At 34.3% G+C, this 60948-nt stretch overlaps 2 protein-coding genes across 2 annotated transcripts; one reads left to right on the top strand and one right to left on the bottom strand.

Moving 5' to 3' along the window:
• Positions 1-5455: 5455 nt before the first annotated feature.
• On the bottom strand, positions 5456-22195 carry LOC139526265 (carbonic anhydrase 1-like). The gene is made up of 8 exons (XM_071321396.1): positions 22144-22195; positions 19297-19467; positions 18723-18877; positions 17993-18085; positions 13683-13746; positions 11670-11827; positions 6977-7183; positions 5456-5809 (listed from the first exon to the last, which is right to left on the bottom strand). Exons 1-8 carry the CDS (start codon positions 22193-22195, stop codon positions 5615-5617), a joined length of 1095 nt encoding a protein of 364 aa, XP_071177497.1. The 3' UTR covers positions 5456-5614.
• A 12049-nt stretch (positions 22196-34244) lies between these two features.
• Positions 34245-50774, top strand: LOC139527321 (putative leucine-rich repeat-containing protein DDB_G0290503). Its single transcript, XM_071322686.1, has 3 exons — positions 34245-35240; positions 46053-46163; positions 49491-50774. Exons 1-3 carry the CDS (start codon positions 34427-34429, stop codon positions 50117-50119), a joined length of 1554 nt encoding a protein of 517 aa, XP_071178787.1. The 5' UTR covers positions 34245-34426; the 3' UTR covers positions 50120-50774.
• The last annotated feature ends 10174 nt before the right edge of the window (positions 50775-60948 follow it).

Here is a 60948-nt window from a genome sequence, read left to right as displayed (position 1 = left end):
ACTTATTTTAGCGATATATTGTATGCAAAAAAAAATCTTGAACTCGTAAATCTTTGATGTTTCAAGTCACGCCCACATACTCATAAAACTCCTTACACTAGTTAAAAATCTTAAAGATTTTTTTTGCATACAACTTTGAAAATAAGGGCGTAGTTTCCTTAACTTAAATGTTTACTACGAAATCTGTACTTAAGGATGTCTGCTGGTCATGTTTTTGAATTCTTGTCATATTTTCGATTTTCTCAGGTGTTATCCATACAAATGTATTAAAATATTTTTTACACGAGACCCCACTTTTGTCTTCATAAATCTGTTCAATAGATCATTGATGACCATTTGAATTTTTGTCATGAAATCCTTGTTATTTTTTCTTGGTTTAAAGGGTAAAAAACAATTCCAATGTTAACAAATAGTAAAGTCTGAAGAAAACCCTTTTCCCGCCATTTTCTAAATGTCTCGTATTTTGAAAACTACACACGAGACTATCGATTTTATTACTTCATTTTTTTTAAATATCAAAGTTGTTTTCATTTTAAGCAATCACACGAAATCCTTGTTATTTTAAATTAGAGCAGCAGACATCCTTAAGTAGCTTTATGAATACGGGCCCTGACATCTCGTTTTTATATAAAGAGCGATTTATAACGCTAATATAAATCGTCGCGAATATGTCAATCTTTGATCTTTTATAATAAACTTCATCAAGTAAATCAGATAATCGCGAAATTAAATAGCCGCGAAGTGGTCAAGAAAGGGTAAAACGCGAAATAAAGTATCCGCGAAAATAAGGTGGTTTACAAGTAAACAAATCCCATTTACAAACTAAAATGGAGGGAAACGTATCAACTATAAGAGAATTACGACACACCAGAGACACAACACCGAAATGTAACACACACAGAAACGAACTATAATGTAACAATGGCCATATGAACATATCAATGATACCTCAAGTCAACACAGAAGTGCTGATAGTGTGTTATTACTGATAGTTATAAATCAATTAAAGTGTAGGTATTAACAGGGGTTAAGAAATTTTTTAATAACTCACTAGCCCAGGGCTAATTGGTAGCAGGATTTTACTAGCCCTGTTGGAAGAACTACTAGCCCAACAAAACTGACATGCTATCCCAAATATGCCTTACAAATTCAGAGTTTGCTGCAATAACAATGAATTCTATAAACTTAACAATTTTTTTATCCATTGTACAGAAGATTTTTGCAAATTGGATACCCAAAACTTATTAGCAGATATATTCAATTAATTGATAATTGAATATTCACTGAATATTCTGATATAAGAGTTGACCAAATCCGGAGATGATACAAGTCTTGACCACTGCTATACATGGGTATATAAAAGGTACATCATCACGTTTGTGTAAAAGAATTATCAGCTGGTTAATTATGTAATGCTCATATTTGTTTCCAGATTTAAAATTATATTTATCAAAATAAATTAAAAATGTTAAATGACCTCAAATATTTATGTGAATAAAAAAAAATCACCTTCCATAGTTTGTCTTTTATTATCAAGATTATAATTGTATTATAAACGAAGTACAGTAATGTCCATATTTACATTTATCACAGGTTTTTAAATTGTGGGCTATAAATAGATTACAACCTGGGCACAGTCTCTAAACTGAAACTGTATTTGTTATTAATTTTATTTCTTTAAAAATCGAATTCATTTGATTATCAATGAAGATAATCACGATTGTTGAACTATTATTGCATCAAGTTTAAGTTTTCTGAAGACTGTTAATGTTTAGGTCATGGTTCTGGAGGCTTGTTCACAGTATGTAAACAAAAACAAAATGGCGTCCATAACATGTGCACACGTTTCAAATTTATATCTGACAAAAGTCGGGTTTCTGCTGTCAAAAGGGATTCACATTTATATTACAATAAATTAATCAGAAGAAGGTACAATCAGGTTACATAAGCAATGTATAATACCACTTCCGGTACTTACACATCGATATTGAAAGTACGGGATCCACCCAAAGTTGTTTGGTCTATTTTAAAACTTGTACAAAATCAGTTCAAATTCTAGGAATCCCGGATGACGTAGTCGAATCTGATTGGCTAAGATAGAAAAGTGATGAGGGGATTTTCCACTTTCTATTTTGGAAACGCCAAGAATTTTTTGTTACTAGTCCGTCGGGTCGGGCATATTGGATTACAATTTTTGGTTGCCCGATGTCTAAATGTTGTAGCCCCGGGCGTCAGGCTAGTGGATTTCTTAATCCCTGCGCCAGGTAATGTGTTAATTGCTTTATTATTATGAGGCTGATTTCATGCAGGAACTTCTTAGGAAGAAAGATAAGAAGTTAGCAATATCCTTTAACTCTACTTTCCGCTATATAGATGACGTTCCTTCACTAAACAATTCAAAATTTGGTGACTATGTGGAACGCATCTATCCCATCGAATTGGAGGATACTACAGATACAGTTAAGTCGGCTTCATATCTTGCCTTTCATCTAGAAATTGACAATGAGTGTCGGTTGAAAACAAAACTTTACGACAAAAGAGATGATTTCAGCTTTCCAATTGTGAACTTTCCATTTCTAAGTAGCAACATTCCAGCAGCACCTGCATACGGGGGCCGGGGTATATATCTCCCTATTGATACGATATTCCCGTGCTTGCATTTCCTATCATGATTTTCTTGATAGAGGGTTACTGATCACAAGGAAGCTATTAAACCAAGAGTTCCAAATGGTGAAGTTGAAATCATCCCTTCGTAAATTTTACGGACGCCATTAAGAGTTGGTTGACCGTTATGGAATAACCGTTTCACAAATGATATCGGATATGTTCCTTACGTCGTAACTACAACCCCCTTCCCTTTCATGAATGTGACCTACCGAATTAGACTATTTACCGGATTTGTAATCACATAAGCAACACGACGGTTGCCACATGTGGAACAGGATCTGCGCACCCTTCCGGAGCACCTGAGATCACCCCTAGTTTTTGGTGGGGTTCGTGTTGCTTATTCTTTAGTTTTCTATGTTGTGTCATGTGTACTATTGTTTTTCTGTTTGTCTTTTTCATTTTTAGCCATGGCGTTGTCAGTTTGTTTTAGATTTATGAGTTTGACTGTCCCTTTGGTATCTTTCGTCCCTCTTTTAATGTTCTGCAAAAAAAACGCAAACTTTCGACTGATTTTTAACTAGTGTCAGGAGTTTTTTGAGTATTTTGGCGTGACTTAAAACAACGAGATTTACGAGTTGAAGATTTTTTTTGCATACAACTTCGAAAATAAGGGCGTAGTTTCCTTAACTTAAATGTTTACTACGAAATCTGTACTTAAGTAACTTTATGAATACGGGCCCTGACATCTCGTTTTTATATAAAGATTAGACGTTTGTTTTCCTGTTTAAAGGGTTTTACACTAATCATTTTGGGACTCTTTATAGCTTGCTGTTAGGTGTGAGTCAAGGGTAAGATCGTACTATGACCGAAAATGGTTTCTCATAAAAGTGAGGGGTTAAGCAATATAAAACCAGGTTCAATCCACCATTTTCTACATTTGAAAATGTCTGTACCAAGTCAGGAATATGAAAGTTGTTTTCCATTCGTTTGATGTGTTTTATCCTTTGATTTTGCGATTTGATTGGGGACTTTACGTTTTGAATTTTCCTCGGAGTTCAGTATTTTTGTGATTTTACTTTTTACTTTTACACATTGTTATTTGGATGTACATGTAGAGCTGTCTCACACCACTTATTCTTAAATTTATTGTTTTTAAGAAAGAGTTGTTTAATGTTTATTTACTTGACTGTAACTAGGACTTTTAAATTACTAAGAATCTAGCAAGCTTAAATTTTCTAAATTTGATTTTTTTATCAGCGTTGATTGTTGATTTTAATGAAATAGCTTAGTGCTAATGCCTGAATCCGACTAGCTTCAACGTTTAACCCCGCAACTTTCTGTATGTATGTGCCTGTCCTAAGTCAGGAGCCTGTAATTCGGTGCACGTGGTTGTCGTTTGTTTTTCGTTTTTTTAAATTGATTAGGCTGTTTATTTCTTATTTGAATTACATTTTTGATTTCGGGTCCTGTTATAGCTGACTATGCGGTCTGGGCTTTGCTCATTTTCGAAGGCCGTACGGTGATCTTTTGGTGTTAGTTTCTTTGTCATTTTGGTCTTCTCATTTTTATTTATTAATTTCTCTTAGATTTTGGTATTTCGAATGTAAAAATACATTATACAGTATCACGGTAATTGTGATCGGGACATGTAATATTCACTGGTATGCCTCAACATATTTACACCCGAAAGACCTGGCCCAACATCTTGAACAAAAAGATACAATAGTATTTTATGCTCAAACTGATGTATCATTTCGAATTCACAATAACTCTGACGTGAGACTTTAAATTAAAACAAATATATATATATAGATGGTTCTTCATAGAACGCCTTATTAGAGCTGTCCATCAGTCTGACGAAAGGTACTTACACTTAACAAATCATACCTAAGACTCGTTTTAGGGATCCTCTGTTTTAATATAATTAAATAATCGTCATGGAGCTTCGTTATTTAAGAATTGCAACGCCAAAATAATAAAATGAGGAAAAAAGATGACCTCCAAACTAATCCATATGCTGGTGCTTGTTTAATAACTTTTGAATCACCGCCTCTCTCTGTGTATTTATCATTGTCACCTTGTGATGTGTCCATACATCAGAGTTAGGCTCTCCTATGGAACCATTATTTTAGCGTATAATTGCGTTTTGGTCCTGAACTGTTATGACATATTATCCACTAGAGGTTGGGTGACTACTGCATGTGTGTCTATCCTAGATTTAGGAGTAAGGCACACTGGAGTACCTCTACTCAAAAGAAACATTCCTAACCTACAATTCTAAATCTACATTTTCCAAAACACCGTAGCGTTTCTTTGTTGCTATTAGTGTAAGGGAACGAGCATTTTTTCCCTAAAAAATGCTGATTCCCAATTTGACGAGAGAAAAACGTATTGTGGTCAAGGAGATTACAAACAAAAAATTCTGAATCCAGATTTTCCCTTTACCTTATAGTGTTAAAATTTAGAAAAGAAAGATTTATAGCGTCGAAAAACTAAGAAAAACATTCTGACTCAGACTTAAAAACCCTAACATAATCCCTCCCCCTTTTAAGGTAAATAGTTGCTCCCATAACTTGTTTTTTTTTCTCCTTTTTTAAAGCTATTAAATGCCTGTTTAATAATGTGAACAGTTGTTAATGTCTGTGTCATTTGGTCTCCTGTGGAGAGTTGTCTCATTGGCAATCACACCACATCTTCTTTTTATATTTGTTACTGTTATATTTAACTGGATTTGCAATTAAAGTTATAGTTTCACAGTTGTTGCCTGCGATCACAAGAGTCACATTAAATTTTCCATATTTAACCATGATAACATTAATAGAAGAAAAAAAATTAATCACAAAATCTATTTTTCCTAGATTTATTTCATATTACTTTTTCAAAACATTGTAGCATCCTTTATGTCTCCCTTATATAATTTACACATCATGCAATAATAATAATTATAATATGAATGCGTGGTATATTCATGCAAGAACCTAGAACCCTAAAAACACAACTGTTGCAGTTAATATCCATAAAAGCGGCCTTTCAGGCTATGACGGCGTCTTTGTGAAGTCCTCCTCCTATTTTGTCGTCTGCCATTGGTCCTGGTTTTAGATACAGGAAAACCAATGGATCTGGTTTTTATAGAGACAGGAAACCCAATAAATCTGGTTTTAGAAACAGGAAACCTATTCGATCTGGCTTTAGATACAGGAAACTGAAAAAAGTCAAATTATATTTTTATATAAAATAATCATGCTGCAATAATTACTTTGCTCTGTTCATTGTTTTAATTGTGTCAACCGAGCTCTAGATATTTGTTTCCTCTGTTTAAATCGTGTCAACCGAGATCTAGATATTTGTCTCCTCTGTTTAAATTGTGCCAACCGAGATCTAGATATTTGTTTCCTCTGTTTAAATTGTGTCAACCGAGATTTAGATATTTGTTTCCTCTGTTTAAATTGTGTCAACCGAGATCTAGATATCTGTTTCCTCTGTTTAAATTGTGTCAACCGAGATCTAGATATTTGTTTCCTCTGTTTAAATTGTGTCAACCGAGATCGACTAGATATTTGTTTCCTGCTGATAATTGTTTTTTCATTGTGTTTCATTGACACTTTCTTTACATTTTGATATTCCATGTATTCATACCTCTTTTTTTTTTAATCGTACGGTTTGTTTTCCCCTCTTTTCACCTATGCACTGTTGGGCAAGTACTACCGACTATTATTTGTGAGATAGTAGCCCCATTGAAATAAGACGTGTGTTTGCCTTACAAGGTGAAAAATATCTTCCAATTGTGAGAAAGTAGCCCTATTGAAATCAGACTCGTGACTGCCGTACAGAGAGAATGATATCTACTAATTAATAGATAGTAGCCCCATTGAAATCGGTCATTTGTCAGCATCACAAAGCGAAGGATATCTAATAATTATAACATAGTAGCCCCATTGAAAGCAGACAAACATCTGTCTCACAAAGAGAAGGAAATTAGACGTGTCTGCCTCAGAAAGAGTATTTAATAATCGTTAGACAGTAGCCCCAATAAAATCTACGCTTATGTTCAAACTTTGTTTATACAATTAAATAATTTAAATTTGGATGTAACGTGTCTTCTGATTGGCTGACGTTATTTTGTTATTAGCCCATAGACATAATTTAGTCAGGTGACCGTGACGTCATCAACGTTTTTTCATGGTTTTTCTACGGTTTAAAATGGAATTTAGAATCAAATTATAAGAAATGTCTGTAATATTTTTTCTGTCTCGTCGAAATAACATAAAAAATGTGGTGTGCACACTGTAAATAACCCGCTACTAGCGTTATTCAGTGTGCACCGCATTTTTTATGTTTAACTTATTTCTTCATTCCTTAAATGCATTACCTGTGGCCTGTTAACAAACGGTCTGTTTGGAGCAGTTACTAGTTGCTGAGATTGTCTTCCGAATGTACCTTGTCTTTGGTATTGATAACCTCTTCGGTCATTGGTATACACATATCTTCCATTTAAAGGCTGGGTTGGTCGAAAGTTATCTGACAGAGGTCGGAACCGACGGAAATGACGATCGCTCAGAAGTCTGAATTGGTTTATCTGTAAAACAATGTGTAATATAATAGTCATAGACGCCTAGAAGTCTGAATTGGTTTGTGTACAATAGTCATGGACGCCTAGAAGTCTGAATTGGTTTATCTGTCAGATAATATGTACAATAGTCATAGACGCCTAGAAGTCTGAATTGGTTTATCTGTAAGATAAAATGTACAATAGTCATAGACGCCTAGAATTCTGAAGTGGTTTATCTGTAAGATAATATGTACAATAGTCATAGAAGCCTAGAGTTCTGAAGTGGTTTATCTGTAAGATAATATGTACAATAGTCATGGACGCTTAGAAGTCTGAATTGGTTTATCTGTAAGATAATATGTACAATAGTCATAGACGCCAGAATTCTGAAGTGGTTTATCTGTAAGATAATATGTAATATAGTCATGGACGCCTAGAAGCCTGAATTGGTTTATCTGTAAGATAATGTGTACAATAGTCATGGACGCCTAGAAGTCTGAATTGGTTTATCTGTAAGATATTATGTACAATAGTCATAGACGCCTAGAATTCTGAAGTGGTTTATCTGTAAGATAATATGTACAATAGTCATAGACGCCTAGAATTCTGAAGTAGTTTATCTGTAAGATAATATGTAATATAGTCATGGACGCCTAGAAGCCTGAATTGGTTTATCTGTAAGATAATGTGTACAATAGTCATAGAGAAGTCTGAATTGGTTTATCTGTAAGATAATATGTACAATAGTCATGGACGCCTAGAAGTCTGAATTGGTTTATCTGTAAGATAATATGTACAATAGTCATGGACGCCTAGAAGTCTGAATTGGGTTATCTGTAAGATAATATGTACAATAGTCATAGACGCCTAGAAGTCTGAATTGGTTTATCTGTAAGATTATGTGTACAATAGTCATAGACGCCTAGAAGCCTGAATTGGTTTATCTGTAAGATAATGTGTACAATAGTCATAGACGCCTAGAAGTCTGAATTGGTTTATCTGTAAGATTATGTGTACAATAGTCATAGACGCCTAGAAGTCTGAATTGGTTTATCTGTAAGATAATGTGTACAATAGTCATGGACGCCTAGAAGTCTGAATTAGTTTATCTGTAAGATAATGTGTACAATAGTCATGGACCCTAGAAGTCTGAATTGGTTTATCTGTAAGATAATATGTACAATAGTCATGGACGCCTAGAAGCCTGAATTGGTTTATCTGTAAGATAATGTGTACAATAGTCATAGACGCCTAGAAGTCTGAATTGGTTTATCTGTAAGAAAATGTGTACAATAGTCTTAGACGCCTAGAAGTCTGAATTTGTTTATCTGTAAGATAATATGTACAATAGTCATGGACGCCTAGAAGCCTGAATTGGTTTATCTGTAAGATAATATGTACAATAGTCATGGACGCCTAGAAGTCTGAATTGGTTTATCTGTAAGATAATATGTACAATAGTCATGGACGCCTAGAAGTCTGAATTGGTTTATCTGTAAGATAATATGTACAACAGTCATGGACGCCTAGAAGCCTGAATTGGTTTATCTGTAAGATAATATGTACAATAGTCATGGACGCCTAGAAGCCTGAATTGGTTTATCTGTAAGATAATATGTACAACTTGATAGTCATGGACGCCTAGAAGTCTGAATTGGTTTATCTGTAAGATAATATGTACAATAGTCATAGACGCCTAGAAGTCTGAATTGGTTTATCTGTAAGATAATATGTACAATAGTCATGGACGCCTAGAAGTCTGAATTGGTTTATATATAATACAATTGGTCATTCAATAGTAATAGACATGTTTGAATCAGTTTTTTACGTAGATTTTTGAATATGTTTATCTATAAACTGCCCAGAAACGACGAAAATGGCGACCCTATATGTCTGAATTGGGTTATCTACAAAATTCTCAGAAACGACAAAATAGACTTCCAGTAACCAGAAAGGACGGAAAAGAAAATCGGAAAGATGTCTGCATTGGGTTATCTAACATGAAAAAAAAAACAATAATCATAACAATCGCATAGATGTATTAATTGGTCTATCAATAAAAAAAAAAAAAACTAGATATCATTGAGATGGAAGCCATCTCTGTGGGCCCCGCTGTGAATAATGTGCATTAAAAAATTATATCTTTACCATAGGACATGGGTTTGAAAACTGAAATCAAAGTTTTTGACCTTGACCTTTGACCTAGGAAGTTGTAAATAAATTATGACACACCCTTTGGTGTTGGTTTATAAACATGTCAAGTATAAACTTTGAAATGATAACGGTTCTCAAGATATAGAGCGGACACGATCTTTACCATAGGACATGGGAGTGTCAACTGAAACCAAAGTTTTTGACCTTGACCTTTGACCTAGGAAGTTGCACATAAATTATGACACACCCTTTGGTGTTGGTTTATATACATGTCAAGTATAAACTTTGAAATGATAACGGTTCTCAAGATATAGAGCGGACACGATCTTAACCATAGGACATGGGGTTGTCAACTGAAACCAAAGTTTTTGACCTTGACCTTTGACCTAGGAAGTTGTACATAAATTATGACATACCCTCTGATATTGTTTTATATACATTTCAGGTATAAACTTTAAAATGATAACAGTTCTCAAGATATACAGCGGACACAATCTTTACCATAGGACATGGGGTTGTCAACTGAAACCAGTTTTTTACCTTGAACTTTGCCCTAGGCAGTCGTTCATAAATTATGACACACCCTCTGGTGTTGGTTCATATACATGTCAAGTATAAACTTTGAAATCATAACGGTTCTCAAGATATAGAGCGGACACGATCTTCACCACAGGACACAGGGTTGTCAACTGAAACCAAAGTTTTTTTATCTTGACCTTTAACCTAGGAAGTTGTACATACATCATGACACGCCCTCTGGTTGTGGTTAATAAACATGTAAAATATAAAGTATGAAATCATAATGGTTCTCTAGATATGGAGCGGACACAAATTTAAAGTGTTACGGACGGACGGACGGACGGACAGACTGGTCACTATGGATGGACGGACAGACGGACGGACGGACAGATTGATCACTATAGGGCGACCCGCCTAAAGGCGGGGCCCTAATAAGTCACACAAAAGTCATACAGATCTTAGGTGTCTTTTGATTTTTGTCGAGCCTTCGACTTCTGTCGAAAAAGTGAGATATAGCGATCCTATATTTCGTCGTCGGCGGCGGTGTCCACATATATAATAATTCTTTGGTTAAAGTTTTTGAAATTTTAATAATTTTCTTAAACTCCTGGATTTATTAAACCTGGAAAGATGCTTGTTTGTGATCATTAGATAGTATCAAGAAGTATATTTTGTAAAAAAGAATCAATTTTCGAGGTATTTTACTTATAAATGGATTAAGTTTTTTTTCTGCCAGGTAACATTACTTCCACTCTGTGATTAAAGTTTTATGAATTTTAAAAACTTTCTTTAACAGTCCTGGATGTGTACCAAACTTTGGCAGAACCTTGTTTATTATCAAAAGCTAGTTTGTAGAAAGAAATTTTGTAATAAAATCCTAGTTATTTTTTTATCGGTTTTGAAAGAAAAAAAGTGCCTATGTTTAGCGTATACAAAATCTAGAGAGATTCATTTCCAGCCAAATTTCCAATGGCTTAATTTATGACGACACACTTGACATCGGATGAGTCGAAGTCGAAGAACCAGACCAAAATATTCAACTTCTCCGAGTTTTGACTCATCTGCGGTCGAGTGTGTCGTCATAAAATACGTTCTGAAGGTCTCTGGTGGGGTCGTCTGCTTTACATTACTAATGATGAATTCATTATAATTGTCACAATCCTTTTATTTGCTGTAGTTATTAAGTTTTAAATCTAACGATTCATTTAATCTCGGCTTTGGTCATTTAAATTCGTGAAAAACAAAATCGGCGCAAATGAAATGCAGATCGGCGCAAATGCAAAACGCCGGTTTTTATCTCCGGTGAAAAATGTTCAACTCACTAACATTCCGCTTGAACGATCAACAAATGTGTTAATAAGTGGTAATCATTAACATGTCATTTCAACTGTTTTAGGTGACGTAAAAAGTACATCTGATTTAATTATTTATCATTAGATATTCATCTTTCGATAATTTTTACTTTCGAACTTCGAGACATCAGGGTCAATTAACATTAATTTTACTTCGACGGGACTATAAAGTTTACTCGACTTAACCGAGTATTCGAATCAACCAAGTTCGACTTATCAGAGATAACTTAACATTGATCAAACGGGAATTTTTCCGGGACCGAGGAATTACTTCGACTCATCCGAGTTTTCGACATAACCGAGTTCGACACAACGAGTTTCGACTGTCTCGAAAACAAGTACACAGACCCTTCATCTAGTTCTGCTTTTTTAGTTTCTTTATTTATAATACTATCAATATATAACGATCTTATAAAAAGCTTGTTATTTTGAAACCGAGTATCGAACATCCTTAACCAGGATAGTAAGTATATTATTTCTTAAATCACCTGTCTTTCAGAAATTCGTATGTGTTCTTGAAATATTGTCCAGATTACACTCTCATAACATGGAGGTGTTGTCAATCCACCGTAATATCTATAAAATACATCAGTTGAACGTGGAAATAAGGATCCTAAAGCAAATGCTTGAATATTGACATGGTCGTCTGAAAAAAAGATTAAGTGTTGTTTGCTAAAGTTCAGTAGCAAATAGTGAATTAGAACCAATCATAAAATACAACAGATAAGTAGGTACTGCAGTGAGCATGCGAACCAATAAAAGGATATAATAGATAACTATGTACTGAAAGACAATGAGAACCAATCATACAATACAAAAGATAAGTAGGCACTACAGTTGATAAAGAAGATGACAGAGAAATTTTAAAACTGAGATGATGGATATGGGTAGATATATGTATATGTTTTGTATCATGAAGCGTCTTCTGATTGGCTGACAGATTTTGTTTATCAGCTTATAGACATAATTTAGTCATGTGACCGTGACGTCATCAATGTTTTTTTCATGATTTGCTCGGCTTGAAATGGAATTCGAACTTCTTAACGGGCGTCCCCTAATAAATCAAGGCACATAATTTATTCTATCACCCTTAGTATTAAAATAACTACCCTCAAATGAAGGGGTTACTCTAAAAACTAGAAGCTCTAAAGAGCCTGTGTCGCTCACCTTGGTCTATGTGAATATTAAAGGAAGCAGATGGATTCATGACAAAACTGTGTTTTGGTGATGGTGATGTGTTTGTACATCTTACTTTACTGAACATTCTTGCTGCTTAAAATTATCTCTATCTATAATGAACTTGGCCCATTGGTTTCAGTGGAAAATGTTAGTAAAAATTTACAAATTTTATTAAAATTGTTAAAAATTGACTATAAAGAACAATAACTCCTAAGGGGGTCAATTGACCATTTCGGTCATGTTGACTTATTTGTAAATCTTACTTTGCTGAACATTATTGTTGTTTACAGTTTATCTCTATCAATAATAATATTCAAGATAATGACCAAAAACAGCAAAATTTCCTTAAAACTAACAATTCAGGGTCAGCAACCCAACAACGGGTTGTCCGATTCATCTAAAAATTTCAGAGCAGATAAATGTTGACCTGATAAACAATTTTACCCCATGTCAGATTTGCTCTAAATGCTTTTGGTTTTGATTTATAAAGACAAAAACTGCATTTTACCCCATGTTCTATTTTTAGCCATGGCGGCCATCTTGGTTGGATGCCTGGGTCACCGGACACATTTTTCAAACTACTAACCCAAAAGATGATTGTGGCCATGTTTGGATTAATTTGGCCAAGTAGTTTCAGAGGAGAAGATTTTTGTAAAAGATTACTAAGATTTACGAAAAATGGTTTAAAAATTGACTATAAAGGGCAATAACTCCTAAAGGGGTCAAATGACCATTTCAGTCATGTTGACTTATTTGTAAATCTTACTTTGCTGAACATTATTGCTGTTTATAGTTTATCTCTATCTATAATAATATTCAAGATAATACTAGAAACCAAAAACAGCAAAATTTCCTTAAAATTCAGGGGCAGCAACCCAACAACGGGTTATCCGATTCATCTGAAAATTTCAGGGCAGATAGATCTTCACCTGTTTAACAATTCTACCCCTGTCAGATTTGCTCTAAATGCTTTGGTTTTTGAGTTATAAGCCAAAAACTGCATTTTACCCCTATGTTCTATTTTTAGTCATGGCGGCCATCTTGGATGGTTGGCCGGGTCACCGGACACATTTTTAATACTAGATGCCCCAATGATGATTGTGGCCAAGTTTGGTTTAATTTGGCCCAGTAGTTTCAGAGGAGAAGATTTTTGTAAAAGTTAACGACGACGACGGACGACGTACGACGGACGACGGACGACGACGGACGCTGGACGCCAAGTGATGAGAAAAGCTCACTTGGCCTTTTAGGCCAGGTGAGCTAAAAAAAAGTGGGAATAATGATATTCACATCTACAGGCATATCTCAGTAATCAATGTTACCTTTGTGTCTAACATCGTTTAAATGACCTATTATTTCGTCAAATGCCGGATTATGAGCACCAACCTGAAATAAAGTGTTGCACGGTGTAAGATTAATAGTTTCATGCAATATTCACGCACTTTAATAAACTTTGTAACAACTGAGGGTTCCGTAGATGACCCGGGGCCGTATGCATAAAACATCTTAATTTTTTAAATGTTAAGTCTTCACTTAACTAAGGAATACTTAAATCGGAACCTTTCTCTAATTACCGTTAATATGTTATATTTCTTATTTTGCAAATGTAAAAGTTTGCTGTAATTATTCAAATTTATTCATCAATGCATGCTTTTATTTTAAAGAGCTGGGGTTAAATTGATAAAGGTATATGTAAATAGAAAACGTAACATACTAGTAGTATAATGATGAACAGTTGGCGCATATAAGACAACGCTTTTTATGGTTGATGTTTTGACGGATATGCATTGGAAGAAAAATATTTTGGTAATCCAAAACTTTCCTCTACTTAATCTTTAATTATCTTTCATGGGTGTAATATTTTCTGGAGACAACAAAATGTTTTAAACTCTAACAAAACATGATCAAGGTTTCAGTGGCGTACCACAAGACTGAGTGTAGCATTGTAAGCATGAGATAACAAATAATTTTACAAAACACTTTTTTTCAATAAAATGTTCACTTATTGTTCAGCTTATTATGCGCTACTTTCTCCCTTTCCATCTTCCTTGCTTACATTTGCTTATGATTTAAAAAAAAAATCTTTTTTTTATGTGAAATTAACAGTTTTATCGCTTCCCTTTCACAACAAAAAAAAGAAGGGGGAGGGTAGATTTCCCCCCAGAAATCCATATACAAACTAGGATATTTTTCAAAAGTCCTACAATCTTTACTATATATAAAACAAATTATTACAGCCACAATATTTTCGAAATCGCAATATATCTCACTGAATATATAAGGTAATATGAAAAAATAATTTAATACGAGTAAGGTATCATAAATACCTTATATAACCGACGTATTCCATGGGGGTGTAGCAGTAGGGACTTCTGACTGCCGTAACAGTGATTCTATATAATCAACCTAATTGTTTCAACAAAATGGAGGTCCATGTCCACCCCCCCCCCCCCCTTTATGAAAGAAATCCACCTCTGGGTAAGTCTTAAAACTTTTCGATTTTGTCCCGATAAGTGATTTTTTTTAGGGTATGCCGTACATCTTTAGAATAAAACTGAATTGAAAATTCAAATTACGCCCCCCCCCCCAAAAAAAAAAAAGAACCCCAACACATATATAAAATGTGGTTTTGCATGCTCTTTGTTCAATCCTTAATTCTGTTTTAACTTACGGTTACAATTGATACCACGAGGTGTATTTTAACAATTTAAATAATTATTCACGTACAGAGTAAACAAAAGAAAAATAGTATCATGAGTTACATGTGTGTAAAAACTGAGTACTTTTCGGTATGCATAATGACGAGATTGGGCAATAGTATATATAACTACCCACTGTTATCTCTTGATTTGTTGATTATACGTGATTTGAAGAAAATAACGATGATATTTATTATTCCATATTGCTAAAACTTTAGTAGGTTTTTTCTATATGAATTGGATTTTGAATAAATAAGCATATTCACCTGCGAAAAAGAATATTCACCGCGCAAAACGTCGCGTGATTTTACATGTGTAATTTTGGTAAAAAACGTTTGATGTACAATTGATTTTGGTAAATATTTTCCTTTACATACATTTCTACCGGAATATGGAATAAAACAATTACTGTCTTTTGTTTCGGTAAATATGTGGTTTTATTAACCGTTGGCCTCAGTGAATATCAGTTTTTCAAAAGTCAATAAAACCACACATTTACCTCATCAAAAGACAGTAATTGTATAATATTTACTTATTATTTAGCAAAAAAATAAACGAATAATTAGTATTTTATTACTGATATATATATCAAATTGTAGGTAGCATATTCATGTTCTCCTAAAAACGCAAACTTTCGACTGATTTTTAACTATTTTTGAAAATTTAAGGTAGCTCTATATATATCTATTAGTACCTTAGACTTAAAAGTGTTATCCTAGGCGTTTCCTTAGTATAAGGAGTTTTATGCATACCACTTAAGTTTTGTTGGCGTGACTTAAAACAATTATGATTTTACTTAGGAAATACTTAGTTTAAGATTTTTAATGCATACCATCAGATAAAAAGGTCGGAGTTTCCTTAACTTAAGTGTTTACTAAGGAAAATCTTAACTTAAGTAGCTTTATGCATACGGGTCCTGTTCTAGAGTAACTCATTTTCCAGTGCAGTCCAAATTTCTTCGACCGTCGTCATCCCGGACGGCCTTTCTTACAGGTTCTGCCTCATGTACTTAATGTGTATTTTTTCTAGTCCTAAACATGCATGAAAAATATTTGCATATATACATGACGCAACATATCTAGACAATCAATCAACATATACATGTATAGTGTGCATATCTTTAATATTTCCCTGGTTCGGATTAAGGAATGAATTTAGTTCACCAAATTTTTTAAATTTTTATGCCCCACTTACGATAGCAGAGGGGCATTAGGTTTTCTGGTCTGTGCGTCCGTCCGTTCTTTGGTCCGTCCGTCTTTCTCGTTTCAGGTTTAAGTTCTTGGTCAAGGTAGTTCTTTAGGAAGTTGAAGTCCAATCTTATTACTCATCTTAATGCTAAATTAGATTTTTTTCCTCTTTCACGGTCCACTGAACATAGAAAATGACAGTGCGAGTTGGGCATTCGTGTACTGTGGACACATTCTCGTTTTTCATTTAAGAGAACCATTACTAGATGAATGTCGCGATAATGTAGTCATAACTATAAATGTATTTCATGAGCTATTGTTTGAAATTTAAGAAAAAGTGCGCATAATACCGTATTTTTACATTTTCCAATATTCCAATAGTCTTCAACCACTAAAAAAAATCTAGTCTGCCCTTCCACGAAATATTTAATTAGAATTTTTTTTAAATGTTTATGATTTTTCGAAAATTCCACCTGACAACCGATCAGAAAATAGTTTTAAGTTGAATCAATGCAGACAATATCATTAACTAATGCTCATTAGCTAGTTGATACATTTGTCTTTTAAAATATAACTGACATATAAGGATCGTATGGTATTGGTGCAATGTGGATAAACTTATCGGTTTCCAAGAGCAAAATTGGTAGCGCGTCATCCCCAGTGGCGGATCCAGGGGGGGGGGGGGTCCGGGGGTGCGCACCCCCCTTTATTTTTGCCGATCAAGGCATTTGTTTTGCACCCCCCTTTGCCCTGGGTGCCCTGGGTTAGCACCCCCCCCTTTCGAAAATTCCTGCATCCGCCCCTGATCCCTACAATGGCTTCCATTTCTACGATTGTGAAAATGAACTGGCGTAATGGGGAGATAATTTTGACGAAGTAGGATCCTGACTGGGAGGCCCGAGGGTGATTTAACACTGACACACCAAGTTCGAATGGGATAACTATTTTACATCCTAGCTGATCTAGAAAGTTAAAAATTAATCAAAACTTCATAAAATCTAGTTTAGAACGCCACACAATCCTTAATATTATATACTTTATACATGTATCTCATATTATATAGTACGTATATACCTTTCATGAGCTTCGGACACAATGTTTAAGTATGTTAAATTAAAACAGTGAGTTTGTATCCAGTCGTCTTGGTGAAGGGGTTTGAGTCGTGGTTGATATGCTTAACGTCTTTGAGTTCGAGACTCAGCATAGGAACTAGTTTTTTTTACATAAAATTTGATAGTGAATCTTTCTAGAAGAAATGATACTATGATTAATTGTTGATTATGCATCTTGCCAAAATGTTACAAAACAAAGGAAAGCACACAAAACAAAGAAAGCTGTGATGATCTGGTAAAGGTGATCACTCCTGGTAGAACAAAGGAACTGGAATGTAATGTCAATCAAAGTTATTATGTAGAAATCACTTTAAAACTTAAAGATATATTTGTACGAAATTTTAGATAAATAAACCATATGGTTTGCCTGTAATAGATATAGGAAGATGTGGTATGAGTAAATTTTATAAAAGTAAACAATTTTAGGTCAAGGTACGGTCGTCAACAGGGAGCCTTGGCTCACACCGGACAGCAAATTATAAAGGGCCCCCAAAAAATAATAGTGTGAAAACATTCAAACGGGAAAACCAACGGTCTAATATATGCATAAAAAAAAACGAAAACTACTGAACATCAGATACCTGACTTAGTACAGGTGTTAATATCTAGTATATAATGCCTACAATATACGTACATCAAATAGAAACGAAAGCACAGCAAGTCCTCCAGTTGCATTTTTAGCTTCTTCAAACATTCTGTATCTCTGCGAGTAGGTTACAACATGCATCTGGATTTGAAAAAAAAACGACCAATAGAATTAGACAGCATACTACACATGCATCTAGATAAAAACAACAAATCGGATTAGACAACGTACTACATACATGTGGTGAACGTGGTTGAGTGTGTATAATTCTTAATACATGTAGTTTCTTGAACATTCTTACATATGTTGTAAACTATAAAGAGATTTCCATGATATGAATTATTCATAGAAAAAAGTAAAATCAATAAAATACTGAACTCTGATGAAAATTCAAGAAGGAAAGTTCATAATTAAATGGCAAACCCGAAAGCTAAAACACAACAAACGAATGAACAACAACCGTCATATTCCTGACTTGGTGCAAGTAGAATTTATCGACGAATAAAGACTATAAAATGCCTATAAAATTCGCTGTCTTCCTGGTTTTATTTGCCATCCTTTTTTAAAAACAGTTTAAACGAAAAATCTCATAAGAACTCATCTACATGTATATAAAAACTAGTTTACTCTAATTTCTGGAATTATCTTATCTGCATTTACTTCAATTATTGTTTAAAAGAAATGTGAAGATAATTTTATACACGATTCATACTATTTTGTCTATTGTTCATATTATTGTTGTTTTTTTGTGGGAGATGTTTCTTTTCTGTTGTTTTACCTCCATAGGGAAGAATCGTTCATTTATGTCGTGTTCTGATCCGCGGCTGTCCTGTGATCCCCAATGGAAGTGAAACTGTTTAACAGTATAAGGCCCAGGAAGTCCGCCTCTTCGTACTACCAGCCGGTTGTTTAGTCCTTCAACATCAACTTCAGCTAAAAAAAGAAATGTTATATTCGGAAGATGGTACATGAGGGAAAACATGGATTTATGATCTAATTTTTCTTTCCTTTGGCCAGTTCTATGATGATTGGCCACAATTGCAGTAATGTGCATCAATTATCAATTATGGCCTTTTAACTAGATCCAATAGTTATAAACCGACCGACCTGTTCATATCATATTGACCCGAGTTCGAGATCAATACCATTTAACAGATTGCCGGATAATTGTAAAGATTTTGTTCTTTCACTTGTATATGCTGTTGAATCGAGCTGATAACTATAAAGTAAAAAGATTGATCCGTTTTCATTCTAAATTATTCCCATTCGTTGGAAGTCTTAGTGAATAAGTTCAATAATAAGATATTTCCTCAATCCATTATTCATTTTGAATTTGCTGATTTATAAATTACCTGTGTGTCCATTGTTTTCAAGGGTCAGTCGAATATTGTTGACATTATTCAGATCACTCAGGTCAAATCTGCCCAATCGTTGATTCAGACGTATTTGTTTGGTTTGTATGTCGATCGGGGATTGATGTCGACCACCACATGTTCTATATTCTCTTGACCATAGAGCAGGAGCTACAGAAGAAAGATATAAACCGTGTTATAACCTTTATTTATGATTGGTTGTATGCGGCGATGGGTGATTGATGTCGACCACCATATGTTCTATATTCTCTTGGTAAAAGAGCCGGAGCTACAGAAGAAAGATATAAACCGTATTATGATTGGTTGTATATCAATCGGTGATTGATGCCGACCGTCACGTGTTCTATATTCTCTTGTCCATTTAGTAGGAGCTACAGAGGAAACTGAGATATAAACAGTAGTATGCTTAGTTTATATTTCGATCGGTGATTGATGTCGACCACCACATGTTCTATACTATCTCGGCCATTCAGCAGGAGCTGCAGAAGAAGATATCAATCGTGTTATGATTGGTTGTATGTCGATCGGTAATTGATGTCGACCACCACATGTTCTATACTCTCTCGGCCATTCAGTAGGAGCTGCAGAAGAAAGATATAAATCGTGTTATGATTGGTTGTATGTCGATCGGTAATTGAAGTCGACCACCACATGTTCTATACTCTCTCGGTCATTCAGCAGGAGCTACAGAAGAAAGATATAAATCGTGTTATGATTGGTTGTATGTCGATCGGTAATTGATGTCGACCACCACATGTGCTATACTCTCTCGGTCATTCAGCAGGAGCTACAGAAGAAAGATATAAACCGTGTTATGATTGGTTGTATGTCGATCGGTAATTGATGTCGACCACCACATGTTCTATACTCTCTCGGCCATTCAGCAGGAGCTGCAGATGAAAGATATAAATCGTGTTATGATTGGTTGTATATTGATCGGTGATTGATGCCGACCGTCACGTGTTCTATATTCTCTTGTCCATTTAGCAGGAGCTAAAGAGGAAACTGAGATATAAACGGTATTATGCTTAGTTTGTATTTCGATCGGTGATTGATGTCGACCACCACATGTTCTATACTCTCTCGGCCATTCAGCAGGAGCTGCAGAAGAAAGATATAAACCGTGTTATGATTGGTTGTATGTCGATCGGTAATTGATGTCGACCACCACATGTTCTATACTCTCTTGGCCATTCAGCAGGAGCTACAGAAGAAAGATATAAACCGTGTTATGATTGGTTGTATGTCGATCGGGAATTTACGCTGACTTCCACATGCGAATGTAAGAGGATATTCCCGAAAAGTACTTTTGTCTATGTGCATATTCCCGAACAGTATTTTTTTTATTTACGCGCATACACCCGAACAGTTATTGTGCCTTCACGCAATCTACCGCGGGAAAAGAGGGTTATTCCCCTTTGAGGACTACACAAACGTACGTAACATCTTTATTATAATTTTATAAGGGACTAAAAGAGTCAAGTATGATAACAAAAAATAAATGGCATATAATTTTCCATATCAACATCATCTTTCGACTAATTAATCATAGGCCCTCGACTATTGAATTCGACTTATATATATTCTCGAAATGTTATCGGTACTGACAAAGACTAAAGGCCCGGTTTTTTTCCCTGTTTTTATTTATTCTGAACAATTTACCTGTTTTTAAACAATTTGAATGGGTCGGTCTTAACCATGCAATTAAATGGTTAAAGAACATTTCAACCGGGATCAAAAGCATGTTTTAGATATTTTCAAAATTGTTTATAGCTTAAACATTCGACCGTTGCGGGGTTTTTTCTTCTCTCTTTTAACATATTTATGGATTCAGCTTAAGCATGTTTCAGTTAGTATTTAACCAGTAACTTGTTTAAGTTTAGAAAAAAACGGGCCTTATGTAAGACATGTAATAAAATTTGTCCTAACATGACAATGCACTTTACACAAACTATTTGACAGATGTAAATCTAATAATGTATTGTAATGCGCCTTGTTTTACATATGTTAAAACAATGTGTCTATTGGTTGTTTAGAGAAGAAGAAGAAGAAGAAAAAGAAGAAATTTTATTTCCAATTATGGGCCCCAAAGGACATAAATATTAAAAATCAATGATTTTCATATTACAATACAAACAATGATATAGCAAAAAGATTAATGAGAACTATTTAAGTTCTTAAAGAATACGTAGATAAAGAATCTATAATATGTTGTTGTTGTTTTTTTAAATACTAATATATTTTAATGCACGTGTGGTCAGTATAGACAACAAACAAGCAGCCCAAAAAGAAAATAGAAAAATAGATATCCATATATGTATAGTACACAATAAGTTGGATCAATTATATAACAAGCGTAATGTTCACAGTTCTTTTTTCATAGTACTATGTTTTTGGTTGTTTTGGTCTAATATTAGTATCCAAGTAGAACATGTAGAAATAATACAAATATATATGTCTAAATCATTCACTCAAGCTTTTGGTAATTACTCGTACGTGGATTCCCTGTTCAATGCAAGATTTCAAAGTATTGTTTAAAAAGAAAACTGTTTCGTCTTGCCAAACTCATAAATAAGGTCGTTAATTTTCTCTTTTGAATTGTCTTACATTGTCATTTCGGGCCTTTTATAACTGACTGTGCCGTATGAGCTTTGTTCATTGTTTAAGGCAGTACAATGACCTATAATTGTTAATTTCTATGTCATTTTAGTCTCTTGTGGAGAGTTGTCTCATTGGCAATCATACCACATCTTCTTTTTTTTTATATATCAACCACAATAGCGTACAAACAGTCGTGTGCATGTCTGAACAAACAACTTGACTTACGTATTCCATCTTGATAACCCCACGTGTTACCTGTAATATAAAAAAAACCCATGAAAATCAAAAAATTCTTTATAGACTATTTGAAATATCCTTCTCACCTTGACATTATAAATCAATAATGTCTTAAAGAACATGTAACATGGTTAATGCTATTTCACAATGTACCAAGTTATAAGAGCCTGTATTTCAATGAATATCGGTGGTTCGTGTCTTTCATATTTTTTTGATAAATTGCTTTTCAACAATTGGAGTTTTCTCAATTAAATTGTTTTATATTTCTAATACACGGGCCTTTATATATATATAGTCGACGATAAGTTATGGGTTTTTTTCATTGTCGAAGGCCGTTTGGTTTCAATTGATTTCATCCTGTTCATTCGAAAGGTGGTGAATAGTTGTCTCATTGGCAACAAACCACATCAGAGACGGATTTAGAGTTTTTTCGGGGGACCTCCCCATTTTCTAGGAAAATTGGTTGATTATATAGAGAATCACTGAAGCATGACTGCAACGGGCCCAGTGCCCACTCTTAGGCAGGCAGTCAGCCACTCATGAAAATTCTGGATCCGCAACTGAACATCTCTTTGTTTTTATAATCTTAGGAGTAAAGCATACTGGTTTCAACATTAACACGTGTCGTTATTTATAACATGATAAATTCTAAAATAAACAAAAACATTTTAAACATTAAATGATAAACTGCTAAAGTTCTGAAGTTTGTAGAACAACCCATATGTATTTGTTATGTTTTTTTTTAATAATTATTGTGACAGATATTTGACACAAATTGTACAAAGATGACGTTACAATTATTATTAAGTTTTATGTTTATGAGAAAGGTTAATAATTTTGATTATTCAATTCAATTCATTATGCGTGGGTTGCTGTAATTAGTAAACTGGGACGTGTCAAAAAGTATCCTAGAATGGGCGTATGACATTTGCGCCGATTTTGAAAATTTTCATTCTTTCATTTGCGCCGATTTTATTTTTTCATTTGCGCCGATTTTATATTTTTTCTTAATTGGATTTACAGGTAAGTTACAGGTAAATTCATACTTTTACATTGACTAATCACAGAGTATAAAGACAAATCAAGTGACATTGCAATTGGTAAATGGCTATCCCAATGTTTCGGGTTACCATTCCTTTCCCTAAATGAAATCGATAACTGCTTCACTTTTGACATTGTCTGACGCTCCTTCTGATGACAAATGTCATATATTCTTAGACAACGTTCAAGTACACATTCCATAACGGTCAACCAATTCGTGATGGCGTCCATAAAATTTACGAAGCGATGATTTCAACTTCACCATTTGGAACTCTTGGTTTAATAGCTTCCTTGCGAGAAAATGCGAACTCTAGAAATGCCCCCACCAGTACGTATGCCAGACAAAGAAAAGATGTCCTTCGTTATCATAACATATGCACAACTGGCTAACGGAAGAGTTCTTTAATGATAAATGAAAATAACATTACTTGGATGGAGAGTTGTCTCATTGGCACTCATACCACATCTTCTTATATCATTTCACCTGTAATTTACCTGTTATTTACCTGTAAAAAAAATCGGCGCAAATGAAAAAAAAAATCGGCGCAAATGAAAGAAAAAATCGGCGCAAATGAAATGCAGATCGGCGCAAATGCAAAACGCCGCCTAGAATATGTTCTAGTCTTAGAACCATGTTTATGACGGTCTTAGGACGTATCTGAGACGATATAAAACAAAGCTTACTTAGGACCGTATCCTTTGAATAAATGGCTTCATTTTCACCTTAAAGTTAACTCTGAGTAAAGACAAGCCTGTGCATCTGGAAAAGTTTTAAAGCATAGCATGCCCTAGATACACAGGTTTGTCTGTATTCACAATAAATGTTGAGGTGAAAATGCAGCCATATTAGCAAAAGGGTTCACATGAACCTTAAAGTTATAGGTAACTTTTTTTCAATATTTCTCCCTATATATGCGTTAAAACGCAAACATTTGCGAAATAAAGCAAACCTTTGCGTCATAACGCAAACCTTTGCGCGGCGTTATAACGTACACATGTATAATAAATAAATAGAATGATATGTTCATCAGACAGGTATAGCATTTAACAACAAAATAGATATAGTGTAGTATATATGGGCATATTTTAATTTAAAGATAAAATGTCATACATGTGAAACTTTCAAGTCAAATAGACAAAATGATCTTTCTGCTTTAAAATGAATTATTAATAAGGATTTTTTTTTAATTGATGCAAGAAAACTCAGAATATAATAACGATTCTTATAGAAAGTCATTGAATTTTCATATCAATATAGTGAAGTATTTTTGAGATGCTTGGTAGCAATTTGAATGGAGAGAAACTAATTTAATATTAAAACATCTGCATTCTATTTTATTTCCAAAGGGTAAGTTGTTTAAATCTAACCAACTTTACACAGTCCTCAAACGAAAGCTTACTTTCGAAGTATATTTTTATTCGCTTATAAGTTTATAAGCAGGGTTGTTTTTTTATTTTATTTTCTACGATATAACTCCAATTTACTCAATTTTCTTTGTAATATATATACTAATAGTATCATGGATATCATTTTTGGGGGCCTTTTTAGTTTGCTGTTCGTTGTGAGCCAATACTCCGTGTTATTTAGCAAATGTTTGCGTTATTTCGCAAAGGTATGCGTTACAACGCAAATGTTTACTTTATTTCGCAAAGGTTTACGTTATATCGCAAATGTTTGCGTTATTTTGCAATAATTCTTACATGATCTGCATATTAGGAAATACGTTGATATGATTATTCGAGAGGAGTTCCGGCAGTTGATATTCACGTTGGTTATTTAGGAGATAACTGTATTGTATTTTAAGCTCCGACGGCATCAATAGGGGATTTGATGGTCGCAAATTAAGTTTACTGGCGACGCGTTAGCGGAGACAGTAAACGGGTATTTGCGACCATCAAATCCCCAATTGATGCCGTCGGAGCTTAAAATACAATATTGTTATCTCCATTCTAATGAAACTGACAGAAAACAACGTTAAAACATGTATTTAAAATCTGTCATATGCCGTCTGCGCTTGCGCGTACGTCCCATAGCATCAATTGTCAATTGATGCCATGTAAGAAAGTGACGTTATCCAATCAAAATGAACGTTACAAACGTTGTTGCATTAGAATTATCGATAGACGACGTTGACCGAACTTCTTTTCGTAACCAATGTAAACAAGATGGCGGCGATATTTTTTTTTACCCCGACGTTAACAAATTCATATTCACTGTACTGTACGTTAATCGTTAAATGAAATAATAAACATAATCATTCGTTGGAATGATAATAAGAGTTTTTGCAGTTTACTTTTTATCAGATAGCAAATTTCATTGAGTACATTTTTATGCGTAAACCAACAAATATATATTCATGCGCCAGGCCTATTCAATGACATAAATGGACGTTTTTCAATAAAAAGGTACTTTCTTGTCCCAGCCACTTAAAAAAAAAATGTGTTTGATCTTTGCAAGTAATTTTTTGTGCAGTCAGTACATTGAATTAGATTTAACATTTTTAAGCAAAGAAAATGTTTATTGATAAGATATTGATTCCTGAATGGTCCAAAACAACCAAAATGGCATGTCCCTAGACCGCCTGTTCAACATTCATACTCTCAAATATCGTAAAAAAAAGAAGAAATAAATATTAATTTTACTTAATATAAGTTCTTTAATAATTCAAAAGTATGTTTAGAGCCAACATATTTTAATAAACAGCTTTTAACATAGGATTTTTTATTTTAGAAGGTGTGTCCCTAACACAATGTCCACTACGAAACGAAGTCATTAAAACTTGCTTATAAACAGTTTTATAAAATCAATGTAATTTTTTGTTTGCAAGAGATATAAACATTAGGGTCTTACAAAAGAAGTGATGCTTTTATAACGGCAATTAAACTGTTGGTAAGAAAAATTGAGCACATCAAATGGACCAGAGTGATACCGTATTTTTGTAAATGTCCACTACGAAACGGGTCAAATCTCCTTCAGTAACTGGTTTTAAAATTATGAAAAAAATATCAGTGTACAGCTTAATAACGCTTTGATGAATACAGTCAGTCGTGTTATTATTGCAATATTGGGGTTGTGAGAAAAAAATAAAACATGTGAATACGTCCCCTACGAAACGGTCCCCTACGAAACAAGTTTGGGAGAAAAACGTTTCGTAGTGGACACTACCACTACCATGCAGTCTTTTTTTACTCTTTTTTCAATTATATTCGTGCAAAGCAAATAACAAAGGTTAGTTTCATGTAATTTTTATTATGTTTTTATTAACATAGAATAGGGTTGATGTCAACTACGAAACTTTTTGTCCACTACGAAACGGTTTTGTCAACTACGAAACGCATCAAAATGTCCACTACGTAACATGAATTGTACCTTCATATGTGAAGTACTGTCTAATCTTTATCAATAAAAAATGGTTCTCCAATTCAGGAAAAAATGAGATTGTTCTAGTATATACCGTAAACAAACTGGAATGTCTATAGGAAACATTTAAAATTGCAAAAATATGTGTGTTTAGAAGCAGTTTCGTAGGGGACAAAAGTCCCCTACGAAACAGTACACAAATTATGAAAATAATATCATTTTAAAGAGTATTTAAGATTGCACTTTTTTTTTACAAACAGGTCTATAATAGAGATATTCAAAATAACTCTTGAAAATAAATTTTAGACTAGTTGATTTTCCATTTTGTTTAGGTCTGAAAGGAACGCTTTTATTGAAAAACACCCAAATATACAATTTACGTGTGATAGAGGTAAAGAGTTTGGAAAAATATATTCCCTATCTCCAATTTGAAAGTTTTCTAAGGATTAAACGCCATTTAAAAAAAATTTATTGGTGTTTAAACTGAACCAAGTCACTCACAAACATTATAAAAGTCCGAATACACCTATAAATTCCTTTAAAAAGGCGTTTAATCCTATAAAGGTTTGCGTTATAACGCAAATGTTTGCGTTGTTTCGCAACGGTTTACGTTATGCCGCAAAGGTTTGCGTTATTTCGCAAAGGTTTTCGTTATAAGAAACATTAAAAAAAAGTTGTGTGGCGCTAATACGCTTCCGTGTAATAGTTTGAAATTGTAGTAGTATTTTATTATTTACTTTATGCCATATAAGTTGATTTTATTTTGACCGTGATATATTGTGTAACTTTTAGCTCTTTCCTAAGACACCTATTTATTTTATCCTAACTTTAGGTCCAAATTTATGACATATCTTATTTTAGGAGACTTTCGTTAACCTAAAGCCCCGGTCACAACAGACCGTACGATATTTTGTCGTGGAAGATCTATAAAAAAGTTGTCGTGGCGCTGTCGTGCAAAATGTCAAAAAAAAAAATTCGACTGGTCACATCAGCTATGACATGTCCACGATGGTTCCACGATTAATACACGACAGAAAAAATTTGTAATTGTACTGTCGTGGGTTTGTCACAAGTCGGTCGTTCGACAGTCGTACGACAATCAGTTGTTTTGGGCTGTTTTTCAGCTTTTTATGTCATGGGATGCGTGTGTCACTGTCATGCCACTATCGTATGACTGTCTAGTTGTGGGTCACTCGCGCGTTTGACTCCGGGAATACTAGTATACATATATAGAAGGCCCGATTTATTGCAAATTACTTCCAATTTGCTTTCAATATAGTTAAGTGTCATTATAAGTTTGGTCCAAGTAAACGACATGTTTCGTATTAGTTTATATTATAATTGTTCAGCGAATTTAAACCAGGATTCCCCCGAAAAAAAGGGATGATATTTTGCTTTTTTGGAGTCTGGGAAGGTGCATTTTTAGAAAGGCCAAACGTAATCGTCCTGGTGGAATAGCCATCCTCATTAAACAGCGGACGGTTTTCCAAACATTCATTCCCGCCAAATTGTATTCTTTTAAATAAAACGAAAATATGTTGCACGACGAACGTACCACTGTCGTATGACAGACAAGCAATGTTGTGCGAGCATCGTATGAAATTTGTAATTCGTTAGACAATCGTGCGACTGTATCACAAATGTATTACGACAGTCGTTAAATTGTCGTACGATTGTTTTTTTCTTAAAATGGTTTATGTTGGTACCCACGACAATGTGTTTATCGCACGACAGTCACACGATTATGGTAAGACACTCTCACGATAGCCACAAGACAGTGACACGACAAAAAATCGTAGAGCAAAAAAGGTGCATGTCTAATAAAAAATTGAAATTATTCATTTAAAAAATTATCTGTAGAAATTTGGAATATCTTACCTGCGTCTCCTTTTGCAAGAGAAGAAAAATATAATGCAGATATTACGTTTAAAGCCACAAATTTTATCACCGACATTTTTTTACATGGACTTGTAAACTACTAACCTTTTCCCAGGTTAACTAATGGATATTTATGCATGATTGTATATTAAGAGAACATATATTAATCATGTATTATTATTTCTGACATTTTTTATTGAACATTATTAATCACTTGCACCTACACCTGTAAAATAATTTGTTTCTTTTGTAGACATACATGTATAGAGACATAAAATACTTAGACCAGACAGACCATTGGCGCAACAAGTGGGTTCAGGGGTTGGAACCCCCCTTATTTTGCCGATAAATGCATTTGAATGGGGACATATAGTTGGAACCCCCCCTTTTTTGTCATGGGTTGGGACCCCCCTTTTTTAAAATGGCTAGATCCGCCCCTGCAGACAGACAGACAATTACATTTAAACCACTATATATATATATTTACACACATTGTTACAAAGAATGAAATAATAATACATAGTTTACAAAATAAGTGTGCACATGGCAAGATAAGAACCCTTCAATTATTTTAAAAGATCTTTTGCTATTAATGTAGAAAACAAAGAAGACAAAGGCTAACAAGGAGGACCTGTTAGTGAATTTATGACCTATATAAATTTACACCTTATCTTAAAGGAGTAGGTCCGGTAAGGGCCTATTTTGGCCTCAAGTTTCAGGTTCATCTGACGATAGATTTTGGACACTTTTTAAACACTGAAGTGTCTATTTCAATTGATTCAATTATTTTATTTAAAAGATGTTAACTGATTTTGTCAATTAAAAACGCTCCGATTCAAGCCTAAATATGAAAAATCTATCAAATATGCCAAACAATGTCACTTACCAGATCGTTTTTGTCAAAAATGAAAGTGGCCGCATTCGTGTTCATCCTCAACCTATATATGTTATGTATTATCATCAAATACAACTTACATTTCAATTTTATGAATGAACACAAATGCGGCCACTTTCATTTAAGACGAATACCGTCCAAAATTTAACTAAAATGCTAGAATTGTGAAGATTTCAGTAATTTAGCATGACTCTATGATGCTAGTACCCGATATATGTGCATTGTATTGTCAAAAACAGCACGTAGCAGAACCATTCTTCTTTCCAATTATAGATAACTAGAAGTTTACATTTTAACAATTTTGGAAAACTGCTATATTTTGGGACCAAATAACGGTCTTACCAGACCTACTCCTTTATAGTTTGCAATAATTTACAAAATTTATTTAATTTTACTCTGTTATAATGATAATTTATTTATCCAAAAACAGTTTTTCTTGAGTCGTCATTTAGATTGGCTTTATTGTCTAAAAAAAACCAGGTGGACAAAAGTCATTGGAAGCATAACTCGATTTGTAATTGCTAGCAATAACGGATGGCACCCTTGTCCCACCATTGCCGGGATAAGGGCAACCAATTTGAATATTCCAAGGTCGAAGATTGCATCTACATATGTCAGTTACCATTATGGTAAAAAAATGTATGTTTCCATGGTAACGATGGCCTTTTCAGAAATTTCAAAAGCAGACGCCACATTGGCACATCATGCCGTGTTACTTATCCATACAGTTTTATTGATCTATGTGTTGTAGTCTTTAAATACAGCTTTAATGTATTTTCTCATATGTTTAACTTGCGCCATGTTTCCACTACAATGGCGGCCAAATAATGTCTGCACATCAAGGCTTACCAAGTTATATTTCCATAAAGTGTCATCCAGGTAGGTCTAACAATATTAGATTAACAATTTTGTTTTTTTTTCTGGTATAAATTGGCATCAAATGTCAATTTTATTCTTCGAAATTCGGGGATTATTCGAGAATTTCTGATAATCCGGTATATGACCGCCGTATATATATATATATATAAAAAAAAAAGGATTTTCGAAATAAAAAGGGTAGGCTAAGAACATTGTCCTGTCCCCAAGTACCTATTTCTTGTCACAATATAACACAATCAAATATGTTCAAAGCCTCTTATGTATACCCGATAGAACCAAATATAAATCATGTAAATAGAATAAAATTAGATATGGCAAATGTTTCTTTAAAGTTGGACTGTAAAGATAAATTGAACCACGAACTATATTTTTTTTTTTGTGTTATACATTTTTCAAGTAGTCAAAATATCAAAAGCAGGTTGTGTATGACCTGTACCACTTTTATGATTTGTATTATAAGATAGAACAAGCCTGTTCTTTAGAATTTAAATATCGCTCTCAACTATTTGAACTTGATGACATACGAATATCTCAGAACTCCTTTTACCGTCAACGTTGTATCATATATAGGCCAACAGATGAATATAAATATGCAAATAAAATTTAAAACATTTTAATGACATAATAAATATTTCAAAATTCATATTTGCAACACATCATAGAAAAATGTTGACATGTAAGGTATAATATGGCAGCAACTAATAATAAATTATGTTTCAGTACTTGTCAGGATTTATTTATTTGCATGTTTGTTGATGTGTGACTCAGTCCTAGTCGATTATTGAGGGGGAGGGGGTAGGAGGGGTCCTTATCCCGAAATCCCGGACTTAAAACACGACATCCCGAGGTTTCGAATTTAAATAAACGTAAATCCCGATATCCCGAAATTCGAAAAAAGAATTCCCAGATCCCGCTAGGGTCTATCTCGAAATCCCGAGCTTAAAAACACCCTATCCCGGTGTTCCGATAAAGGTCCTATCCCCCCTCATTATTGTCTAAGCATACGATGTGGTTCATCTAAGACCAATGATAAGACTAAACATCACAATTTAGTCTACCTAAGACCAATCATGGTAGGAAAAAAACCGCATGTATACAACAATCACTTTTCAATTGTGGCGTCAGATATTTTGTTTTTATGACGTCAAAATTTTACGGGAACCTTTGTGATATCCAGTAATGGTGGACAAATAGCGATAAGGCAGCAACCATTTGATTTTCGGGGGGGGGGGGGGGGGGGGGCTATGGTTTTTTTTTCTGTACAAACTTTTTTTTTCGCCTGCGGCTAAAAACAATCTATTTTTTTCGCGACAAGTGGAAAACAATTTTTTTCTTTCAATTTTAGCATTACATATAGTGGCAGCTGAGGGTGAAACAAACAATTTTTTTTTTCGCACAATGCATGATGTACCAAGTTAAGAATAAGGCAATTATTTTTCACTTGTTTGTTGTTTTGGCATTTGATTTTATCAGTTTTTATTCATTTGCCCTGTTTGAATTTGCCTTAGGGTTCGTTTTCCTTTTGTAAAACTTATTTATAGTAGTCAATTATAATTTGCTTCAATAGAAAACAGTACGAAAGATGTTTAACGGCTATTTTTACATCACGATCAGTGGTTGTCTAAGTCTTTTGTTGTTGTAGATCATAGGCGTTTCACGTTCTCGTTTTCTATTGTTAACTTGTTGCTTCATTCATACGAGAATTTGATGCACTCTAACACATTTTTGGAATTTTCAGTATCCTTGTCTGTTTCACGATGCTTTAGCAGAATATGTAGAGTCACCTTACCTGTGACATCCATATCACAGACATGTGACAGAGTTACCAAGCCACAACTGGAGATTTGAAAATGTTCAGCTTGTGTTTGGTTCTCATAACTGGAGATTTTTAAGAAGGTTTTGTACGAGGAATCCTTCACATGAGAACAAATGCACAGCTAGTACTTGCACATACTAAGAAAACTGTTATTAATAAATTTAACAGACAAACCTGAGTGTTAATTTCGTTGTCATTTGTTTTCATGCGGAGAGTTGTTTCATTGGCAATTCTTTTTTATTTGTCACCAAATCAGGACCCTTCACGCCACCTAGCTGCTCACAAGAAGACTTTTAAACTAAGAGTTTCAAATGGTGAAGTTGAAATCATCCCGTCGGAAATTTTAGGGACGATTTTTGGTTGACCGTTATGGAACAGTTTCAAAGATGATAACGGATATGTTCCTGATGACGTATAACTACAACCCCCTTCACCTTTCACGAAATTATGAACTACCGGATTAGACTATAGACCGAGTTTGTAATAACATGAGCAACACGACGGGTGTCATATGTAGAGCAGAATCTGCTTACCCTTCGGGAGAAATTTTGATCGCCCGTAGTTGGGGGGGGGGGGGGGGGGGGGGGGGGGGTTCGTGTTGCTTAGTCATTAGTTTTCTATGTTGTGTGTTGTGTTCTATTATTTGGTTGTTTGTCTTTTTCTTTTTTAGCCATAACGTCCGTTATTTTCGATCTATGAGTTTGACTGTCCCTCGGGTATATTTCGTCCCTCTGTAAAATAAACTTTTACATTATATTTATCCATTACTAAACATTGAATGATAAATAATGAACACTTCTTCATTATTCATAATTGAATTATTGAAAATTAATAATGGACATACTTTCAGACCAGCGGGATAAAATTTCTTAAATGTCACCCTTTGGTGCACACCAATTCAATCTCTGGCGTAGAGAACATATTCGTTTCTTATCACGTCACTTCAATTTCCGACATAGAGATCATATCCATTGATTCCTTTTTCCTATTACGTCACCTCAATCTAGGGCGTAGAGATCATATCCGTTCCTATCATGTCACTTCAATCTCTGCCTTAGAGACCATATCCATTCCTATCCCGTCACTTCAATCTCTACAAAGATTGAAGTGACGTGATTTGGAATGATATTATCTCTACGCTGGAGATTATTGTTACGTGATAGGCACGGATATGATCTCTACGGCAAAAATTGAAGGGGCATGATAGGAACGGATATGAACTCTATATGTTCTCTACGCCCGAGATTGAACTGACGTGATAGGAACGGGTATGTTCGCTACGCCGGGAATTGTAGTTACGCGATAGGAACGGATATTATCTGTACGCCGGAGATTGGAGTGACGAAGATTAAAAAAATAGTGACAGCAAAAATTGATGTACGAGCTTTGGTCCTAGGTTTGAATTTAAGCTAGCTGACCATTGCCATTTTTACACATGTCTGTGACGTCATTTTTATGAACGATATAAATTAAGAAACTGTAAAGTCTTTTCACTAATAAATAATACGTTTCTTCTCCGCTGCATGTAATTTTTTAGGGTCTTTCTCTGCATTCTAAAAAATATCATTTGAATCATACCATGTCCCGTGATAATGTGTGACATATGTGTAAATAAACTCATCATAGATACCAGGATTAAAATTTGTATGTACGCCAGACGCGCGTTTCGTCTACAAAAGACTCATCGGTGACGCCCGAATCCAAAAAAGTAATAGTAAGGTATGATGAATATGTTAAATCGATATTCTATGGTTTATTCAGTGACTTCTGAAAGATATTGTAACAAGCCAGCAATGAAAATAAATATTTAATTAATATGTTGTTGAAAAAAAAATGGTTACATCGATTTGTTTTAGTTGCGCTCCAAATTTCTGTAGAAACTGTTCATTTTTAAACATATTCAAGGAGTGCATTTCAAAACAATTTCCTTAGTGATATATAGGGCGGACATGAGATTTTAAACAGTGAAAAAGCATGAAACAAATTTATTGCTTCGACAAATCTTTATGTCTATTTGATACTATCTAAAAACAAATTGCAAAGACTCTTATCAGTATCAGCTGTGATATATATGTCAATAAATTTTTAAGTTATCTTTAGAAATATGTTTATCTTATATCTGCCATCTGCCAAAAAATAATTTTTTTTTTAAAGTTTTTTTATTTGAGGCTGATGACTGACAAAATATATAAACATGTGTACTAGTCTTGTATCCTTTATCTTGTATCTGACATTCGTAAATATTATGATTTTTGTAGTTATTTAAAATCTAAACGTTAAAGAACTAGGCATTATACAGCAAACAGTGTTATGCAACAGATAATTTTCTTTGACTTTTCAAGCTATTGGAATTAAAGTCGAATACGACATGTACTGGTAACCACTTTCACTATAATCTAAAATGTTTAGTCAGAAATATTTGTCTATTTTGTATTTCAATTGGATAATATATTCGTGCAAATGTCAGGATTTAGAGAAGTTTGTTGCCCCGATACTGGACAATCAAAACGCGCCACTTGTTGCAATAGTTGATACAAGAAACATAAGTTCGCATATTGTCCGGTCTATCGAAATCCCATTACGGGAGATTATAAACTCAACTACACAATGCAAAATAAAAGAAGAACTAGAAAAATACGCTGTTTCCAGTCAGAGGGACGTAAAAGGTCAGCTAGAAACCTTACAACACAAGATTGACAAACATATTGAAGATCTCAGGGACCAATTCACGGTAGTTAACCAGGACTTTGTGTCTTTGCGAAAGGACACGGAAGAGACCATTTTACATGAAATTCTTGAACAGAAGAAGGATTTGATCAAGCTTGTCAATACCCTAAAATCAGATCTGGATAAAAAGATGAATAATCTAAGTAGCAATGTTGTTTTCTTGCAGTCAGAAGTACAAAAGAAGATCGACAAACATATTAAAGATAACCGGGACCAATTCACTACGCTTCAACAGGACATTGCGACATTAAGGAAAGAAATGGAGGAAAAAATATCGCATGATAATCTTGAAAATATTAAGAATTGTACCGCGATTTTCAATACTGTAAACAATAATCTGGATGAAAAAGTGAAGAATTTAACCAACAATGTGGAAATCATGCAATCTGAATTAGCAGAACAACTGGAACAACATTCAAATAGATTAGGGGGACACGGCTCAAGGCTAGACGACCTAAATGCTAGTTTACATGCCAAAAATGCAAGGGGTAAGTTCACTTAGGAATTGAATGCTTCTTTTTGTAACTTCATTTGGGTCTAAAAGCGTTGACAGAAGCACATTTTGTATGAAGCGCGTCCGCGCTTCATTTTAAAAATGTGTGCACGGTCAACACTTTTACAACCCTTTGGAGTTACAAATCGAAGCATTCAATACTTATAATTATATTTTTAAGCTAGGACCATGAAAACACGATTTTTATATAATTAACCTGTGCACTTTATTGTGGGATCTAGTGTCATCATGAATAATAAAGTTTATAGTGTAATGAAGTTGATAAAGGAATAACGCGAAATTTCAGTGTAGCCAATCAGAATAACGTATTTTAATGAAACATACATCTAATGTAATTATTAGTTAATACAAAATTGAACGTTGACTATGTATTACAAGTGTGGACACAGATAAGTGTGGATAGTACTTGTTTGATAAATGTTATAGTTAGTTAGCCCTTGGAAGTACTTTATTGTAATACTAGTATATTATATTATATTTTATCGTTTTACAAACTTTTCACAGGAAATAAAAGTATGTTGGTGACTCCCCTAGATGTTTTCGAGCATTTACTAAGTCTTTCTTATAGGTTTCTATGTTAAGATTTGTCTATTAGCTATAGTGAGAGCCAATGTTGGATTTCAGCTTTGTAGCAAAAGCTCAAAATAAGCAGAGTAAACTTCATTCCATAAGTTTTCCTTATTTTCTGGACTGTTGTATCGAATTTAAACTCGATTCTATTGTAAACTGTGTAAGACAGTAGTGGTCACTTTTCATCGTTTTTAATAGAAATCCTATACATTCATATACATTTTCAAATTTTTGTAATTAGATTATCGCTGAAGCGTACATGTTACTTTTCCTTTAGGTCCAAGTCAATGAGTTATAATTGCATATATAAAATTTTCGAAAAACGCCCAATTATTTTACTTTGAATATAAGAAACTCTGTATGTCAATTTATTCTGTCGATATATGTGTTACAAAATTTGTCCATTCATTTTTGTACATAAATAAGTCCGTTAGTTTTCTTGTTTGATTTGTTTACCATTGTCATTTCGGGGCCTTTTATAGCTATGCGGTATGGGCTTTGCTCATTGTTGAAGGCCGTACGGTGACCTATAGCTGTTAATTTCTGTTTCATTTGATATCTTGTAGAGAGTTGTCTCATTGGAAATCATACCACATCTCCTTTTTTATGCCCCACCTACGATAGTAGAGGGGCATTATGTTTTCTGGTCTGTGTCTCCGTTCGTCCGTGCGTCCGTCTGTCCGTCCGTTCGCTCCAGGTTAAAGTTTTTGGTCAAGGTAGTTTTTGAAGAAGTTGAAGTCCAATCAACTTGAAACTTAGTACACATGTTCCCCATGATATGATCTTTTTAATTTTAATGCCAAATTATAGTTTTGACCCCAATTTCATGGTCCACTGAACATAAAAAATGATAGTGCGAAGTTCAGGTTAAAGTTTTTGGTCAAGGTAGTTTTTGATGAAGTTAAAGTTACATCAACTTGAAGCTTAGTACGCATGTTCCCTATGATATGATCTTTCTAATTATAATTCCAAATTATAATTTTCACCCCAATTTCACGGTCCACTGAACATAGAAAATGATAGTGCGAGTGGGGCATCCGTGTACTATGGACACATTCTTGTTTATATTTACACCAATCAATTCAGAGACTTATTCTGAAAACACATCAATCAAAAATACATCTAATTGTTTATATGGCGTAATTTTACCCATTTTTTTTAAAGATATTTTCTTAAGCTTTGTCTTCTTGTTTTATGTATAAAAAGGAAAATATCAGTCTAATTTTTTTTTATTGTTATCTAATTACGAAGTAGATTTTGTGGTTTATTACATTCATATAAAAGAGCCAACACAAATCAAAATTCTGTTAAAAAAAAAAAGATTTTTGTTTTATTAAACAGTTAAATTGAAAATTAGTATTCGATTGCGTATAGCAACTTTTAAATTGAAAGCAAAAACATGTTAATTTTTTTAATTTCATATTTGTATATTAAAATGTATGTTTCAGCAACGTCTTGCTACCTATTAAAGGCAGTTATGTTACCTTATCTTCTAACAAGAACTATCTTTAAAAAAGATATCCGACGTATTTAAATTCGAGTATATGTTTAAAACTATCATTTCGATAACCTTCAGAAGCACAAAGATACCATTTAAATAACGTTTTCTCTGTTTGTGTTCAGTATTCTCTGTCCTCGTATCTTTCTGTTTATATTCACCAAAACACCGCTGAAATCTCACATGCGTAGGTGCGTTCTAAAAGTCATGTACGTTCGTACAACAAAGTTTACATGAAAATTTATATAATTGTCCCGAAAAAACAGCTGTCACGGATACAAAGAGCTATTGGAGAAACAATCATTTTAATAAAAATATAAATCTTTGTAAGATCTAGTTCAAATATTTAGAGTTTTTCACTTGCTTTCCATCACGATATAATCAACGAGACGTGTTTTCAAACACAACCAATTTTTAAATCACCCACCATGACAGCATTTTGTCCAATCACAGAAAGGATTTTCGAGCATGCGTATTCTGTTGCCATAGTTAAGCGTCCTTAAGTTCAAAGGGCACACACCGAAACTATACCGACTACGTCGGAAAAAGAAAATATTAAGACGTACCAATAGCATAGGTGAATATGGTGAACGGCGAACCAATACTTTACAGGGAGACGGATTATTATAAGGAAAACTTTTTTTCCGAATCCCTTTGACGTCGCGTACGGTGTTATTTTGCATGCATTGTATACATAATGTTGTACACTTATATTTCATTTTGTATATAGGTACTTGGGGACAGAACAATTTTGTTTTGACCACCCTCTTCAGTTTCTGAAAATTTTCATTTTTTTGTTTAACGTTAATTTCAATTATTTTCGTGTATTACACAGTACAATATGAACATAAACAATGATAAATTTGACATATATTCTAAAGAAATGATGAAGAACGTCTTCATAGAACGAAATCTTTATCTAAACTACATGTAGGAATACAATAACGTCGCTAAGTAGCGACGTCGAATATACAGTTACGTAATTACCGCGGTAAACGACGTTAAGACGTTTACCAATTAAACGAAAATGTCTATAATAAAAGAATGTAAAAGTATTTTACAACATTCTGGGGGCCTCAAAATGAGTTTACTGTTCATATTTCAAGAGGGACTAGTTTAACTATTGGCCGTGTAGTAATCAGTCCACTTGATGTACGAATCTTTGCAGCACGAACAAGTCCATCTAGTCCTGTAATAACATCTTCTATTACACCTAATTTCCACATTGTTCTTGGTGAATTGTCCATAATCAATACAACAGAACCAATTTTCACATGTGTATGAATTTTTCCTGTCACATGGTGAAACTCTCTCAGTCCGGTGAGATATTCGGATCTCCATCGATTAGTGAAATGTTCTATTAAAGTTATTTTCCGTTGTACTAGTTTATTAGCTTCTTCGTGTGTCTTCTTATTGTCCTCTGTATGTATATAATTGTCTGTAGATAGTCTTCTCCCGTGCAATAAGTGTGACGGCGTCAACGGCTGTGGGTCTCGGATATCCTGTGAAATGTACGTTATCGGGCGATCATTCATAACACTTTCAATCTCCGTAATAACTGTTCGTAAACTATCCGCATTAACTTGGGATCTTCCCAGAACTTTTTTCAGCGTTGTCTTGGTTATTCCGATAGTCTCTCCCACCATCCACCATACCACGGTGCTGCTCTTGGGATGAACTTCCAGTTGATTTGTATGTTTAGCTCTCGAGGAATTTGGCTTGCCGCTGAAACAAAGGTTGGGGCGTTATCTGAATACACTGTACTAGGGTGTCCTTTCCTACTGACGAAGCGTCTAAATGCTAACATGAAAGCGTTAAGTGTCATATCTGGAACGAGTTCTAAATGTACAGCTCGAACACATGCACACGTAAATAAACAAATGTACATCTTTTTCAAAATTCCGGTTTCCTTAACATAAAGCGGTCCGGCAAAATCCACACCTGTTGTTGTAAACGGAATCGTATCCGTCACTCTATCTTTAGGAAGTGGGGGTGAATCTTGCTGCATAAACGATTTTCCCATGACTTTACGACATTGTATGCATTTCTGTATTATATTGTTCACGCACTGACGAATAGACGGTATCCAATACGACTGTCGGATTTGAGTAACTGTTTGTCCAGATCCTGAATGTAACATTTTCAAGTGTGCATCCAGTATAATAAGATCAGTAAACTTATGTTTCTTTGGCAAAAGTATTGGAAACTTTGTACAGCTATCCAATGAGGAATTGTGTATGCGCCCACCGCATCTTATGATACTTTCATCGTCAATGAATAGGCGTAGTTGTTTCAATAAAGGCAATTCCTTGCTTCCTAAATTATTCGAAATTTTCTCCTTTTCGTCCATGAATCGTTCGTTTTGTACGTCCTTAATCCATAGGTGTACTGCATATTGAATTTCTTCGTTAGTAATGTTTTCTTGTGTGTGTATATGTTTTCTTCTAAGCTGGTATGATTTGCTGTCTCTGCAATTTCTCACAAATTTTAAAACATAACTTGTAACTCGCAATAATTTCTTCAATGAAGAAAACCTAGATAATTTGATAATTTCTGAAATTCCGGACATTGATGTAGAACCTAATGTCTCTGTGTTATCGATGTCACATGCTGTCGTCAAAAGGGTGGTCTCCTGTTTCGGCTGTTGTGTCCATGTAGGCCAACGATTTTCATCTGAGATCCAAGGTGGACCATGCATCCATAATTTTGATTCTTTGAACTGTGTTGCTGATATACCACGAGTCTGCAGATCGGCTGGGTTCGATTCAGTTGGCACGTATTTCCATTCGCTGTTACGTGTTGATTGTTTAATCTCCTTTGTACGGTTATTTACGAATTTGCCGAATGATTTTGAAGAAGCTATCCAATGAAGAACGATTTGACTATCACTCCATAACACGGTACGCTCTATTTCTAAGTTATCTGTTAACTGCCTTGCTATACGGACTCCAATGACGGCGGCCATTAACTCTAGTTTTGGTAACGTAATTCCTTTAAGTGGCGCAATACGGTTTTTAGCAATGACTAAAGAAGACAAGTTTCCGTTACATAAATATGCGGTAGCTCCATACGCTCTCTGACTAGCATCTACAAAAATATGTAATATCACTTCTCCGTTGTCTTTTCCTGTGAAATAATGACGTGAAATCTGTGTGTTTGAAGTAACATCCTGAATGTCATCTCTGACTTCAATCCATGTTTTAATTAAGTTGCTAGGCAGCACTTCGTCCCAGTTATAATTATCTTTCCATAGATTTTGTATCAAAAGCTTTGCCCTCATAGTAACTGGTCCGAGAATTCCGAGAGGGTCATAAATTGACGAAGATTGTCGTAATATTTCTCGCTTTGTTATTTTTGAATTGTCAATCTGATTGTTCTTCTGTTGAGCAAATGTAAGGATGTCCGACTTCGAATTCCAACGCATACCTAGAATTTTAGTTTCGGTGTCCAAATCTAATATGTTTTCGTAAGCTGCCATATCGCTGAGTTTCTGACTGTTTGATTTCCATGTTCTGAGATTGAAACCGCCGCTACTTAAAAGTTGTCTCGAGTTGTTATACAATTTCAATGCAGCCTCTTCTGTACCTACACTTGTCAACACGTTGTCGACATACAAATCTCGTTCAAGTATTTTAGATGTAGTACTTGGGTGGATCGATAAATGCTTTAGTAAAGTTGCATTTAAGATAAAAGGTGAGCAAGTAGCACCGAATAAAATTACCTTAAATCTGTATGTAGTTAGTTCGCTATAAGGGTTGCTAGGATCACTCAGCCAGAAAAATCGTGTCGCATCTCGGTCCTTCTCGTCGAGTCCAATTTGCAGAAAGGCCTTTTCAATGTCAGTAGTAATGGCGTATCTTTCGAAACGGAATCTTGATAAAATATCAGTAAGTTTATTCAACTGTGGGGGCAATGAAGATAAACAGTCATTCAAGCTAGGTGAATCCGAATTTTGTCGACAACTACAGTCGTAAACTATGCGTATAGGAGTGGTTAGCGAATCTTTTTTCACTGGGTGGTGTGGTATGTAATGGATACGGCTTGTAGTATTGTTTTCCGATGTCTTAATTTTCTCAATAAATCCTCTTTCTTCTTGTTCTTTTATGATTTCTCCATACAGTTTTAACAATTCGGGTTCTTTGGCGAGACGATTTATAACACTAAAAGTTCTTTTCCGGGCTATCATTTCGTTGCTAGGCAACTCTGGGTGTTCAGGTTTCCATGGGAATTTTGCAATATACTTGTTCCCTTCGAGATAGATACTAGATTTTTGGTAACTGATCATTTCGTCTTGTGCAGATTTTTTGGTTATTTCATAGTTGTCTTCTGTTCCACTGGACTCAATTTCCCAAAACTTGTGTATTTCACATTCTTCATGCCTGTGTGGAGTTAAAATATTCAAGATGGATGAAGATGACGGAGTGTTATTTGGTGAATTCTGATATATAGGTCCAGATAAAAGGTACCCGACTTTTGATTTCACTGCGGTTGGTCCAGGTCCCCGAATGACTTTGTCCTCTACAATATCCCAAAAGTAATCAGCCCCGATTAAGATAGAAACTTCAAAGTCCTCGTCACGTGATACCGGGTGTGCTAATTTGAATCCAGTTAAGTACGGAAAATGTGACTGATTTCTTGAGTATGTTTGTATAGGGTGAGCAATCTTTGGAACGATAAGTACATTAATTGGTATTAATTCTTTAGTCTCGGCTCGTAAATAAACAGTAGCCACTTGAAGATGTCTTACCTTCGTATTTGTTTCACCGAATCCGGAAACTGTTATAACTTCATTTCTCACGGGTTTCAAGTTTAATTTATCTGCCATATCCTTGGTAATAAAACTGCGCTGTGCACCTTCGTCAAATAGGATGTTTGCTTGACTTGAATGGTTTTCGTTGGACGATACTGTAGATATGGCGGTTTTTAAAAGTACTTGAGCTCTTATGATGTCGCTAATGCTACTGTGTGATTGCTGTCTGGTTTTACTATTTTACAATTATCCATTTCTGTTTTTGCTTTGTCTTGCGTATGCTGCTCATTTAAGTTGCAAATACTCGTGTGGTGTCGTTTACTGCAATTTTTACAGGTTTTCTTGGATTTGCAGTGTGCAATTCTGTGACTTCCTAAACAATTAAAGCATAATTGTTTCTCCTTAATTGTGCGCTTTCTGTCATCAAGATTTATAACTTTCATGCATGCAGATGGAGCGTGAATGTCGTTACAATAAATACAGGGTTTGCTGGTTAAATTTCTGTTTTTTGAATCGTAATTTCGATTTGTACTCGCTATAAATGCCGACGTAGGTGTATATTCTGATTCTGATTCGTAACAATTTACTGACTGACCTGCTTCTTGGATTGTAATTTCATGCTGAATTGCGTCACGTAGCAACTGTAAATTCCATCTGTCATTTCCGTGAACGCGTACCATATTTTGTCGGATGTTTCCGGGAATTTTATTTAAGATAATTGGTACTAGAAGGCTCCCGTACGATTCATGTGTTTGTCCCATTCCCTCAAGACCTCGAATGTATTCTCCATACTGTCGTAAAAGTTCTTTAACTCTCTAATATTCGCGGATGGACTGGGTAAACTAATAAGGCTTTGCATATAGGCATTCACAATTTTGTGAGGTTGACCAAATCTCTGTTTCAATACATTTAGGGCTGGAGCGTAATTTGTGTTTGTAATTTGTAATCCTGAGATGCACTGGCTTGCTTCTCCGTACAATTGAGACCTTAAATAGTTAAACTTCTGAACGTCGTTTAAGGACAAATTTTCATGAACTGCTGCACAAAAGGAATCCCAAAATGGCTGCCATTCCAGTATATTTCCTCCGAACGTGGGTAGGGTAAGCTTTGGTAATTTATGGTACATACTGGAGTTTGAAAATGTAGAAGAAGAATTATTTGCTGGCGTGAAACTTACTGGAGTAGGGTTTATTAGGTTGTTTGAAAGTGTAAATTCTGTGGCGTGCGGGTTTAATTGTTGCTGTTTCGAAGATGTGCTATCTGCTTCCCGGATTACTTTTGCTAATTTTGTTAGAGTAATTTGAATATCAAATTCATACCTGTCGGCTTCTTCTATCTCTTCTTGAATATCCTCTTCCGAAATTTCTTCCACAATTTTATCGTTGAGCTCCGAAATAACTGTTTCCTTTTTCCGTATCATTTCCCTGATTGACATAATTTCATTGACATCGTATTCCTTTGATAACTCCTCGAAATTTCCGCTCACTCGCTTCAGTAGTTTCGTGACTGCACCACGATGTCCAGCTCGAATAGCTTTGAGTTTAGAACTCATCGTTCTTTTTGTCACGGCACCAATTTGACATATATTCTAAAGAAATGATGAAGAACGTCTTCATAGAACGAAATCTTTATCTAAACTACATGTAGGAATACAATAACGTCGCTAAGTAGCGACGTCGAATATACAGTTACGTAATTACCGCGGTAAACGACGTTAAGACGTTTACCAATTAAACGAAAATGTCTATAATAAAAGAATGTAAAAGTATTTTACAACAATAAATATACCATGTATACTAGAAATAACGCGTATTTGCTATTTACATATATACTATCAATTCCAAGTTGACCATCCACAGCGGTCATTGATATGTGATCACCAACACGGTATTCATTATTAGTATTAATGTAATACTTTTTTTATATGTAGTTATATGTTTAATTATGTAATGTACATGATTTTTTAAATGAAATGTGTTTAAAGTAAACCAAGGTTTATTTTTTACATGTGGCTCTAAAAATATAAGGTTCTTTTGCTCTCAATCTGAAAGTTCATTGGCAATCATACTACATCTCATTTATATACGCCCGTCAAAGTTTTGACGGGACGTATTATAATATACAAATGTCCGGCGTCTGTCTGTCCGTTTGTCTGTACGTCCGTTTGTCTGTATGTCTGTCTGTCTATTCGGCGTCCACATGTCGCACCGTAACTTGAGAACCGCTTATCCAAATTTCATGAAACTTAATATAGTTGTTTCTTATGGTGGTCAAACGATCTGCATACTTTTTGGTGAAAATGATTTAAACATTTTGAGTTACAGGACTTTATAGCTTCAACAGAGGTGTGTATTTTTCACATGTCGCGCTGTATCTCAAAAACGATTTCTGATTATTGCTTTAAACTTCACAAATTTCACACACTTCTTAATGATATTAATCAAAGATCTGTATACTTTTTGGTGATAATTCAAAATTTTAGTTTAGAGTTATTGAGTTTTTTTGTCAAAAAGGGGGTGGGTTTTCACATGTCGCGCCATATCTCATAAACGATTAATTATTACTTTAAACTTTACTCACTTCTTAGTTACATGTATATTAATCTAAAGATCTGTATACTTTTTGGTGATTATTAAACATTTTATTTTGGAGTCATTGAGTTTTTGTCGAGCCTGCGAGTTTTGTCACAGACAGCTCGACATAGGGATAGTGATCCGGCGGGTGCTGCAGCGGCGGCGGCGGCGTTAGCATATTCTTAAAAGCTTTATTTTTTTGAAAGTGGAAGACCTTGATGCTTCATACTTTGTATATAGATGCATCATGTTACGAAGTTTCCGTCAGAAACATGTCAAATGTCCTGGACCTCATTTTCATGGTTCAGTGACTACTTGAAAAAAAAGTTACGATTTTTTGTAATGTTAAATTCTCTCTTATTATAAGTAATAGAATAACTATATTTGGTATGTGCGTACCTTGCAAGGTCCTCATACCCATCAGACAGTTTTCACTTGACCTCGACCTCATTTCATGGATCAGTGAACAAGGTTAAGGTTTGGTGGTCAAGTCCGTATCTCAGATACCATAAGCAATAGAAGTAGTATATTCGGTGTATGGAAGGATTGTTAGGTGTACATGTCCAACTGGCAAATGTCATCTGACCTTGACCTCATTTTCATGTTTCAGTGGTAATAGTTAAGGTTTTTTGTCTGTTTTTCTAATACTGTATACTCTATTTGATGTTTTAAATGATTGTATGGTGATCATGTTTAGCTGGCAGGTGCCATCTGACCTTGACCTCATTTTTATGGTTCAGTGGTCAAAGTTAAGTTTTTTGAGTTTTTTTTTCCTTTTTTCTGATACTTTATGCTATAGATCATCTATATTTGTTATATGGAAATATTTTATGATTTATATGTCAGTTGACCTTGACCTCATTTTCATCGTTCATTGGTCAAAGTTTAGTTTTCTTGGTTCATGTTATGTTTATATGACAGTTGTAACATAGCTTTATGTTTAGGAATATCAACATACTATCAATGATAATTATAGAAGGCGAGACATTTCAGCGTGTGCACTCTTGTTTGTAAAAAAGAAAGGGGTTTTCACATGTTGCATCGTATCTTTAAAACCATTAATGACTATTGCTTAAAACTTTACACACCTCTTAGTTATATTAATCTGAAGATCTGTATATTTTTGGGTGATGGTTCAAAATTTATTTTAGAGTTATTGAGTTTTTTGTAACAAAAGGGTTTTTTTACATGTTGCGCCGTTTCTCAGAAACTATTTATGATTATGGCATAAAATCTCTCACACAAGACGAAGAGCGTATCATGCGCTCATGGTACAGCTGTATATTTATACCTCAAGATATGACTGATACTGAATTTATATTGATGAATAAATTATATGATATTTTAGTTACACATTTTCAAATATTTTAAACACATTTTTTTTTCTAATTTCAGCTCAGCAACAGCAGAAATCGGATTTACTTGAAACACAATTGGCAAATGCTGAAGAGATAAATAACACAAAACTGCAGGAAAATGTCAATCTAAAGAATTTAACAGAACTAGGTAAATATGAAGAATTATAATAAATATATAAATATATTTACAATGGCAGAATTCCTCGTTCTGTACACATTTGCTCTGTCTGGTTTTTTTCTGCACCAAGATAATTATCATAGGCGGATCCAGGGGGGGGGGGGGGGGGGGGGCTGGGGGGCCCGGCCCCCCCTTTTGTGGGAAAATTTGGTTGATTATATAGGGAATTATTGAAGCATGACTGGAGCGGCCCCCCCCTTTAGGTCAGTCAGCGCCCCCCCCCCCCCCCTTAGGAAAAGTTCTGGATCCGCCAATGATTATTTCTCACGAAGTCGATGAACGGTTAACTTCATAAAAACGAATACTTGCATTTATTAGTAACAGTCAGTAATGAAAGAGTATCCTTTTTTGAAGGAATTTTAAATTTGTCGTACAATTGAATGGATACAAAAATGTATTTGAAATAATGCTAAAAGTTTTCAAGTTAAAGTGTTAATCTGTTCAAATGAATTTTTATTTGCCATGTTCGCGTATTCAGACAAATAAATTAGTTGATTCATTCCGTAAATTGAGTGTCTTCGGTTTGTCAGTAACTAACTTAAATCGTCTGCTTTATCGGGTGTGATAATGTAGAGGAGTGACTTTAACCATTAAATAAAACTGTTAATACACGCACATAATACACGGCTTAATTATATATTATTCAAAAGATTGTCATCTGCTCTATCTGTTTTGCCCGTTCGTAAAAATGCGCACGGTGCAATTTCCGTCAACTTGAGTAAGATCAAAGATCAAGGACGAATACGTGCATAGTTTCCAACACGTCAACTGCATTGTATATTCTGACTTCCAAATAATAAGATCATGAATGCAAACAATTTGAACTTTAAGCAGAGAGTGTTACAGTCACTTATGAGTCTTTGTGTAGACGAAACGCGCGTCTGGTGCAAATACAAATTTAAATCCTGGTATTCATGATGAATTTATTCTTAAACGCATTTTTAAGTATTTAAAGCGGGGTTTTGATAGACAGCACATGTTTTCTGAAATTAGAGTAAACGTTAACAAAATGAGCAAAAGTCAAACCTTTTGTTTCTAATGCAACTGCTAATCACTTAAATTAAATAAAACTCTATAATTATGCTTAATTGTAACCTTAGAAAACAAAGAAACACAGCCTTTAAACACTTCTTCCTTTTAAAACAATGTATGTGGTCAACATGAGATTGAAGGAAGCTTAGCCCCGATTGACAATGTTTTCTCCGGATAACAATCTGTTCTATCACCCTCTCAGCTATGTGTTATTTATATATAAATCGATTGAGAAAAATAAATCCGGGTTACAAACCAAAACCGAGGGCAACATTACCTATAAGAGGAAAACAAAGAAAGAACAGGAAAACCAGAGTGCAACCAAAACAAACACCAACAAACATACAAATTAATTATTTGATAACAACTGTCATATTCGTGATTTGGGACAGGACATTTAAAGAAAAATGGTGGGTTGAACCTAGTTGAAACCTCCCGCATTTAAAGTGAAAAAATATACAATGCCTTTTTTTGGAAATTCAGTGGGATAATCTTTGACCCTACAATGTGTATTCCACACTGAAATAGCTACCAGACTGAAATAAACATCTTACAACTTTTCTTATTGTTTAATTTGTTATTTCATTATTAACATTGATGTATTGAAAAGACGTTTTACCTATATAAAGTCAGCCTTAAACAAATATAGACAGAAATAAATAAGAAGTAAGGAGCGAAAAATAAAAATTTCAAAGCATTCACTTACTATAAAAAAAAAAGAAGATGTGGTAACTGTATGATTGCCAATGAGACAACTATCCACAAGAGACGAAAATGACACAGACATTGCAAAAGTCAAATCGGTGAATATCTGTTTTGTCAACTTATACCCCTTTTGATTATTTCTTCAATAATAAAAGTAGACCACAAATTGATCCCCTAAAATGGTTTTGTTATATGATTTCATTATATGCTGAGGCTTATGACAAACAAATCTCCGAGTTCATTTCAGCTCTACACGTGCATTGCAATACTTCACTTGAAGTAAGTGGAACGAAGTATTGAATATGCTATCTGCGCTGGAGATTGATAAGACGCCTAAAAATGCCCGTTGTAAAAATTTACACCGAAAGCAGACATATGACGTCGCCTTGTTAAGTTGTCAAAGACGATAACATTATTTCGCAGATTTATTTTTATTTTTTATCATGATCGTAGTACACTCATCACGTTCTCACTACTACCGTACCATGATTTATCTGATGACAACACGATCAAACCACTCTAATACTGCGATTATAGTACGGTCTCATCACAATTATACGTCGTTCATACCACATCCATACGGCAATCTAACTACGTTCTCAGTTCTAACGTCAACATACTGTCCATTTAAAAACAAATACTGTTCAATTCCTTCTATTTTTTATAAAGATGTAGATTTCTCTGAAATAACACAGTCATGCAACCAAAATCAACCAGAACTCGTGGTTGTGGTGGCACGAGTAAAGGTATTATGAAGGTGGACTTCTGATACGAATCCTGATCCAGTATTGACGACTAAAACTCGACATGGTCGTAATATGCACGAAGTCAGTTTGAAAGAAGAGCACGATGAGGACGGCATGGGCTTGCTTCAAAGCTTACGATCGTCACATTTGATTTTTTCAGAGATCATAGTGCGATCATGGCCTAGTCTGACGGGGATGTCATATATTTTTAAATGTATACAACTCTAAATTTCATGGTTGTAATATTAAAATGATATTTTGGAATTAAATGCTTTTTAGTTGATGTAATGTTGAGCAAAGTTAAAAAGACTCATACGCATCAAACGAATGGCAAAAAATAGTATATTCATGACTTTAACATGATAACAGTTATGAACGGTAATGCCCTGTGACTATTTGCAGAATCAAGCGTTAACAGATGCAGCAAAATTAAGTTAAAAGTATATTCACATTTTGTTATTTTATTGGATGTCTAGATATAGATGTGAAATGTGTGTATACAATGATTTTCTAACTTTTGAAGAATAAAAAAACGAAATATGATGCCAAAAAATACAGAAAATGCGTAAATAAGTCTGCAATCGAAAACAAAAACGTTTGAAATGTATATGGTGCATACGAATTTTGGTTATCGAGTTGTGTTTTGCACTTCATTACTTGTTTGCTAAGTTGCAATTAGTAATTAGAAATTACTTCCGATTTATTTTACATCTTTTTTTTTTATTACAGTCCCATTTGAATAATTTGAACATCTATCTTCGTAGTTTATCTTACAAAAGAACACATTATGTTGTCCTTTTTTTTCTATTTGCAGGTTTTTATGAATATGCAGCTATATTTACTGAGCCACACAGTTACTCTGCTACAACACCAGTGTTGTATATTCATGGACACGACGATGGAAATGTAACAATCAAATATAACAGTTTCAATAGGAACATGTCAATTACTAAAGGGAAAAATGAAATGATATTAAAGAAAGAAGTTTTCCTCAAGGATGGAATAGAAAATAAAGGCATACATATAACATCAACAGTGCCTATCACTATTTATGTTTTTCAGACATACTCAGGTTCATCTGATGGATATGCAGCAATTCCAATCAAATACATGTCAGGAGAATATATAGTTTCATCTTTTACTGTGTGGCAACATAATAATCATGAATACAACAGTTTTATTGGAATTGTATCATTAAGCGAATATACAAATGTAAAAGTCAAACTAAAAATGAAGCAAGGGACAGTTAAATTTAATGGAAAAGAGTTTGGAAATGGTAAAATTATAGAAATTAATATATCTGCCTTCCAGACATTACAATTGTCGCATAATTATGATCTTTCAGGATCGATTATTTCATCATCTAAACCAGTTGGGGTTGTTGCAGGAAATATATGCAACAAAGTTAATAATAACTTTTGCAGCCATTCAACAGAGAAATGATGTTACCTACTAATCAGCTAGATAAGGAGTTTATTGTTCCTCAAATCCAAAAGCGACAAAAAAGTACCGTCAGACTTATATCGCCAGGAAAAGTTAAAATCAACGTTCAGCTCAAAAATAGACACTACGAAACACACCTCAATGAGGGGGAGTATCATGACTTTATCCACAATGACATATCAGTTGTTCAGTCAACCGGCAATCTTCTTGTGACAGTATTACCTCACGAGGCTAACAGTTATGATTCCTACATGATGACAGTATACGGCATTAATCAATACAAATCTGAGTACGAGTTTACTATTCCGAGTAAATTTTCGAGTTTTGTAAGTATTACCTTTTGTGGAGATGTCATTCGTGGATTCGAGATCGATGGTCATAGAATGACGGTTGATATTTTTTTTGAAAAGACTGTTCTTGGTAAAAAGTATATTACATTCAGTTGTAACGTAACGGAAGGAGCTCATAGGATCAATAACTCTATTGGAATAAGGTTCGGACTGTGGTTATATGGGAATCGTAATGCTGACGGATACGGTTATCCAGCTGGAATAGCCTTTCGTAGAAACGAAGGTTAAAATAATTTCATATACAGCCTATACAATGTCGATACCAATGTTATGTGTATAAGAATTAATAAATGTACTGCATTTTTCTTATAGTCATATTTATACAAAGAAAGGGACTAAATCAAAAGGACCATATAAAAAAAAATTCCCATATGATATTAATTATATCACTATGAACACGTCACACATCACCCTAAAGCCAGACTAAACCCTTCTGAAATATTTAACGATGAATTAAAAAACGAAACTCGTCAGCAACACTAGGATCAGGATTAAAAAATTATACGCAAGACGTGCGTTTAACCTATAAAAGACTTAGCAGTAACGTTGGAATCAATAAGAAATAATTCATGCGGGTTTAAATTTATACGAACTGTACCACGGGATAAACATTTAACTTCGAGCGACAGTAAGAGGTAAAATATCAGCATAAAGGGAAAACCCGTGTTAAAATTTTTGGAAACAAAAACTAAGTTTTTTAAGGATGTATTCTTCTGACTTTTCAGTCTCGTTCAGTCTCGTTGAAATTTCGTTCTTGAATTATTCCCAAAACATGTGATTCAAGTGGAAAATATCAATGAATTTTTAAAATATAATAATCAAACATAACTCTGTGAAAAAATTGTGTATTTACAATGAATGGTTTTTGAGTAATCCAGCTTTCAAATTTTACGACCAATCGAGTCAGTATTTTTAGCCAAAATTTTGAGAAAAGGGATAGGGATACAACAAATAATTTTACAAGAATCATGTACATCCCATACCATTTTGGTCTTTTCAAATTTCTTAGATATTTATTTTTTCAATCAGTTATAACAAAAAAGTTGAAATAATATGCATTTTGTTCTTAAAACTGAGAAAAATCACAAAAATACAAAATTGACAGCATGGTAAATTTTACACAAAAAAGCGTCAAAATATGTTAAAACTTTCTTATATTAACACCTACCTATAGTTTTTTTAAGTAAAATTTATTCAGATTGGTCCACTTCATCTTTATAGTAAGTATGAAAAAAAGTTTAATTGAGGAACTGTGATTTTTTTCACGATAATAGCCCAAAAATAGGTAAAAATCGATGAAAAATGGGAAAATCATCAAAATTGAGCATTTTCAAAGGGCCGTAGCAAAAAAAGAAGTGCACCACCATATGATTTTTTCTTCACCAATTATTTTGTTACAGTCTTATAAACCCAAAAATCAGGTTAGGAAAAAAAGTTTAATTCTAGACATTTTGGGCTCCTCAGAGGTGTACATCCTTAACAGTAGATTTATAATTATGACAATACTATTTCATAGCCATTATTGTGATTATGAATGAGTAAAAAAATGAGATTGTTGTTAATGTAAGATTTTTGTACACACGCTAGACTTTATAAGTATCAACAACTGACATGGAACAAAATTGCATGAGTTCTGAACAAAACTTGAACTCATCATAAATTAATAGATTTCTCTACTATTTCACATAAAAAAGATAACTTAACATAGAAACACATTTAATTCTGTTACATATATTTGTACGTTACCAAGTTATTTTCGATCTTTTGTCGTAACGTAGAATGCAACCGTCGAGATAAGTGTGAAGAGCAAACTTTTCGGTCTATCTGGTAATTAAACAAAAACATGCAATTTTCTAGTCAGCTAAATCGCAAAAATAGCTACCCATAGATATATTAATTCATTAAGAACAATTTAAGAAGTGTCACACTGTGTTATCTTAAGGATAAACTAAAAGCTTTAAAAAATAATGTGTTTCATGCCTTGTTTCAACAGACATCATAATGGTTATAATACACTCAACTTGTTTAGGTTTTTCTTCATTCTAGATATAGCTTTTCTGTTTGATATAGCATAAGTTGATAAAAAAATACAAATCAAGCGTAAGAAACCTTATAGAACTACAAGCGAGACTGGGTGCGTCAGGAGCACACGACTGTTTTTGAAATTTAAAATTGAGAATGGAAATTGGGAATGTGTCAAAGACACAACAAGCCGACCAAAGAGCAGATAACAGCTATTAAAAGTATTCCAATGGGTCTGAAATGCATAAAGAAACCCCCGCACCAAGTGTTCAGCTGGCCTCTCAATACAAATGTGTACTAGTTCATTTACAATTTATAATTCATATTATAAACTCCAAAACATGTAAATTAACTAACATTAAGAAACATACAAGACCAACTAAGGCCAGAGGCTCCTGACTTTCGTTGAAGATTAAACATGTTTTGTGAGATCTCAATCCTCCCCCTATACCTCTATCCAATGTAGAATAAAGAAACACTCGTTAATACACACAGTAAACAAGTTGAAAAGTCCAAGTATCCAATAAAGATACAGGAGAGTAACGTTTTTATAGTAATATGTAAATTCTATACAATGGTACAGAGGGTATGTTACTACTGCGAAATTGTCGATTCACAATTGAAAAGTTCAAATCATTACTTTTGTCATAGATTATAGTTTGAAGGCATCCATATACGTCAATATCAAAGGAAATACTTATTGTTGATTCATAATAATTAGTTAGATACCAATTTTTGTGGATTTCGTGGGGACAGGTGAACCACGTATTCAAATGCTCATGCAATAACACATTTTCAATAGGCTATGCATACAGAGATTGACAAAACCACGAAAACTGATAACCACGAAAATAAATGAATCCACAGTAGACATGATGCAGACTTTCTACTTTTTGTACATAAATTAGGCCGTTATTTTTATCGTTTGAATTGTTTTACCTTGTCTTTTCGGTGCCTTTTGTAGTTGACTATTCGGTATGGGCTTTGTTCATTGTTAAAGGCCGTACAGTGACCTATAGTTGTTAATATCACTATCATTTGGTCTCTTGTAGCGAGTTGTCTCGTTGCCAATCATACCACATCATCTTTTTCATATTTCTACTTTTGGTTATATCCTTAATCTAAATTTAATTGCAAGCACTCACTAAAATGTGGTTTATTGGTGACTGGACATCATTAATCTAAGATGAGTTAAAGAATACAATAAATCGGCCATTTTGGATCAATCAAATATTATTATTATTATTATTTACAATATTTATATAGCGCATTATCTAATTAAAAATTACTCTAAGCGCTTAACATAAAACAATCAATGCAGTTAAAAAAAGGTGTCTATCGTCAAATCGACAGATTGTTTGATTGAAATCTTTCAAACGCTATTTAGTGTGCTTGTTTTACATACTAAAGTACATCACCATAATAACTCCACATGCCATCGTTTTATTGTAGAAAGAATGTTACTTAGAATTTTAGAAAAATGTTTGTCGAACATTTTGACGAACCGGCGATATTAATAACGGAGGTGAGAAGGATATTAAAATAGTAAATTTATTACTTCTATAACACACCTGCTACAACAGCGACCGGTGATTGACTCAATGTACAATGTACGCCTTATGTTAAGCCTTGATTTTTAAAAGTAGTACTGTGATTTGATAAAATCTTTCTGCTCATAATAAGGTGACTAGATTTCAAAATCTTTCTGTTTGAACCCGTCCTTGTTTTCTCTCTACAACCTTACACTTATTGAAGATATATTTGTAAAATTGAGAAAGGAAATGGGGAATGTGTCAAAGCGACAACAACTTGACCATAAAGCAGTCAACAGCCGAAGGCCACCAATGGATTTTCAATGTAGCGAGAAACTCCCGCAACCGTAGGCGTTCTTCAACGGGACCCTTAAATTAGGTATACTAGTTCAGTGATAATGGACGTCATACTAAACTCCGAATTATACACAAGAAACTAAAATTAAAAATCATACAAGACTAACAAAGACCAGAGGCTCCTGACTTGGGACAGGTGCAAAATTGCGTCGGGGTTAAACATGTTTGTAGGATCTCCCCCCTCCCCCTATACCTCTAGCCAATGTAGAAAAGTAAACGCATAACAATACGCACATTAAAATTCAGTTCAAGAGAAGTCCTTGTCCGATGTCAGAAGATGTAACAAAAGAAAATAAACAAAATGACAATAATACATAAAAACAACAGACTACTAGCAGTTAACTGACATGCCAGCTCCAGACCTCAATTAAACTGATTGAAAGATTATGTTTTTATCATATGACTATCAGGCACAATCCCTCCCGTTAGGGGTTTAGTATCATACTATAATAAAATGTATGAGAAGAACATCAAAATCAAAATGATTACTTCATCCCATTGGTCAGCGGAGGATGAATTCCTGAACGACCTACTCTAATGCTGACAAATCAGTAACCGATAATTTAAAACGTCACGAACGGAAGTGTCAATAAATATTGTGAATACAGTGCTCAAGATCTACGTATTTCTTCAAGGTAAAAAAACTGTCAAAAAGCAGATGATATTGTAACGCCTCTGGTATAGCATTACGTCGCTCATATTTAAATGTGTGTGTGTGTTTACTTGCTTAACACTAGAACCTTGGTAGCAGGCCTTTTATAATCTTTCACTGGTAATCGTGGAACATGCAATGGTAACTTGCAAACCTTGGTAGCTGGACTGAGTAATCTAAGACACTGGTTTCTTATTCATTTCAAGACAAAATATAACAAAAACAGTTATAAGTTTATCAATGACTATTTAATCAGTCGTAAATCAATATATATATGTTATAAATAAATATCCCAAAGCAAAAGCGGTTCAGAGCCCCCCTTGGATGTTAATCGTCGTGCGTAAACATGGGAAAGTGGTTTTACTATTTATAGTATTGTAGTAAATAATATAGGTCACTTGTCAGGTCGTAAATATCATAAAAATCGGGGTTAGCATTAACCTGGTAATGGTTCACAAGTGGTATAGGCTCTGGTAATAATGGTATATCTATAAAAATGGTCAAGGTAATGTGATCTAAGCTGTCCAGAATCGTCTGCTACAACCGTTTATATAGTCCGGAAGTCTGCGGACACAGAAAGTGTGTCCGTTACTATAACGATAAGTGTGTCCGTAAAATTAACGTAGCGAATGGTTGTAATTCTAAATATACATAATACCGGGTTCTGGAAACTAGGTTATCTCTGTCCATTCCGATTGGTCCTTAAAACCGGAAGTTCCCACGGCAATAATATGGAACATGGCGCAAAAACAAATAGAAATACACAACTGTCGAGGAAAAAGGGGAGATATGGGCTTATCAAGAATAACCCTTAGTGGGAAACGTACCCTGGTTACAATATAGACCCTTAACGTGATTGAATAAAACAGGTGAGCAAAAGAGACAAGCGATATACAGGTCAAACTAAAGCTGGGATCATGTCAAAGTACCCCCCTGGTCAAATAGTGAGAACGAACCCTGTCCTATCAATATTTCCCATAAACAATAATATAATACATACAATACAATACGGCCGCGATACCTGAAATATAAAGTGTTCATAGGCATAGTCCTTCCGTTCATAATATAACAGTGCAGCTCAGAGTAACGGAACACGAAAATGAAAGTGAAAGTAGAAATGAACTCTCTGAGCAACACAAGAAAAGAATGAAACATGATACATATAAACCTATCATCCTTTACTCCTACCCTTAGGCATAACACTACCCCCCACCCAGGGTTAAAAAGGGTTCGTCCTCGAACTAAAAATAAGGACACCTACCTAATAAATACCTACTTATCAATCTACTAAAAAAAATAAAACCGGATCTTCTCTGTGTGGTTGCTGGATCTGTCGACATGGTAAATTTATCACAATAATCATCATTAGTTCTATAGTGTCGATCTCTGGTACTGAGATCAAACATTTGTACTATAATTCTGGTGTCAATAATATGGTGTTAAACATGGTATAACGTTGTATCTCTGGAATTGAGATACTCTGTATACTAGTATATATCTTGTTTCAATGTAAAGTGCTTGCTCTACTTGGTATAAACTTCCTGGTACAGTTGGTTCAAATAAATAAGTGGATAAATAAATGGTACTTTCAATTGTGCATGTCACCCGTCACAAAGACACGTCAGTGAATCACAACAATACCATATGAAAAATATTCCACAGACCTTCCATCCGTCACACAGACACGTCGATGAGTCACCGGGAACACTGGTAAACTAAAATTGGTAACACAAATACTGCATGGTATTCCACAGACATTCCACCCGTCACTTAGACACGTCGGTGAGTCACCGGGACAATACCAAATAAAAATATTCCACAGACCTTCCATCCGTCACACAGACACGTCGATGAGTCACTGGGAACACTGGTAAAACAAAATATATAACAAAAAACTGCATGGTATTCCACAGACATTCCACCCGTCACTTAGACACGTCGGTGAGTCACCGGGACAATACCAAATAAAAATATTCCATTGACATCTCATCCGTCACTCAGACACGTCGATGAGTCAATCAGAATATTTCTGTATACTAGTAAATAATACTGTAGTCAATAAAAGGTCCAACCATACAACTCTGTTTATCATACAATGGTCTATAAAAAAGGTTATTCATTGGTAACATGAATGCATACATAACACCACCTCAGCAGTTTCAACTGATAGAACAATAAATATTTAACGAGGTGCAACTCTTTATAAAAATACTGAAATATTTAACGAACTCATTTTCCGGTATCAAAAATTACTACTAGTATTACTGGTACAAAACTCACTTTCAGGTATCGAAAATGACTATTACTGGTAAAAATCTCATTTTCATAACAAATATATATATAAAAAAAAAAACATGTTCACATGCTAACATTCATGGTATCTGAATGTAACAAACATTAACCATTAAGTTCTCTTAGGACAGTCTCTAATGGTGTGTCCTTTCTCATTACAGAAATAACAGGTCTGGTTTGCCTTAGCATTTATACAAACTGCCGTTTCAAATTTTGATTGCTGTCTAAACTTTTTCTCTCTAGCCCTAAAAGTTTCACATTTCAGAGCACAGTACAACGCTCCGTCAATTGTTTCTACATTGCTTTATACAATAGCCAATTCTAAATCATGATCATTTATTGCTTTTCTAAATGCCCTATAAGTTAAATAGTCTCTGGTATGGAGACTCGCTAATGGGTAAGCCATTCTGACTAGCCTTTTTATATTATCCGCCAGTTCCTGCAATGGTTGACCTGGTTTTCTAACACAAGCATCAATTTGTGACATATATACATCTGACAGGTTTTCAGGAGCAAACCTTTTGGTTAACAGTTTAACTAAATAACAATATGTTGGGATATTATCTATCTCAATATCAGCTAAAGTTGACAAAGCAGCACCATTCATACATGTAATAAGCTTTAAAACTTTTATATCTTCAGACCAATTATTTAATTTTGCAACAGCCTCAAAATGTAACTTGTACTCAAGCCAGTTAGTGGACCCATCAAAGATGGATGGTTTGGTATACCCAATAGTCTCGATGCATACTGGTTCTCGGTTAGACAACTGGTTTGATTCACTACTCCCACATACTTTATTGGTAACATTAGAACTTGTATTCTCACATGAACAATCATTGGTAACTTTTGGTATTTTATCTAAAACACTCATACACAAATTTGCCACCTGGTCTTCTATTTTCGATATACTACTTAAAAGTGATTCAGAAAGATTTTCAAGCTTTTTTACTTTTTCATTATTTATCTTTAACTGTGTTTCAAATCTATTAAAACGGTCCCCTAGGGTATTCAAATTTCTACTGAACTGGTTCACTATATTTGTATAGACCTCAACCTTCTTATTCATGGTATTTACTACATCATCTGGCCTTGATGCACAAGATTTATCACTAACTGGGGTAGATGCACGACTGTCAGGAACAAAATTTTCTGAAGGACTAACGCAACTACTCATGTTAATTATTTAAATTAAATCTGTTGTACAAGTAAGTCAAAAAATTTCATAAAGGTGTGGTTTTATACGTATCCCACCGCTGCCACCAAATGTAACGCCTCTGGTATAGCATTACGTCGCTCATATTTAAATGTGTGTGTGTGTTTACTTGCTTAACACTAGAACCTTGGTAGCAGGCCTTTTATAACCTTTCACTGGTAATCGTGGAACATGCAATGGTAACTTGCAAACCTTGGTAGCTGGACTGAGTAATCTAAGACACTGGTTTCTTATTCATTTCAAGACAAAATATAACAAAAACAGTTATAAGTTTATCAATGACTATTTAATCAGTCGTAAATCAATATATATATGTTATAAATAAATATCCCAAAGCAAAAACGGTTCAGAGCCCCCCTTGGATGTTAATCGTCGTGCGTAAACATGGGAAAGTGGTTTTACTATTTATAGTATTGTAGTAAATAATATAGGTCACTTGTCAGGTCGTAAATATCATAAAAATCGGGGTTAGCATTAACCTGGTAATGGTTCACAAGTGGTATAGGCTCTGGTAATAATGGTATATCTATAAAAATGGTCAAGGTAATGTGATCTAAGCTGTCCAGAATCGTCTGCTACAACCGTTTATATAGTCCGGAAGTCTGCGGACACAGAAAGTGTGTCCGTTACTATAACGATAAGTGTGTCCGTAAAATTAACGTAGCGATTGGTTGTAATTCTAAATATACATAATACCGGGTTCTGGAAACTAGGTTATCTCTGTCCATTCCGATTGGTCCTTAAAACCGGAAGTTCCCACGGCAACAATATGGAACATGGCGCAAAAACAAATAGAAATACACAACTGTCGAGGAAAAAGGGGAGATATGGGCTTATCAAGAATAACCCTTAGTGGGAAACGTACCCTGGTTACAATATAGACCCTTAACGTGATTGAATAAAACAGGTGAGCAAAAGAGACAAGCGATATACAGGTCAAACTAAAGCTGGGATCATGTCAAAGTACCCCCCTGGTCAAACAGTGAGAACGAACCCTGTCCTATCAATATTTCCCATAAACAATAATATAATACATACAATACAATACGGCCGCGATACCTGAAATATAAAGTGTTCATAGGCATAGTCCTTCCGTTCATAATATAACAGTGCAGCTCAGAGTAACGGAACACGAAAATGAAAGTGAAAGTAGAAATGAACTCTCTGAGAAACACAAGAAAAGAATGAAACATGATACATATAAACCTATCATCCTTAACTCCTACCCTTAGGCATAACAATATGTTGTAGATATCATCCTAATACAGTCGTCTCGCTGTGCTTGATTTTGATTCACAACAAAACAGCTTGATTGGGTTGACCGTTGTCTCGTTGGAAATCATCCCACATCTCCTTATCTGTTATTTTAAGTAGTAAATAATAGTAGCATAGTCCATGTCAAAAATGTTTGAAGAAATGAATATTTTAGTTAGTAGTTTGTTCAACAAAAACGGATGGGACAAGCAATGAATATTATGAGTACTAGTAACTTGAACAAAAGGTAAATTTAAAGTATGTACTAGGTAAATTTACAGAGACCTAGATATGATGATGCAGACTAAAAATATTTGTTTAAATATATTTAAAAAAAAATAAACATGCACTATTTCAACTCAGAGGTTTCATTCGTCCAAGTGGGTCTTCTTTGTGATAAACAAACTTATATTATGGATTACCACTGCCTTAGTGTATGTTTTAATGTACCAGATATGTGTCGAACATCAGTCAAAGTAAAACACTATACAATGGGAAAAGACCAATTAAGAATGTATCTTTCCTAATCATCAAAAGTACATAGGAACACAGTGTTAGGTACTGTAGCATTTGATACCGGATGTCTAAGTCATTATTTATTTCTTGTTATCCCCACTTTAAAAGGAAATACCTTACACTTTATTGCTAGAATCCGTGTAAATAAACAATCATTTAAACATAAAAGCTCTATAATTTTGAAGTAATAATTTCCAGTTTCAAAAATGGGTTCGTCATTTCAAATATTGATATTTCAAAGTTATGACGAGGAGTCGTTTATAAAATTTTGACAAACAAATAGAATCTTGCCGCTAGAATACTACACGATAGTGTATTGATGATTTTTGTTTTAAGAATGTACGTAGGTGAGGTTTAGGAAATTTTGTCAAATGTTCGGACTTCTTTGGTTTTTTCCATAGGATACAGGGTAAACTATTGTGCTCTAAAACACCATGTTTTCTTTTCAAATAAGAACTCAATAGCCCAGAAATGTCATTTATCAAAATTTAAGCAGATTCTAGATTTCTTCTCGTTCAAATATAAGGTAAAAGGCCAAAACTGCATTTCCCGCAATTATTTAAACTTTAAGTTAAATTCCTCGAAAAGAAGCTCCTTTACCTATCAATATTTGAAACTTATTTTGTTTTTAACAACTG

The sequence above is a fragment of the Mytilus edulis genome, chromosome 6 (genome assembly GCF_963676685.1).
Source record: "Mytilus edulis chromosome 6, xbMytEdul2.2, whole genome shotgun sequence".
Taxonomy (NCBI): Eukaryota; Metazoa; Mollusca; class Bivalvia; order Mytilida; family Mytilidae; genus Mytilus; species Mytilus edulis.
This window is presented reverse-complemented; position numbering and strand designations above follow the sequence as displayed.

Excerpts from the sequence above, each read along its gene's own strand:
- LOC139527321 (XM_071322686.1), top strand. The coding sequence starts at position 34,427 with ATGTTTAGTCAGAAATATTTGTCTATTTTGTATTTCAATTGGATAATA. Across the intron at positions 35,241-46,052 it reads ACATGCCAAAAATGCAAGGG|CTCAGCAACAGCAGAAATCG; the intron begins GTAAGTTCACTT and ends TTCTAATTTCAG. Across the intron at positions 46,164-49,490 it reads AAAGAATTTAACAGAACTAG|GTTTTTATGAATATGCAGCT; the intron begins GTAAATATGAAG and ends TTCTATTTGCAG.
- LOC139526265 (XM_071321396.1), bottom strand. The coding sequence starts at position 22,195 with ATGGGTTTTTTTTATATTACAGGTAACACGTGGGGTTATCAAGATGGA. Across the intron at positions 19,468-22,143 it reads GGGTTATCAAGATGGAATAC|CTCCTGCTCTATGGTCAAGA; the intron begins GTAAGTCAAGTT and ends TTTCTTCTGTAG. Across the intron at positions 7,184-11,669 it reads TACGAATTTCTGAAAGACAG|ATAAACCAATTCAGACTTCT; the intron begins GTGATTTAAGAA and ends ATTGTTTTACAG.